The following is a 72,089-nucleotide window of genomic DNA, read 5'->3' as shown; positions in this document are numbered from 1 at the left end:
GTAAGGAGGTGTGCAGGATTCCTTCTGCGCAGTTAGAAAGCAGGTGGCATTACCAGACAGGCTTTGGGTGCAGGTGGAGGACCGAGAGGAGGTTGAGGAGGCAGAAGCAGTGGAGGAACTTTCGAGATAAAGAGGATTGACGCACAACTCGTGGGGACGGTAAGACTTGGACAGCAGCCCCTTGTCCTGCTGTCACCATAGTTACCCAGTGCCCAGTCAGCGACATGTAACGCCCCTGTCCATGCCTTCTCGTCCAAGTGTCTGTGGTGAAGTGCACCCTGTCACACAGTATAGCCTAGTGAGGGCCCGAGTAGGCCGAAGGCGAGTGGCGAGTTAGTACATAAGGGGCAGAGGAGCTTAACCAGCTCACCCCGAAGCATTTACCGGACACAGGATCCGAGCTTACCGGTATCTCTATGACCCAGTAAGGCATAACCGGAATCCCTGGAGAACTACAAGTCCCAGGATCGCTAAGGTGCTGATATGTAACAGAGCCAGGAGACGCTTAGGCCCCGCATACTGGGAGCGTGAACTCCAAGAGAAGGCCCTACCACAAGGTCAGCCAGCGCAGGACAGAGACAAAGTTTGGCCTAGCTCCAGGCAGGTCAGAAACTTACTACGCAGAGGCAAGAAACAGGAGGCCCTACACCCGCTCATTGGGGAGGATCCTGATATGCACCCTTCACCCTACAGTGCTCCGGGATGTGCCTGAATTTCCACCAGTAAAAGGTACTGAAGTGACTACCGTGTCCGTTCCCGTTCTTGCTCTGACCCAGCTGGGTCTCGCCTGTCCTGCATTCCCCCTGCATACGCTGCCCTGAGACCTAGGCCCACCTGTGGGGAGCTATACCATCGAGCTGCCTTATCACCGGCCTTAGTGGACTGCTGCAGCGCTGGTGCTTGTCACCAGATACCACAGGTGGCGTCATGAACTCTTATAAAATTAACAATTATCCACCCTTTTAAAGAGAGACCCCAGGGTACGGGCCAGGGAGCCAACCACCGCGACATCCCCAAGGCCAGGCAAAGGCCCGGGTACCGAGTCATCCCCATCCCCAGGGCTAGTCACATCCTCCTCCACCTCCTCTGCTGACCTCATTGACTGGCTGACTGTGGGTTGACAGTAAGTGGGATCTCCAACCTCGTCATCATCACCCTGTGTGTTATCACACCCGTCGTCCTCAGAGCCAACCTCTTCCTGCCCTGCCCGAAAAGTCAAGTTGTCGCTCCAATCAGGTATTTGAGTCTCATCATCGTCTTCATCATTGTCTCCACCAACAGGAGTTACAGTTTGGGAACAAGGGTCTACATTATGCTCAGAACCTTCTTCATCTGGTCCTGGATCCGACTTATAAAGATTCTGGGCATCAGATCAGATCATTTCCTCATCTGGATTAACAGAAGCTCTGGAGCAGACCTCCGTTTCCCAGGCTATAGTATGAGTAAACAGCTGTGCAGACTCAACCATCTGTGCTACCCCATACTCAGACGGGCAGCTGGAGACTTGGGAGCTGTGAGGAAGCAAGTGCGATTGGGGTGACACCTCTGAGGACTGGAGTATTTGTGATGTTGAAATTGAGGTGATGGAGAGCCCACTTGAAGGAGCACTTGATATCCGTTGAAGCACCTGCTGTTTTTGTGCCTCATTTAGAATTTGTAGCGATGGGCGTGTCCGTAAGAATGGGATCGTATCACATTGTCCACGAAAAGAAGTCGACATCTTAGTTTGGCTGGAAGATGGTCTTTCTTCTGCAGATGTTACTCCCCCCCCACCGTGGGGGGCCTCGACCCACCGGCGGACAGGCACCAGTATTGGGATAGGGGGGCTGGCCGTCAGGGTCCACCGCGGCTCTGGCACAAACCCGGCGACACAGAGGTGGCACGGGCAGGAACGGACTGGCCGTGTCGGCTTCTCACTTTTTGGATTTTAGAAGGGCATGACATGCCTATATCTGTGTCTCCCCCTCCTTTTACTCCTCCACCTCTTTTCTTTTCGCATGACTATATGTACTTGTCACTTTTCCATGTGTTAGTTGTGTCTTCTGAGCAGTTTGTCAGCTTTTGGACACCTTTGAAGGTGTTTTCTATGTGTTTCTATGTGTTTTTGTTTGCCTGCCATTGGTTTTAATGGTGTTCGAAGGTGTTCGACGAACAGTTCGACGAACAGTTCGGCGAACACACGGGTGTTCGACGAACCGAACCGAACTCGAACACTACGGGGGTGGCTCAACACTACTGGGAACCTTCCCCGGAATTCAAGTCCACATGGGAGTCGGGTCTATCACAGTGCTCTAATATCCTCATCAACATGTTAATTCAGCATGACAGGGAATTATTTCAGACACTGAAAATCCGAATAAAATCATTGGAAACACAGATGTCTAAATTTGATCTTAATAAATTAGTAATTCCTTTCCAAATTAATTTGAGGGACACTATTGATCGTCTTGATAAGGACACCATGGAGAGAAAAAGAGCCAAACTTAATCGTGATAAGGCTGATTATGACAGGGGTCAAGCTTATAAATGGAAGCACAGGGGTAACCTGCGCAGATTTTCCTCTACAAAGTTTATAGAAGGGGGATCCTCATCAAGTGTAGGGCGTAGCGATCATTTTTTAAGCTCAGAAACGAGCGACACCGACGGCGGACGAGGCGGGGAAAACGCAAGCAACGGCAGCAAAAAAACAAGTCTGAACTCTGCAAGGACCATGGCCACCAGGACGTACAGGAAGAGAAACAGGTTTTGAGCCAGAGCTCTGATCAATTGCAGATCATCAATCTCTCTACATATACTCTAAGTGACACTGAAAGGTCTGTATTACAAAAGGGTCTAACATTTTCTCCTATGGTGCCGGCGGACAAATTCACCTTGATAAAAGATTTGTATCTATTTTGTAGGAAAATAATTTTTAGGGTCATTTACAGCAAGTCTGATGTGCCATCAGATCTTTCTTCTCCTACGGATAGACAGGTCTTCTCTGATCTACTTGAACTCCTACGAGACAACCAGGCATACCAAGGTAGGCAAAAATTTCCACACCGATTACCTTCTAAAATCTTACCGTCCCTGTCCATGGTTCCAGCAGTGTTTACCTTCTTTGAAGTCATGAAGGATGAGATCAGGAGATTACCCGCTAATAATTTATCCCATCAAAATCTAACAAACATGGAAAGACGTGCCCTCCTTTGTCTGCAAAAAAATCAGGAATTCCTTATTAAGGAAGCTGACAAGGGGGGTAACGTTGTCCTTTGGCCCCGGGACATGTATACCACTGAAGTACATAGGCAGTTGAATAATAGCAGATTTTATCTGAGGCTTCCCTCGGATCCGACTCAGATTTTCTCGGCTAAATTTGAACGATTGATCCTTAAGGCCTTTTCCATGGGGATTATCAATAAACAGGAGAAGGACTTCATGATGGTGAGGAAACCAACTATTCCTACTTTCTACATATTGCCTAAAGTGCATAAAGACCTGGTTTGTCCGCCCGGACGACCCATTGTGTCAGGCATAGGAAGTATCTGTGAAAAAGCATGCATTTATGTAGATTTTTTCTTGCAGCCACTTGCCACCAGCCTTCCTTCTTATCTCAGAGACTCTTCCCATCTAATACAGTCTCTCAACTCCCTAAGTTTACCTGACCAGTTCCTGCTCATTACTGTTGATGTTGAATCGCTGTATTCCAATATAGCTCACCAGGATGGCATAGCAGCGGTCCTGCACTTTCTGAATAACACGAGTGGAGGTAATCGTCTGCATGACTCCTTTATTGTGGATCTTTTTAAATTTATCCTCACGCACAACTATTTTGTATTCGATCATGTGTTTTATCGGCAGGCCTCTGGGACCGCCATGGGCGCACGGTGTGCGCCCGCCTTCGCCAATCTATTCCTGGGTTGGTGGGAGGATACACACGTCTATCCCTTACGGGAATACAATTATGGGGTTTTCAAGTGGTTCCGCTTCATTGATGATATTTTAATTATTTGGACGGGCACGGAGGCGTTGGCAATTGATTTTGTTGATAGACTTAATGTTAATGACTTTAACATCCATCTTACCCATTGTATATCTTCTTCCGCAGTCTATTTTCTGGATTTGGAAATCAGGATAGTGGGCGGATCACTTGTTACTAAATTATACAGAAAATCGACTGCTACAAACAGTCTTCTACGTTACCAAAGCTTTCATCCCAGAAATTTGAGAGACAGTATACCAGTGGGACAGTTTTCAAGGGCCAAGAGGAATTGTACAACACAGGATGACTTCAAAACTGAGGCCAGTAACCTAACTACATGCTTTCGTGAACGGGGCTATCCGAAATCCATAATCTCTAAAGCACATCAGAGGATCATCGCCAAACCACGGGAGGTTCTGTTGCAACCACGAGCTGACATGGAAGACACACAGATCAGATTTATTACTAGGTTTAACAATCAATGGAATGAAATAGGTGGTCTATTCCGCAAACATTGGAATATACTGAAGACGGATCACCGTCTATCCAGTATATTATCAAACAAACCTTTGCTGACGGCTAGACGAGCCCCAAATTTAAGGGACAAACTCGTTCATAGCCATTACTTACATCCGTTGTACAATACCTCTGGTGGTAATAGGCTCAAAGGCTCTTTTCCCTGCGGCAATTGTTCTGCATGTCTATTTTTTTTCATCTGAAAAAATCTTTACTAACCCGACTGACAATCGACAATTTCCTTTGAGGGACTACATTAACTGCAGGTCCACTAATGTTATTTATGCTTTGACCTGTCCCTGTCCCAAGGTCTATGTTGGTCAAACATCGCAGGAACTTCGGAGGCGGGTACAGCAACACGCTTCGAATATCCATCTTGCTGAACAGGATTTGAGAAAGGGCAGGACTATCTCCACGGTGGCCCTGCACTTTCTTCAATTCCATTCCAGCAGCACTAATAAATTGCGAGTTACAGGCCTCCAAAAAATGAAGCCTAACACACGCAATTCAGATCATACTAGGGACCTTTTGAGGACAGAATCCAGGTGGATCTTTACACTTGACACAGTGGCCCCAAAGGGCATAAATGAGGATCTCTCATTTACTGGTTATTTGGCTTAAATTTCCATGGTGTCCTTATAAGCAGTAGTCTGTTTATTTTGGGGGTGCATGTGCACCTCCTTTAAATTCCATTCCAGCAGCTTTAATATCAATATTTTTTAGATTCTACCCAGTTCCCCGGGGTTAGTTTCTTATTGGACCCTAATGTTTGATGTAGTGGCTATGAGGGGCACGAATGAGTATTTTCCACTTCTGACTTTTCCAGACTCCCATGGTGTTCTTATATGTGGAATCTTGCCCACTATTGGGGTTTTGATTCACCTTTTTTTTTTTTCCCCTCCCATGGGGCCAACTTGTGCAGTTCCATTAGTTTATTGCTTATTTCTTGTATTTGTGATTGTTTAGCTGTGTGCATCTTTTCACATACTTGCACACAGTCTCATATACATTTATATGTCTTGTCTTTTATCTTAGTAAAGGAAGAGGAGGGAAGGAGAGGAGGATGGAAAGGGGAAGGAAAAGAAGGGGAAGGGAAAGGAGAAGGAAGGGAAGGGAGAAAGAACGGGAGAGAAAAAAGGAAAGAGGGAAAGGAGAGAAAAAAGGAAAGAGGGAAAGGAGAGAGTTTTATTTTAAATGGGATTTTTTTTTTTTTTTTTTTTTGTTTTATGTCTGTCTGGTCAGTGAGTCTTATATGTCCAGGTCTGTATTCTGCTATGTGATGCATCTTTGTATCTATCTTTGTATCTATGCATGTTTGGTGACTGTCCTCAGATCATATACTGACTTCTTAGTATTCCTGGTTTGGACTGCAATTCTTTCTTTTTTTTTTTTTTTTTAATGCTAGCACTTTCTTGTGTGATCACTATTATTCTCTGCAGCGGACGCGCTGCTCCTGGGGTTTTTGCGTTCCATCGTGGAACGCAAGCCTCTTCTTTATTATGACTACGTGCATAGTTCATTGCTCTGCGTGTTTACCCTTCTGACTGGATATGACGTTTACTTTACTTCCACCCCCGTTCCACCGTATGGTACGGGTGGAACGCACCTTTGACAATAATAGCTTCAGGGCTGTATTTGGCGCCCTCTGCTTTGGACCGGATATGACGTTTAACCCATTTCCGTTTGCGTTCCACGTGGACTGGGTGGAACACATTCTGATGAGAACAGGCCTGTCTACACACCATAGGGAGACAAACACTCACCTGAAACTAGTCACACCATTTGGGATCAACTATATAACACACACATGTGCTCTTAGACAACATACCCCTGACGAAGCTGCGTCTGAGCAGCGTAACGCGTAGGGTCTCTGGTGCCAGCAGGTAATTATTCTTCCATATATTTTTTATTTACTTATTTTCTTGACTTGACCACTCAGGAATGCCTGGCTTGTTATTTATATGTGGATCAACTGTGCTACGTCATATATGACTTTGGTGACACAATCTGGCCAATACCTCTAAAATATGGGCCCCCATTGCCAATAGACCATCTCTCCTACTCATTCCTTGATTCACTTATATTATTTAGGGGGGTTTGCTTTGTCATAAACACATATTTTGACTGGTTGTGCCGTGCTATTTATAGCCAGGGTTGCTTAGTTGGTCTACATTAATCGAATGTTATATAAGTGATGTAAAATCTACCTGTGGCACATAACATAGTGGGGTTTATTGCTATTTTTATGCATATTATCATGAATTCCCCCATATGAAGATTGCACATGTTTTTGTCTGTTTTAAATGCTTTTAAAAAATTTTTCTTTTGTTGTCTAAATGTAATCATGTAATAAAGATTTTTTTCACTTTTCCAACATTGGGTGTGCATGGTTATATATCCTGAGTCTTTTTCTTCCGAATAAGATTGAATAATAGATAGCATATAATTGTAGCTTAAAAATAAATCACAGCACTGTGGAAAAGAAAGAAAATGTCTACAACACCACCAATTGGTCACAATAGAAATAACGTTTTCTTCCTTCTGAAGGAGTTATTTTGCATATCCTTTGTCTTTAGGAAAAGATTTGCCTGGCTTCTTTCATTTTCATATGCAAGACTGATGAAGGAAGTATCTTACTATTGGTCCTTAACTAGACATTTGTGAGGTAGGGGAACGATTCCTTGGGACACTTAAAGGTGTTTTCCACTACTTCGACAACCACTTCTGAATCCTTATGTTTCCACCCCAGTAAAATAATAACAGTTATACTCCCCCTCGGTGCTGGTGCTGTTCCAGCGTTGTCGGAACTTCGTCTCCTGTAACCAAGCAGCACTGGATTCACTCTTCCCTCCTTTAAACAAATGAATACATCTGGAGGAAGTGTGACCTGAATCTGCCCTCTGACTTGCTCCGGATGTCAATTACGTCCGTAGGAGAGGAGTGTGAAGCCAATGCTGATTATGTCATGCAATCCCTGCGGCCAATGTCATGTGAGCCCCAGGAGAGTCAGTGCTAACACTGATGGACAGCATCAGCACCAGAGGTGAGAGTCCAGGCTGTTGGACTCCCACTAGTCTGATGTTGATGGTCTTTCTTGCAAATGAGTCATCTGTTTCCTTAAGGCCAGACAACCCCTCTAACTATTAACAAGTCTGATCCCAGTCATGGTCACTTATTGGGAATTAGTTACGGTTTACATTATTGTTCCTTCCTGACGTTTTGATATTTGCAATACAGGTCATTAGTACACTGTAACAAAAACAGCTTGCGTGTGGTCTTACTTGCTCTAGCATTTTGATATCTCTTCTTACACTATATGAAAATAAAAACCTTTAATAGAATAGGAGATAAAAAAAAAAGCCCATAAAACTCATGTACACACTTTAAAGAATATCTGCAGCATAAATTGACAAGTGCTGCAACTTTGAGATACGTGGCATGCAAGGGCAGACACAGACAGAAGAGGGCCCCTTGTCCAAGTCTAAGAGAGCCTGGTTCTGGCTCTCACAGACTTACATTGAGTATTGCCTTCTGGCTTACCCATCAAACACTGGAGCAATCCGGCAGGTCATAAACTGCTGGAGACCGACCGAAGCAGCACCGATAACAGATGAAGACGGCGGTTGGTAAATATAAGATATGGGGCAGGGAACTTAGGTTAGTAGCACTACTCCAATTGTAAAATAAAAAATCCGCTGGAGTGATACTTTAACATGTGCATGAACCCTAAAAAGAGACCTGTAGAATTTTAGATTTTTTTTAAATTATTTTGCGTGTGAATGGGGTAGAACACAAAATCAGGAAAGGAGTTAAGTTACTCAGCTTTCAAGTTAAAGTGTGAAATTTTTGACAGGGGTGTTTTGCCTTAAATGTAAAGTACCCTAATAGGCTTCAAAATGGATAAAAGTTTAGTTCAATGCATTTATATCCACAAGGGTCCATATTCGTTTATGCTTGGAGAAATAAAATTATGTATTACTGCCAAAGCATACTGCAAAAAATGGCTTGCGGTCAACAAACATAGTACCCATGATTTAACAATTCTTATCAGCGATAGTCTGACAGTATATAAAGCGGGAATGGTTAGGAACTGATTGATAAAACAGTCATAAATTCCCCTCTGGGCACTGGAGTTATTACTAAACTCTGGAGTTTTACTTCGGTAGTTTATTATAGGTTCAGAAATCCCTGATTGATTTATAGCTTGGCATTCCATCCCCATTCATTACCTATTTATAACCTTCACTCTGTCAGTAATAAAGACAAGTAGTTGATGTACTTTTATTCCCTTTCACATATATACTACCTTCAGAAGGGAATATGTGCAGCATTTAGGCACAAGGGATATACATCACATTTTTTTACAAAATTAAAAGACCTTTGTTTTCATAATTTACATTAAAATTCCACACCAACATAGCAATAAAATTCTTACTTTATTACATTGTAAAATGGATGACAATAAACACATGGGTGAATGTTATCAAAAGTAGTGGAAGGGACGCTTGGAGCAGTTGTCTACAGCAACCAGATTCTAGCTTCAAAGGATATTCTACTTTATAAAGTCCTCAATTGATAGTAACTTAAAAAAGATTGGGAGTGCTTAATTTGTGTAAATGTTATTGTAGTGTGTGTTATTATACTCACCGATCGCTGTCTTCACTGGTTTCCAGTGTCGTTCTGGTCCACTTTTCCCTCATTTGACTATAATTCTGGCTCGCCAGATCACACTGTGGTTTATATGTGTAAGGGTGGTGGACTGGACTGCCGCGTTCCTATCTCTGAAGACACCAATCGCATTATGTGTATTATGTCCTGCATCATTGTATATATTGTGTCATGTGAATTGTGTTGTAATGTATTGTGATATGGTTATGCATAGTGTATAAGATAGGTAATGTAGAAATAGTTTATGGCTTAGTATGTATGGTAGGCAGTATAGGATAGGCATAGTCCGGGTCGGACTGGGGTGTCTGAGGCCCACAGGAGGAACTGACTCAAGGGGCAGCTATATGACAGCTATATATGCAAATATCTGATAGCCGTTATCCCTGTTACAGTGGAGCGTCGACTGTCAAACACATGAGACTCCTGAACATCCACACCATAACTTGGATGTACAATTATGGTAGTTTACATTAAAGGTGTTCTTTGGTGAAAACATGCCATCGCCGATCCATAGGATAGGTATGTAATAACTTATTGATTGTGGACTCCGACTATTGGAAACCGCACCGATCGGAAGCATGGGTCTCTTCCTGTGGGATCTCCTCCCAGACCCTGAATAAAACATCCGCCAATTCCTGGACAGTCTGTGGTGCAACGTGACGTTGGTGGATGTACTGATGTCTCAGATGTGCTCAATCGGATTCAGGTCTGTGGAACGGGTGGGCCAGTCCATAGCTTCAATGCCTTCATCTTGCAGGAACTGCTGACACACGCCAGCCACATGAGGTCTGCCATTGTCCCGCATTAGGAAGAACCCAGGGCCAACCGCACCAGCATATGGTCTCACAAGGGGTCTGAGGATCTCATCTCTGTACCTAATGGCAGTCAGGCTACCTCTGTCGAGCACATGGAGGGCTGTGCGGCCCTCCAAAGAAATGCCACCCCACACTATTACTGACCCACTGCCAAACCGGTCATGCTGAAGGATGTTGCAGGCAGCAGATCGCTCTCCACGGTGTCTCCAGACTCTATCACATCTGTCACATGTGCTCAGTGTGAACCTGCTTTCATGTGTGAAGAGCACAGGGCGCCAGTGGCAACTTTGTCAATCCTGGTGTTCTATGGCAAATGCCAAGCGTCCTGCACGGTGTTGGGCTGTGAGCACAACCCCCATCTGTGGACGTCGGGCCCTCATACCACCCTCATGGAGTCGGTTTCTAACCATTTGTGCAGACACATGCACATTTGTGGCCTGCTGGAGGTCATTTTGCAGGGCTCTGGCAGTGCTCCTCCTGTTCTTCCTTGCACAAAGGCGGAGGTAGCGGTCCTGCTGCTGGGTTGTTGCCCTCCTACGGCCTCCTACGGATGCTTTAATCCAGGTCTGGGAGGAGATCCCACAGGAGACCATCCGCAACCTCATCAGGAGCATGCCCATGTGTTGTAGGGAGGTCATACAGGCACGTGGAGGCCACACACAATACTGAGACTCATTTTGACTTGTTTTAAGGACATTACATCAAAGTTGGATCAGCCTGTAGTGTGTTTTCCACTTTAATTTTGGGGGTGACTCCAAATCCAGGCCTCCATTGGTTAATAAATTTGATTTCCATTGATGATTTTTGTGTAATTTTGTTGTCAGCACATTCAACTTTGTACAGAACAAAGTATTCAATGAGAATATTTCATTCATTCATATCTAGGATGTGTTATTTGAGTGTTCCCTTTATTTTTTTGAGCAGTGTATTTTACAGTGCTTACAGTGACCAAACAATGGCGAAGTTGCCAGGACCAGTTTCGCCGGAAGAGGCAGCTGCGAACAAAGAGCGGTGGTGTTGGGGTAAAAAAAAAAAAAGTGAATATATCTATTATGACCGCCTACAATTTCTTTCTCACGCTCGTTGTGACGTCAGTGAGGTGAACAGAGTTCATTGGATATGAACCCCACTCAACTTTATCACGACACTGAGGTGCGCAAGAATGCAACAGCAATCAGTGAAAGTTGGAGCCAGATTGATGAAGAGTAGTTTGTCACTCATTAAGTCCATGCCTCAGAGACTGCAAGCTGTTATTAAAGCCAGAGGTGGTGCAACAAAATACTAGTGCTGTATTGGAGTGTTCTTTTGTGTGTTTGTTTTTCATGATTCCATATTTTTTTCCTCAGAATTGAGTGATTCCATAATTTTTTCCCTCTGCTTGGTCTGAAAAAAATTACCCTTAATGAGTACCACATTTTTTAATCTTGATTTCTTTTAGTGTTTCTTAAAGCCATAAAGTTGCCATTTGAAATTACTTTAGTTTTGTGCCATGTCTGTGATCTGCTTTTTGTCAACAACATTAAACAACTGAATGAACATCCTCCGAGCCCGGTGATTCCATAATTTTTGCCAGGGGTTGTAGTTGCATCATGTAACAATGCAACCTGCCATCTGGATGTAGCAGAGCTAGACCCGTCGCGGGACAAATGGATTATATTCTTCATGTCGGAGAGGTGAGGTTGCTTTATTATTTTACTTTTATTGCAGGTGACATGGGCTTCAATGGAATGAGTGTAACTGTATATAGAAGGCATTTGGTTAAATTTATTAAATTAGGTTTATTAAAGGACACTGTGTTTATTTCAAATAAATTATTTTATTCTGGGTATTGATTTATTTCACTATTTGACTATGGGGTTAGTAATGGGGGCATCTTATAGATGCCTCTCCATTACTAACTCTGGGCTTGATGTCAGCTGCCAATACAAAGCTGACATTAACTCCAACCCTATTACCCCACTTGCAACAGCACTAGGGCAAGTGGGAAGAGCTGAGGCTAAGCGCCAGAATTGGCGCAACTAATGGATTCACCTTTTCTGGGTGGCTGAGAGCTGATGTTTGTAGTCTGGGAGTGGTCCAATATTCATGGCCCCTTCCTAGGCTATTAAGGGAAGTATTTTCTCACGCAGCACTTGAGCAGTAAGTGAGGTCACCGGAGCTCATCAGCTGATTGAACTCCAGTGACCTCACTGCCGGTCAGCTCTGCGCTTTACACTGACAAGAGTAATTAAAATTTTTTTCTGGGGTCCCCCTGTAATCTAGCCAGATGTTATTAATAGCCAGGGAATATCTTTGGCTAATGGCCCCTTCTCCGGCTAGTAATATCAGCCCCTAGTGATCGGATTTCCCTCTGCTGGTTATGAAAATGACGCAGGAGCCCATGCCTTTTTTTTAATTATAGGCTATGTGCCCATGATCCAGACGTAGCAACGCTTTGGATGCAGCATATTTTTGCTCATCCAAAACGCTGCGTTCTATTGAATGCAGGTAAATCTGCATGTGTTCACTGAACCATGCGGATTTACCGCATTCAATACATTTTCGTGATCAAATTTGTGTTCGTAGACTAGCGACTCCACAAGAGAAATTGACATGCTGAAGTTCTGAAAGACGCGCTGCATGTCAGTGTCCGCGGATGATCCGTAGTCTCAGATGCACGCAAAGTGGACACGGGATTTCTAGAAATACCATCCACTATGCTGTAACTTCTGGCCGCTGTGAGTTTGACGCTGCATGAATGCGCAGCATTAAACCCTCAGCATTTCCTGATCATGGGCATGTATCCAAACTCACCAGCAGCATGTCAATTTCCATAGCGGAAGGCTGCTGATTTTAATCGATTGAAATGTCATTACATGTGGTGGATCTGCATGTATTGACAAGACAAGTGCAGCACTGGGAGTAATGGGATTAGGAGTAATGGGATTAGGTGTCCTTGACACCTAACTCTAGTTTAGTAATGAAGAGGCATCAGCCAAACACACTCATTACTAAACCTGTAAGTAAAGAGTAAACACACACAGTGACAATAAAACACTTTATTTGAAATAAAACAGATACATTCTTCATTTAAATTAACCAATATACTCATCCCAGATCCGACGGTTATCCAAGGGTTAAAGTGATGCACCACGTTTCTTTTTTCAAATATCTTTATTTAGCTCAAACAGCATTCATTGCTGTACAAAAATGCACCAAAATCTAGACAAAAAGTGCGTTTTTGCTGCCAAGAGATGCAGAAACCTTGCAGATATTTCTGCAATTAAATACTGAACGTGCGCACATAGCCTAAGGGGACAAGGGAATAGCAAGATCCTGAAGTGACTGACGAGACATAGTGGCCTTCCAGAAAAGCGGTCTTTGGATAGCACGATGTGTAACGAGAAACTCTGAGCTTGCAAAACGCCAAAGGTAAAGGATTTAAACAGGACTGAATGTGGGGCTAGTGGGGGTCCTGAGCGTAGATCCAGGGCGCCACTAGTGGAAGAAATAGAAAGCGAAACCACTGAGCAAGTAGAGACTTGCTGATCAGGACTGTGGTGACAAGCTAAGCTGTGACGAGGTAGGGAGAAATAGTGTGCTTCACCGACCCTGGAGTAGACTACAGTGGAAGGATACTGTGTCTATGAAAATGCCTTACACTGCAAAGGAAACGTCCATAAGACTTTGCACCCGCTCTCCCTTGAACATAAGCCTTACCATGTTATCATTCAGTAGAGACTGTTTTAGAACGGGAGTCTCCTTTATTGAACTGCGGAATCTATGGTCCTGGCCAACTAACAGCACTGGCTAGCGGCACAGGCGCTCACACCAACATCCAGCCAGGATGCACACTTTCATGAAGCGCACCAGGATGCAAAAGTAAGAGACCAGTGCCTTGCCCACGGCTACCACCCTTCGTCACGCTACATGTGAGCCAGAAGACAATTTTAGGGCACAGTCAAATGGCTGTATAAATCAGACAGCAGTGCACGGACTGCTCTTCATGTATTTCTATGCATCTGTCACGCTTGGGTCGGGAGAGCCTCCAGCCTGTCCGTGCACTGCTTTCCGATTTATATGGCAGTCTGACTGCGCCCTTGCAAAGTGAGTTTATGGCGTATCAGAAAAAGGCTTACATTTGAAGAGAGACTTCCGGCTCAAACATAAACCTCAGTTTGATCCGGCGAATCGGAATTGAAGTCATGTGAAATAGAAGTGGACGCAGGAAACCGGGGAAGACTGCAATCGATGAATATATTAATCTTCTTAAGACGCATTTACACTGCAAGATAATAATAATAGTTTATTTTTATAGCGCCAACATATTCCGCAGCACTTTACAAATTTTAGGGTGGGACATATACAGACAATACAGAATAAGCATATCTCATATCGAAGGAGTGAGGGCCCTGCTCGCGAGCTTACAGTCTATGAGGAAGTGGGGGAGACACAAAAGGTAAAAAGTACATATATTGTATAATGCAGCCTTGATATACTGAATAGGATAAATAATGATACATGGACTGGTCGCCAGCCAGTATGTGTGCAGTCCTGACAGAGGCTATTATGTGCATGGTTGGTTTGAACCCGAAGTTGAAGAAGATTTTAATATGGGGGAAAGCTGGGATGGACAGAGTGTGTTTAGGTGATACGCCAGTCTAAAGAAATGTGTTTTTAGGGTTCGCTTGAAACTGTGGGTATTGGGAATTAATCAAACTGTCCTGGGTAGTGCATTCCAGAGAATTGGCGCAGCACGCGAGAAATCTTGGAGACGGGAGTGGGAAGTTCAGATTATGGAGGATTTTAGTTTCAAGTCATTTGCAGAACGGAGGGCACGTGTAGGGTGGTAGACTGAGACAAGGGAGGAGATGTAGGGGGGTACTGAAGCATGAAGCGCTTTGTGGGTAAACGTGATAAGTTTAAAATGAACTCTATATTGGATGGGCAACCAATGCAATGACTGGCACAGGGAAGAGGCATCGGAGTAGCGGTTGGCGAGGAATATGATCCTGGCTGCTGCGTTCAGGACGGATTGGAGAGGGGAGAGTTTAGTAAGAGGGAAACCAATTAGTAGAGCGTTGCAATAGTCAAGACGAGAATGAATAAGAGCTACAGTAAGAGTTTTTGCTGAGTCAAAGGTGAGAAAAGTCTTGATTCTTGAGATGTTTTTGAGGTGTAGATGACATGAACGAGCGAGTGATTTGATGTGAGGAATGAAAGAAAGATCTGAATCAAAAATGACCCCAAGACAGCGGGCTTGTTGCTGGGGAGTAATGGTTGAGCCACAAACGGAAATAGCAATATCGGGCACAGGTAGGTTAGTGGAGGGAGGAAAGACGAGGAGTTCAGTTTTTGACAGATTCAGTTTTAGGCAGAGGGAGGACATAGTGTTAGACACAGCAGAAAGACAATCACTGGTCTTTTGTAGTAATGCAGGGGTGATGTCCGGAGCAGAGGTGTATAATTGGGTGTCATCAGCATAGAGATGGTACTGAAAACCGAATCTACTGATTGTTTGTCCAATAGGAGCGGTGTATAAGGAGAAAAGAAGGGGGCCTAGGACTGATCCTTGAGGAACCCCGACAGTAAGAGGAAGTAGGGAGGAGGAGGAGGAGCCGGCAAAAGACACAGAGAAGGAGCGGTCAGAGAGATAGGAGGAGAACCAGGAGAGAACCGTGTCCTTGAGGCCAATAGTGCGGAGCATAGTGAGGAGGAGCTGGTGATCCACAGTGTCGAATGCTGCAGAGAGATCCAGGAGAATCAGCAGGGAGTAGTGACCATTAGATTTAGCTGTTAGTAGATCATTAGAGACTTTAGTGAGGGCAGTTTCAGTAGAATGTAAAGAGCGGAAACCAGATTGTAAAGGGTCAAGAAGAGAGTTGTCTGAGAGATAGCGGATTAGACGGGAATGGACCAGGCGTTCCAGGAGTTTAGAGATAAAGGGAAGATTGGAAACAGGTCTGTAGTTGGCCGTGCAGTTCTGGTCGAGGGATGGTTTTTTAAGTAATGGTTGTATGCTGGCATGTTTAAAAGAAGAGGGAAAGATACCAGATGAGAGGGAAAGGTTGAAAATTTTAGTTAGGTGAGTGGTGACAGCTGGAGCAAGGGACTGAAGGAGATGTGAGGGAATAGGGTCACTGGTGCAGGTGGTAGGGCGAGAAGATGCAAGGAGCCTGATTACTTCATCTTCCGTGACTGGTTCGAAGTCAGAAAATGAGCAAGATACAATGTGGCGGGGGAGAGCATGCATAACATTTGGGGATTGGGAGAAAATTTCCTGTTGGATATGGTCAATTTTTTCTTTGAAATAATTGGCCAGATCGTCAGCGCTGAGGTCGGTGGTCGGGGCCTGTGTTGTTTGATTGAGGAGAGAATGAAACGTGTCAAAGAGTCATTTAGGATTATTGGAAAGTGAGATTATGAGGTTGTTAAAGTAGGTTTGTTTGGAGAGGTGAAGGGCAGAGTTATACGTTTTCAGCATAAATTTATAGTGGAGGAAATCTTCGGGCAGATTTGATTTTCTCCACAGCCGTTCAGCGCACCTGGAGTACCTCTGGAGAAGACGTGTTTGAGGCGTGTGCCAGGGTTGTCGCCGTCTATGCCGAATTTTTCTTTGTGTAGGAGGTGCGGCTTCATCCAGGGCACATAGCATTATTTTGTTATAATGCTTCAATGCAGAGTCGGGACATGAGAGGGAGGAGATTGGGGCCAATGATGATTGCAACCTTTTTATAAATTTCTGGGTGTTAATGGCGCGTAAATTTCTATAAGTGTGGACGGTGGGAGTGTCTTGAGTAGAGTCACAGTTCTTGACAGAGAATGAAAGAAGATTATGGTCAGAGAGTGGAAGGGGAGAGTTAGTAAAGTCATGTACTGAGCAAAGCCGGGAGAAGATCAGGTCCAATGTGTTCCCATCCTCATGTGTAGGAGAATTAGCAAGCTGTGAAAGGCCGAAGGAGGAGGTTAGTGATAAAAGATGCGTGGCAGATGGGGAAAGAGGATCGCCAATTGGGATGTTAAAGTCTCCCATGATTATCGTGGGGATGTCGCAGGATAGAAAATTTGGAAGCCAGGCAGCAAAGTGATCCAGGAATTGACGGGGGGGGACCTGGAGGGCGATAGACAACCGCCACTCGCAGGGAGAAGGGCCGGTAGAGTCTGACTGTGTGGGCCTCAAAAGACGGGAAGATAAGGGAGGGTACAGGGGGGATAACCTGAAAAGTACATTTTGTTGAAAGAAACAGACCTACACCTCCCCCTGATCTGTTGTCAGGTCGCGGGGTATGAGAGAAATTTAGGCCACCATAGGAGAGAGCTGCAGCGGCGGTGGTGTCCGACTGCTGGATCCAGGTTTCAGTGAGAGCCAGAAGGTTGAGGGAATTAGAGAGGAAAAAGTCATGGACGTAACAGAGTTTACTACAAGCTGAGCGTGCATTCCAAAGGGCACAGTTGAATGAGACAGAAGATATGCAGGGAATATTAATGAGATTAGCAGGGTTTCTGAATGTAACAGGGAAAGAGTTAGTGTTATTATTACTGGAGGGTCCTGGGTTGGGAGAAATATCACCTGCGACTAATAGAAGGAAGATACAGAGAGTGAGCAGATGATTGAGTGATTTGTGAGAGCGTTTCCTGCGTTGTATGGTGGGAATGAATGGATCTGCATGGTATAACATTGTGAAGAGAGCATGACAACTGTACATAGGAGAAGAGAGAAGTGAGGGATTAATATGGATGAAGTGTGCCGCATTTGTGGGAGAACGGTGAATGTGTATGATTGTAGCAACCAGAAAATAAATGGCACAGATACAAATGGTGAATACTGTTTTCCAACATGACCTGGAAGCAAGTTTGTTTGTTTGTCTTGCATGTCTTACCTGTCTCCTGCCCAACTGCCATTTTCTAACTGCCAGGGCACTTTGATAAATTATGGCACTTCGATAAAGTATGCATAAATGCCCCCGCATAAATGCTGCCCCTAGACTAAGTCTCAATATATAGGGACGTATCTGCTTAGATCTACACAGATTTAACTCGTTAGCAATCAATCACTAGCTTAAAAGACAACAGGAGACCATAAAGTGCAGGGAAAAAAAACAACAAAAAACAGACTAACAAACTCGGCATGGATCATAGACTCTTAAAGTAAGTGTGATGACCTTTAAGTATCATGGAATAAAAAACGTAGAGGAGTGGAAAAATATATACCAGAGATTGATAGGCTGCAGAGCATTGCATGGAGATACAAGGCAGTTTTCAGAATAGATCACACAAGCAGTGAAAAATATAATCGTGAACGAGTGTGGTTAAAAACCCGCGTTTCACAATTATCTTGCAGTGTAAACAGGCTACTGATCACCCGATGAATGAGCAAAATACTTGTTCAATTGGATTAAATGATATTTTGAGCAGCATAAAAAAAAATCATTGTTCTCAGTGGTACTTTGTCCTGTGTAAATGTGACTTACACTGCTGAGAACCATGGCACTGTACAATATAGTGTGCATCATTTTTTTTGGTCTGCCTGTGTGAATAGACAAGTAAATGACCACCGATCACAAAAAGTCCAACAGTGTCAGATATTTAGCGCCTTGCTTGTCACAGTTGCATTACTCTTTGGGTCAAATTCTCTTGTATTACACTGCGATGCAGCAGCAACTAACAAGCTTTGGCCATTGGACATGTTGCCATGTAGCCACAAGATAATTGTTTCGAATAGGCCATATTAGACACAAAAATACTGGCCTCTGCTTTAAGAAAAAAAATTAAAAAGATTGTCTGACAGAAAAGGATACAATGGGATTAATTTCTTAAACTACTCTGGTATAACAAAAGCTGAACTCTGATTAGTTGCGATAGGCAACAAATACAGTTATGTGCACATTTTTGATGCGTTTTCCTCTCATCCCGACCGCCACTCCCGCTGATAACAGCAGGAGCGGCATGGATGGGAGGAGCAGTAGTCTTCCCTGCCAAGCCGGCTACCACATGCTGTAAAAAAAAGAAAAAAAGAAAAAAAAGTAAAAAATAATAAAAAAAAACCCTCTATACTCACCTATCTGACGCCCCCCCGGTGTCCTTCTGGTCCCCGATGGCAATCCTCTCCTCCCGGGCTAAGTGCCAGATTTGGCACATCTTATAGATACGCCATTTCTGGGACTGCTGAGGGGTGATATTAATAGCCGCAGAGGGGGCCAGTATACATAGCCTCTTCCCTGGCTATTAATACCAGCCTGCAGCTGTCTAGTTTAGCCTTTTCTGGTTAGATTTTATAGGGGGACCCCATGTCAATTTTTTTATGGGGTACCCCTATAATCTAGCCAGTAAAGGCTAAACAAACAGCTGTTGGCTGATATTAATAGCCAGGGAACATTGTTTGCTAATGGCCCCTTCCCCGGCTACTAATATCAGCCCCTAGCGGTCTGCTTTTCCTTTGCTGGTTATAAAAATAAATCGAGAGCCCACGCCATTTTTTTTTTTCAATTTTAGGCTTCGTGCCCACGATCCGGACGTAGCAGCGCTTTGGACGCATATTTTTGCTGCATCCAAAATGTTGCATTCTATTGAACGCAGGTAAATCCACATGTGTTCACTGAATCATGCGGCATTAATGCATTCAATACTTTCTAGTTGGCAAATTTCTGTTGCTCAGACTAGCGACTCTGCAAGAGAATTTGACATGCTGCGGTCCTGAAAGAAGTGCTGCATGTCAGTGTCCACGGGTGATCAGCAGCCTCAGATGCACGCATAGTGGACATGGGATTTCTAGAGATCCCATCCACTATACTGTTACATCTGGATGCTGTGGGTTTGATGCTGTATAAGCACGCAGCATCAAACCTGCAGCGGCTCCTGACTGTGGCCACGTACCCAAACTCACCCGCAGTGTGTCAATTTCTGCAGCGGACACGCTAGTCTCCGCTGCAGATTTTGACCGATTGAAGTGTCATTATATGCGGTGGATTCACATGTACCGACAACAAAAGTGTGGCATTAGAATACCGCGTTTTGGACGCAATAAAAATATGCTGCGTCCAAATCGCTGCTGAGTGCTGATCGGGGCGACATAGCGGCTAATGAACCAGCTGTGAGATGTTAATTATGGCCAGGGACCATGTTCGCAAATGGCACCTTCCCAGGCTAAAATTACCAGCTCACAACAGCAGTAAATTACATGAATAGAAATGCTAATGAAGATTGGGTGAATGGGACTTGCTGACACCTAGCTCTTTTGTTTGGTTATGACAAGGTATCAATCAGATCTTTTCATGACCAAACTTAATTAAAGTAATGTAGTTAAATAAACATAAAGACACAGAGTAAACACTTTATTTGAAATACAACAGACACATTCTTTAATCATTCAAATTAACCAATATACTCACCCCAGTTCTGATGGTAATCCAAGGTTTAAGCAATGTCCCACCAAATAACTTTATTTAGCTTCAAAAAGCATTCACTGATGTACAAAAACGCTTCAAAAAATGCATCAAAAATGCATGTAAAATCCGCATGCGTTTTTCCTGCTAAGGAGATGCAGAAACGCTCAGGAAATTTCTGCTTCAAATACGCATCGTTCGCACATAGCCTAAGACCGTTTTAATGAATTGAGCCCAATAAGCATTATCTATAATATAACGGCAGAAGCGTGTCTCTGTCCGAAGCCTCGATAGACTGCGCATGCGTGACGCGCAGTCTGGCTTCAGACAGAAGAGACAAGCATCCAGCCGTTACAGGTAAGACGGCCACTGCTATGGGGCCCGGGCCTGTGGCCGGAGGGGGCCCGTGAGGGCCCCAAGCAGCGTGGGGACGAGGAGGCTAGGTGAGTAGGAGGTTGCGGCGGCAGAGGAGCGGGTTGCGGCAGTGGAGCAGCGGAGCACACTACCACGTGTGCCCGCTGCTAAAGGGACATGAATATTCCCTCTGAGGCCACTCCCATGGGCGTGGAGAAGACGGAATATTCATTCTCTTTAGTAGCGGCCACGGAGGAGCGCTGAGCCCCGGCTCCTGCTGTCAGTGGCCGCCGCTAAAGAGAAAGCATATTCCGTCTTCTCCACGCCCATAGTCCCCGCATGGAGAAGCGTGAATGTGCCGGCAGCAGCTCACCTCGGCTTCTGAGAGCGCGCACAGCTCAGATGCCGACATGAGCTGCTGCAGACAGGATTCAGCGCTGTAGCAGAGGTGAGGAAGGAAGGTGAGGTATAAGTGTTTATTGTTTTATGTGTGCAGTGATTGGGGGGATGAGGAAGCCACACATACCAGGAATGGGGGATTGAGGAGGCCACACATACCAGGAATGGGGGATGGAGGAGGCCACACATACCAGGAACGGGGGATTGAGGAGGCCACACATACCAGGGATGGGGGATTGAGGAGGTCACACATACCAGGAATGGGGGATTGAGGAGGCCACACATACCAGGAATGGGGGATTGAGGAGGCCACACATACCAGGGATGGGGGATTGAGGAGGCCACACATACCAGGGATTAGAGGATTAAGGGGGCCACACATACCAGGGATGGGGGATTGAGGAGGCCACACATACCAGGGATTAGGGGATTGAGGAGGCCACACATACCAGGAATGGGGGATTCAGGAGGGCACACATACCAGGAATGGGGGATTGTGGAGGCCACACATACCAGGAATGGGGGATTGAGGAGGCAACACATACCAGGGATGGGGGATTGAGGAGGCCACACATACCAGGAATGGGGGATTGTGGAGGCCACACATACCAGGAATGGGGGATTGTGGAGACCACACATACCAGGATAGGGGGATTGAGGAGGCCACACATACCAGGAATGGGGGATTGAGGAGGCCACACATACCAGGAATGGGGGATTGAGGAGGCCACACATACCAGGAATGGGGGATTGAGGAGGCCACACATACCAGGAATGGGGGATTGAGGAGGCAACACATACCAGGAATGGGGGATTGAGGAGGCCACACATACCAGGAATGGGGGATTGAGGAGGCCACACATACCAGGAATGGGGGATGAGGAAGCCACACATACCAGGGATTAGGGGATTTAGGGGGCCACACATACCAGGAATGGGGGATTGAGGAGGCCACACATACCAGGGATGCGGGATTGAGGAGGCCACACATACCAGGGATTAGAGGATTGAGGGGGCCACACATACCAGGGATGGGGGATTGAGGAGGCCACACATACCAGGGATGGGGGATTGTGGAGGCCACACATAACAAGGATTAGGGGATTGAGGAGGCCACACATACCAGGATACTTGGATTGAGGAGGCCACACATACCAGGAATGGGGGATTGTGGAGGCCACACATACCAGGAATGGGGGGTTGAGGAGGCCACGCATACCGGGATCGGGGATGAGGGGTGCCACGCATACCAGGATTTGGGTGGTGAGGGGTGCCACGCATACCGGGATTGGGGGTGAGGGGTGCCACGCATACCGGGATCGGGGATGAGGGGAGCCACGCATACCGGGATCGGGGATGAGGAGAGCCACGCATACCGGGATTGGATGGTGGGGACAGGATGGGGGCAGCACATACCAGTATGGGAGACCATATACCAATAAAAATGCTCGCCACCCGGGCGTAGAACGGGTGGTTCAATAGCTAGTACAGTATAAATCGACAAGGGAAATGGGATTTTTTTTCAGGACCCATCCTGTATATTTAAAGGGGTTGTCCACTACTCTGACAACCCCTTTTCAATAGCTATTTCTCCCCGTATATAAAAAAAAAAAAAAAAAAAAAGTCTGTACTCACTCCTGGTGTCGCTCCAGCGATGATGGCACTTAGTCTCCCAGGGATCATGTGACATTTTTAGGTCACGCTAACCCTGCAGAAAATCAATCAGTGGCCAGTAGTAGGCAATTTCACTCACTTCCTTTGGACAAAACCGACTGCTGCAGATGCTCTCTGACTTCGCTCCTGATGTTGGTTACATATGAAGGAAGTAAAAGTGAAGCAGTTGCTGATTGTCTGCAGGGCTCACTTAGCACATCATCACGCAAGCTCCAGGCATTATCCTCGCTGGAACGGTTATGATACTGGTATAGGCTGATTTTATTTTAAAGAAAGGGGGCAACAGAAATTGAAAGGAGGTTGTCCGAGAAGTGAACAATCCCTTTAACTATCTTCAACAGCCTAAGAGGATTGTAAAAAATATGATTGTCCACCATTAGTTAAATGGTCACCGTTGTTTAACCCCTTAATGCCAGGTCGATTTGTTTCATCTTTCCTTTTTCGTTTTTTCCTCCCTTTCTACCCAGATTTTTTATTTTTCTGTAAAAATAACAATGAGGGCTTGTTTTTCGCAGGATAAAGGTTTTTCTAATTAAAAAATTAGAACTCATCAGCTCACCACTAGTACGAGAAATGTCATGTATGAATGAGGTGTGCGATGCATGGAAACTCCAGGCCGGTATCCTACTATGGAAATATAAAGTTTCTTAATCCAGCACCGCAAAAATAATTAAAAAGACGATCTTTAATAAACAATTGTCTCCATAAATTAGAATAAAAGATCCAGTGAAGAAATAATATATACAGTGGCGTGAAAGCGTTTGACAGATTTCTTATTCTTTTGCATGTTTGTCACACTTAAATGTTTCAGATCACAAAACAAATTTAAATATTAGATAAATATAACACAAGTAATCACAAAATGCAGTTTTTAAATGAAGGTCTTTATTATTAATGGAAAAAGAAATCCAAACTTACAGGGCCCTGTGTGAAAACAACATTACCCCCTAAGCCTAATAACTGGTTGCGCCAACCTTAGCAGCAACAACTGCAATCAAGCATTTGCGATAATTAGTAATGAGTCTTTTACAACGCTCTGGAGGAATTTTGGCCCACTCATCTTTGCAAACTTGTTGTAACCACATTGGAGGGTTTCGGAGCATGAATCGCCTTTTTAAGGTCAGGCCAGAGCATCTCAATCGGATTAAGGTCAGGCCTTCGACTAGGCCACTCCAAAGTCTTAATTTTGTTTTTCTTAAGCCATTCAGAGCTAGACTTGCTGGTGTGGTTTGAATCATTGTCCTGCTGCATAACCCAAGTGTGCTTCTACTTGAGGTCACGAACAGAAGGCCGGATATTCTCCTTCAGGATTTTTTGGTAGACAGCAGAATTAATGGTTCCATTTACCACAGCAAGTCTTCCAGGTCCTGAAGCAACCCCAGACTATCACACTACCACCACCATATTTTACTGTTGGTATGATGATCCTTTTCTGAAATGCTGTGTTATTTCTACACCAGATGATTGTTCCTGGGTAGAAAGATGTGGAGGAAAAATGGAAAGAGAAGGCTACCTGAGCGTAGTAAGTAGAGACTAAAAATTTTAAAAGAATAAAAAATCTTTTATGCTCACCTGAGAGTTGTGCTGATAGGCACAACTCTATATGAGGAATTTGTCCGTTATTAGGGTTCTCAGACCATGGTTTGCAGCTCTTCTATAGACGGTGGTGGTATATTTGTCCTACCCGACAGACAGCCACCACGTGAACAAATTGAGACAAATGGATCTGGTGTTCTCCTGATGAAGGCTCTATGAGCAGAAACGCGTTGTGTGATTCTTTTAAAAGACTCTCTTCCCATTTTTGTACATCCATGTCCCTTATGTGTATTCACGGTTTTATGATTATTTTTTTTTAATAAACCTACAAATATTACTCCCTTGTGGAATATCCTCCATGTGATTGCACCACATTTGGAAGATTCAACAATTTTTTGGTTACTCTTTCTTCCACGGGAGCGCCTCTAGAATCCATCTCAATTTGTTCTACGCCAGATGTAATGGGACATCCACCTTCTAAACCAGGGGCCTCAAACTCAGCTGGGCATATGGGCCGCACACGGAAAAACATTTAATTTGCATGACAAAGTGACATTTTTAGTGATACCATTTTATTTTCTATACATCTTTTGAACTGGTCCTCATCTAGCAGACATGGTCTCCCCTCCAGGTCCCCCATATTGCATACATGGTCTCCCCTCCAGGTCCCCCATATTGAATACATGGTCTCCCCTCCAGGTCCCCCATATTGCAGACATGGTCTCCCATCCAGGTCCCCCATATTGCAGACATGGTACCCCATATTGCAGACATCGTCTTCATATTGCAGACATTGTCCCCATATTGCAGACATGGTCCCCCATCCAGGTCCCCCATATTGCAGACATGGTCCCCCATCCTGGTCCTTATGTTGCAGACGTGTCCCCCATCCAGGTCCCCCCCCATACTGCGCACAGGGTCCCTGTCCCCCCCATACTGCGCACAGGGTCCCTGTCTCCCCCATACTGCGCACAGGGTCCCTGTCCCCCCCATACTGCGCACAGGGTCCCCATCCCCCCCATACTGCGCACAGGGTCCCCGGTCCCCCCCCCCATACTGCGCTCAGGGTCCCCGGCCTCCCCCCCCATACTGAGCACAGGTCCCCTGTGCTGTATTTCACATGACAGAGAAGGAAGAAAAAAAAAAAAAAGGATTCTCACCTGTCCTCCGTTCCCTCGGCGTCCTTTCTGCACCTGTGGCCCGCAGGCACAGACTCGCGGCTCTCTCCAGCAGCCGCCGACATCAGTGTTGTAATGCAGTGTACCAGTGTCAGCCGCCGGCCTATCAGAGGCCAGCAGCTGACATCTGCGCAAGGCAGTGATGTCATACGCCGCTGCGCTGGGACGCAGATGTCAGCTGCTGGCTTCTGATAGGCCGGCGGCTGACACTGGTATTGCTGTGCAGAGAGCCGGTCTCTGCGCAGCAATACACTGCATTACAACGCTGATGTCGGCGGCTGCTGCAGAGAGCCCCGACAGTTACGGGGTCTGTGCCTGCGGGCCGCAAGAAGCAGTCGGAGGGGCCGCGTGTTTGAGACCCCTGTTCTAACCAGTTCAACTTTTGCTTTCTGGCAAAACAGAGACGAGCCTTTGTTCTTTTCGCTGAGCAATGGTTTTGGTCTTGAAACTCTGCCATGCATGTCATTTTTGCCCAGTCTCTTTCTTATGGTGCAGTCATGAATACTGACCTTAACTGAGGCAAGTGGGGCCTGCAGTTCTTTGGATGTTGTTGTAGGGTCTTTTGTGACCTCTTGGATGAGTCATCGCTGCACTCTTGGGGTAATTTTGGATGGCCGACCACTCCTGGGAAGGTTCACCATTATTCCACGTTTTCGCCATTTGTGGATAATAGCTCTCACTGTGGTTCGCTGGAGTCCCAAAGCTTATGAAATGGCTTTATAACCTTTTCCAAACTCAATTACTTTGTTTCTCATTTGTTCCTGAATTTCTATGGATCACAGCATGAGGTCTAACTTTTGAGGATCTTTTGGTCTACTTCACTGTCAGACATTTCCTATTTTCTTGATTGAAAACAGGTGTGACAGTAATCAGACCTAAAGAAATTGAACTCTGCTGCCCAAAGATGTGATTAAGGCAGGGTGGGGGGAGTGCAATCACTTTTTCCACACAGGCCCCTGTACGTTTGGATTTCTTTTTCCCCTTTAGTAATAAAGACCTTTATTTAAAAACCTGCATTTTGTGTTAACTTGTGTAATCTTTGTGTAACAATTAAATGGTTTCAGATCACAAAACAAATGTAAGTATAACAAACATGCAAAAGAATAAGAAATGAGGAAGGGGGCAAATATTTTCACACCAACGTATACAAGTCTGACTAAGAGTGGCATTGCTGTGTATCTTGTAAGGGATCACAGTATTGCTGCATATAATGTAAATCATGGTCTCCTAGGAAGCTCAGCCTATGGTTGAGCTTCACAGGGTGACCAGTGACAGTGGTCTTGAGCCAGCCCTCAGCTGCTATAATAATCCATTGGATCCCAGAGATCTCGTGTTGCGCGAAAGCACTGTTCCATTTAAATTACGCTGTTCAATAGACAGCAGCGTGTAAATGGTTAACCGCTATGGAAGGAACTCAGCCCCAGCTTGAATGCTGCTACTTAATTTAACTGACATTTGTTGTGTGGAGCTGGCTCAGACCCTGCTCCACACACCATGATCCACTCCATGATGGATAGATCAGTCATGAATGAATACGGGTTTGAACAAACTTTGTATAAAGCAATATACAAGTAAATATTTGAAATACTGTAATATCTTATCAGAAAAATTTGCTTTTTTTCTCACTTTCACCCCCTGAACTCATCCTTTACAATGACCAAGGCTGATCTGGGCATTTTTTCCCAAAGTAAACAGTCACTGAAGTGTAAAATGCTATTAAAACTTTGAGAGTAGATGGGGGAGGAGGCAGATTAAGAAGCACTAGGCACAATGAGGAAGGAAGCAACACAGCAGGTTGTGTGGCAGCTTCTGCCAAATTTATCCTACTGAAGTGCTGGATTCACAGGCACAAAGCTCAATACTTGTGAAATGTCCTCCATGCTGCAGCTCTTCTGAGCTACAGAGAAAGAGCAGCATAAATCCATTTATTGTATATTCTGTGTATGGGATGCATCATAGCAGCTACTATCCATCCACTAGTTCATAAACTGGTGATAAGTGCCAGATACAAGTAATCTAAATGGTAAGACAGTGTTCTCCCTCATGTAGGCACACATGGCAGCTTATTCTGCAGTTACCTGAAACAAGTATGGTGCGAATATCTTTTCCATTAACCCATTCACGACCTTTGACGTACATTTACATGGCTGCGTTCTTAAATCCAATCTATCAAAATATAAATTAATCCGATCTGTAAACAGCGCAGCAAGTGAAAGAAAAAAAAAGATTTCCATTTGTCTGACACAATATTGCAATACAATGCAATAATAGGCGCTAAAAATATATCTACCCACCCCCCCCCCCAAAAAAAGTGGTGTAAAAAAAACACACCACACACACACACACACACCCCTCTTCGATGCTTCAGCAGTGTCGGAAATGGTGTCAGGCAAGTTTTTTTTTGTAAACCACATAATCGTAAACTGTTCAAATTCGTGTGAAACCACAAATTTAGAGAGGAAATTTATCTCGAACTCTACCCTCTGCTTATCGATCTGATTATCTCTAATAGCAGGCATCTTCTAAGATACTATAAAGACTAAGAAAGTCCATCTTTGAAGATTGTTCAAGAGATGAAAGGTTACAGACGTCAGAATAAGCTCCCTAACAGATTTGTAGTTAAATCAGTCTACTAAAATGCTTTTTATCCTAAAAATACAATGCATTTATAAAAGGTAACTGTGCTTTCAAGTAACTTTTCAAAATAAGGTTTCTAATATGTATGCGGAATAACACCTTTCTGGCTAATAAAAGTGAACCTGTCACCATTTTTTTCCCCCCGATATAAACTACAGTCATCACCTATCAGCCCCATGTGGCAGCATTCTATAATTCTGCACATATGACTCCAATTCACCCTGCAAAAACAAACAAACAAAAAAAACACGGCCTTTTAAAATACTCACCTACGGGGCGGTCCGATGGACGTCGCTGATCTTGGTCCAGTGCCTCTTCTCTTCTTACGATCACTGCCCTCCTTCTGAGCTTCATGTGGATGACACGTCCTACGTCATCCACACAGTGTTCCCCCTCGAGCTTCTACGCAGTTGCAGTTCTCTGCCCTGTCAAGGACAGGGCAAGTGTATTGTTCTGTACATGCGTCAGGAAAGGTCAAAAGAGCGCTGTTGCAATATAGTACTTTGCTCTACCCTCAGCAGGGCAGAGAAAAGTGCGATTGCGCAGAAGCTCGAAGAGGAACACTGTGGATGATATAGGAAGAGTCATCCACATGAAGTACAGGAGGATGGCATCGCAAGAAGAGAGGAGGCATCGGACCAACAGCAACACCCATCAGACCGGACAGCCCAGTAGAGGAGTATAATAAATGGTCTTTTTTTTTTTTTTTTGCCTTGCAGTCATATGTACAGCATTCTAGAATGCTGTCACATAGGGATGAAAGGTGGTGGCTGTAGGTTATATCGGGTGGGTGGGAGAAGAAAGGTGACCAGTTCCCTTTAAGTGACTTATATCCTGCATTCTCCAGTTTTCACCGCTGCATGCCCTAATGGATTTGCAGTCCATTGGGGTCTGGTGAAAGACTCGCTACATCGATTTCTCCCATAGACAACATAGCACAGAAAGGGGAATGCTTCCTCTTCATCCACTTTAGCTCACAGAGAAAAGGTGCAGCAACATGGAGGACATTATACAGCAGAGCTAAGCTGTCTTGATATGCATCAAGTTCTGTTGTCAAGTAAAACACTTGTAAGGCTGTGTGCCCACTATGCATTTTTTTAAACGTTTCCGCAGCGGCAATTCTGCTGCAGAAACGCTTAAAAAACGCTTGGTCGAAGGCTTGCCATGTTCCCCAATGATAATCCGCATGCGCTGTGCATATGCTGTGGAAATTTACGCTGCGGATTATCATTGCGGAAAAATCTGCAGCATTACCAATTATTTTGCGTAATCGCGGCGTTTTCGTCACCATTGAAATCTCTTAATATCCGCATGACTACATGTGCACATGCGGATATTTAGCGATTTAATGTGCGGATGGTACCTGAGTCTGGAGAAAAGGAGACTCTCCTCCGGACCAGAGTACCATGGTACCTGTAAAAAAATAAATAAATAATAAAAAAAAAAAATACATTATACTCACCTTCTGATGGCCCACCTTATCCGATGCGTCCGGTCTTCCCGGTAGCGCCCGATGGTCTAAAAGTACCTGCCATGACGTCATTTAGTCATGTGATGGATCACGCGACCACTGACGTCGGCGGTCGCGCGACCTGTCACATGACTAAATGATGTCATGGAAGGTCCTTTTACACAATCGCGAGACACCGGGAAGACCGGACGCATCGGATACGGAGACCGGGAGCCATTGGAAGTTGAGTATAATGTTTTTTTGTTAAGTAACTTGGTCACATTATATAAAATCCATGCTGTTTGCATGGATTTATATAGTGTGACCAAGTTGTCAAGCACTTTCCAAGTGATGCTAAAATCGCTTGGAAAGCGCTTGACAACCCGCATGCAGAAATGCAAGTGAAGAACGCTTCACATCCGCTTGTCCCTGGCAGGAAAAATGCATGTACAATCCGCATGTACGATCCGCATGTACAATCCGCATGCGTTTTTTTCTGCCAGAGAGATGCAGAAAAACTCAGGAAAAAATCCGGAGCATTTCTGCATCGTGGGCACTTAGCCTAAAAAGGGAATCTGTCACTAGGTTTGTTATGGCATGTGAGAGGAGCATAATGTAGGGATAGAGACCCTGATTCCAGTGAAGTTACTTACTGGGCTGCTTGCTGTCATTTTGATAAAAATCACCGTTCTATATAACCTCAACCACCCACTGATTGGTAGCTTTCTGTGTATACTGTATTAAAGCAAAAAGCTGTCAATCAGTAGGTAGGGAAATTATTCAGAGCACATGAATATGGAGGACTACCTGGCAGCAGTTTCACTAGTCCTCTAGTGATAATCTCCTGCTGAAAAAACAGCGATTTAATCCAAACTACAGCAAGCAGCCCAGAAAGTGACACATAAAAACCAAACTAAAGTCTAATAGGTATCATAAAATAGATCCAATAAATAGTAGACTAATAAGAAAAAATAAGTAGATACCCAAGACACATTAGAGATATATATGAAATATTATAGTTTTATTCACAAACATACATAACTATGTAAGACGCATCACATGAAAGGTTACGGGAAGAAGACAGCTAAAACAGTAAGGATTACAGGGTATATAATCCCAAAATAACAAGGCAGAATTGTGAGCATAACCCCAGGCTTTGCCCGGCGAGGCATTGCCCATAAATACCTTTCAGCAGCCAAGGACCCCGTATGCACAAAGAAAAAAACATTCATACAATTTCAGACAAAAGAGAGGAAAAAGAACTTAAAGGTAATTAATCTATCCAAATATATCTTGTCTAAGCCACAGATTGAGGTGCTGTCGAGGGACCTTCTCACCAGTGGAGGGTTATGATTATTTCACTACTATTAAAGACCTAGAATTATTTGCTCGTAAGCTCATCTTTAAGAAATATTTCAGCCCTTCATCATATGGATCTAATGCGCTCTCTTCGGATGCCGAGATTCAGGCCCTACGGGATCTCGAGTCACTGGCGTCGGAGGAGAGCGATGATGATATAGTAAAACTTCCCACACACTTGTACAGACGTTCACGTGCGTTTCCGCCCCTGTCCGCCTGTTCTCAGGTTGATATTTTTGTTAAGTTGGTCAAAAAGGACCTTCTCCAACTCAGGGAGGGCATCTTTGGTGATAATTTATCTGGACCCCAGAGACTAGCCATCCGTGAACTTAAAAACTTGAGGGATATCGTTATTAAAAGGGCGGACAAGGGCGGGAACGTCGTGCTATGGCCTGTTCAGGCATACGAACGGGAGGCCTTTAGACAGCTCAACAATACTCAGAACTATAGAAGGTTGGATAATATCCCCACTCTGGCTTTTACAAGAGCTTTCACACTTGTTGGATGATGCCGTAGATAACTCAGTTATTCACCCAGAAATGAAAGAGGCATTGCTGCTAGAACATCCAATCGTACCGACCTTTTATTTGTTGCCCAAAGTTCACAAGGACCCCCTCTGCCCACCTGGTAGACCCATTGTGTCGGGCATTGGGGGTCTTTGTGAACCTATTTGTAGATTTGTGGATTTTTATCTTCAAAAGTGTGGAGACTCTCCCATCTTTTGTTAAGGATACTACCGACGTCCTTAGACGTCTTGATGGGATTACTCTTGAGGAGGACATGTGGCTGGTTACTTGTGATGTGGAGTCCCTTTACACTTCGATACGCCACGACCAGGGCATGACGGCTGTGAAATTCTTCCTGACCATGTCTAATTTAGACCCAGAGCTAGTATCGGTTATTCTTTATCTCTTGGATTTCATTCTAAGACACAATTATTTTGTATTTGAGGACCGCCCCTTCCTACAGCTCCAGGGCACGGCAATGGGGGCACCCTCTTATGCCAATTTGTTCCTGGGGCTGTGGGAGAGGGACACGGTCCTTAATACACGAGGTCATGAAGCTGTCGTGTCCTGGTCGAGATATATCGATGATATATTATTCATTTGGCAGGGCTCCACCTCACGACTGGATAAATTCCTTCACAGCCTCAATAAAAACATTTTCAATATTCACCTAACCTGGAAATATAGTCAGACATCAGTTGACTTTTTGGATTTATCACTAAATCGGGAGATAACAGGATTGAGACCGATATTTTTAGGAGGGAAACTTCCACTAATGCCCTACTACACTACTCCTCCTCACATGCGCCAAAACTAAAAAGCTCCATCCCTGTAGGTCAATTTTTAAGAGCATGACGTATCTGCTCTAATGACGATAAATTCTTTGAACAAGCATGCGAGTTGTCTCGTAGATTTCAGGATAGGGGATATCCAAAACAGGACATTAAACGTAGCTTTTTGAGAGCTAAAGCCATCAATAGACAATGCCTACTGTCTGGCCCTAAAAAGAAACTGAACACTGATATATCACCAAGATTCATCACAACATTTAATACCAATTGGATCAACATTAGAAAGATTTTTTCCAAACACTGGCCCATCCTGCTTACGGACCGCGATTTACGTGGTCAACTCACTAAACAACCACTGATTACATGGCGTAGAGCCAAGACCCTTGGAGATATGGTCTCCAGAAGCCATTATGTTCCTCCTAAAAACCAACTCCTTTTCATTAGTAAGGGCCCACCATGGGGCTGCTTCTCCTGTGGTAGATGTTCTATTTGTAAATACATCGCGAAAACTGGAGAATTTTCTGACTCCGGTAAAAATAAAAATTTCAAAATTGTGCACCATATTACATGCGAAACGGAAGCTGTCATCTATCACATCAGATGTCCCTGTGATCTTGTCTACATAGGCATGACCACGAGACCTCTTAAAATTCGTATCCAAGAACACATTAGGGACATAAAAAACGCCGCTACTTGCTTAGATCCCCAACAACTTAAAACCATTCCTAGGCATTTTTTTGAGACCCACGGCTGCAGCCCTAAGGGCCTTTCGGTCCGGGGCATCGATAGAGTGTACATGGGTATAAGGGGAGGTAATGGCAAACAAAAATTGCTCCAAAAGGAGACACGCTGGATTATTATGTTGGATACGGTTAAGACCTCTGGTTTAAATGAGTCTGTGAGCTTCAAGTCTTTTTTGTAAAAAATTCCTCCATTGCGCTATTTTAATGATGGGTTCCTATATATGTTTCTTTTAACTTTTATATGCGTTTCTGTATTTACTTATTATTAATTATATGCTCTTTGATATTCCTAGTACCCTGTTACCTACTGGCTGCCACCTTACTGTCATGATTTATCCCAATATAAAGCTCTGATGCTCTGTCAAGCAATAGCAAAGATGTCATGTATCCCCTGTATTTCATCAATTCAATCTCCAATCAAGACCTTTATCCGTGCACTTATTTATGGATTTATTTGCGGTATATATTTTTTTCACTATTTTTATGTATGTAACATTTGCCTATATACTTTTTGTATTATGATTGATTACGGATTTTTTTTTTTCCCTCTGGTTTATCATCACCAGTATGTTATACCTATAAAGCACTGTAGTGATTTAGGGGATTCACCCTGACTATATTTCAGAGGACTACTATTATATATCTAAACTTGTGGGACAATGGAGCAATGACCATTATCATTTTACAATTAGGTTGGAGCAGGCTATAATTTTGACTCACCCTGACCTGTCCTCGTTGGCGATGTGGGACTGGCCACCCCCCGTCTGCAGCGATGCCATCCAGGAGCATTCCTCTGTTTATACTTTGTTCTTTCTTCCTGCCTTCGCGTGGATGTGCTCTCTCTCGCGTGCTGCGGCCTGTGCGTCGTTGCCCGGGCGATGGGGGGGGGGGGGGTGACGTAGTTCCTCCCCTCATCGTGCGGGCTGCATGCCGGGCCGTGTCGTCGCTGGGGGCGCGGCATCATGGGAGATAGCGCACCAATTGGCGGCCAAGTACACTTCATTTACTTAAATAGGACCCACCTTTTACTTTAACCACGCCTCCTGACGAAGCTGAGGCGAAACGTGCGTCGAGGCGTCTGGGCAGACTGTCATTACGAGCACCCCTGCTCTCCATAAGATGACTCAAGGTATTTACACCTAACTCTTTGATCAACATACTGTATGACCAATTGAGATATTAGGCTGACCATTATCATGAGTCCCTGGTTATCTATTTTGATCTGAGAGATCGACACTACTGTCTGTCAGCAGGTCACAGTGCTCCTATCAGCTATTCAACTTAGTTATCTGTCATTGTTTCATGTGCACTACTTTTAGCACAAATATTACCCTATTTTTTATATTCTATATACACAGTTTTGCTATTGTATATTTATTATAAAAATATCTTTGTCTATTATGTGATTGATCTATTTCTGGCTGGTATTTTACCTTGATTACTATGTTGAATACTATCATATTATAATCTGTGTAGGAGCTTCATTGACCTGGGGTTATGCTCACAATTCTGCCTTGTTATTTTGGGATTATATACCCTGTAATCCTTACTGTTTTAGCTGTCTTCTTCCCGTAACCTTTCAGGTGATGAGTCTTACATATTATAGTTTTATTCACAAAAATACATAACTATTTCATATATCTCTCTAATGTGTCTTGGGTATCTACTTATTTTTTTCTTATTAGTCTACTATTTATTGGATCTATTTTATGATACCTATTAGACTTTAGTTAGGTTTTTGTCTTAATATTTGGAGGAGATTGTATTTCACTTTGGTGATAGACTTGTGTTTAGGTTTTACAGAAAGTGACACATGGCTGGAATTAGGGTCTGCATCTCTGCACAATGTTGTGTGGCCTCTTATCTTTTTCGATTCTCTCTCCTCTCCATAGAGTATACTGGACAGTCCGTGTCCTCTGAGCAAGACTGACTTGTGCTTATTCTTCACAGTGGATGACAAATTCAGGAGGGAGAAGAAAGTGTCTAATAAGTGGGAAATTAGCAGATTCCTCCGATACAATTGCCTGTAGTACTGATTTGTGCTAATATATTACATACATACATACATACATACATACATACACACACACACACACACAGTACAGACCAAAAGTTTGGACACACCTCATTTAAAGAGATTTCTGTATTTTCATGACTATGAAAATTGTTCATTCACACTGAAGGCATCAAAACTATGAATTAACACATGTGGAATTATATACTTAACAAAAAAGTGTGAAACAACTGAAAATATGTCTTATATTCTGGGTTCTTCAAAGTAGCCACCTTTTGCTTTGATGACTGCTTTGCACACTCTTGGCATTCTCTTGATGAGCTTCAAGAGGTAGTCACCGGAAATGGTTTTCACTTCACAGGTGTGCCCTGTCAGGTTTAATAAGTGGGATTTCTTGCCTTATAAATGGGGTTGGGACCATCAGTTGTGTTGTGCAGAAGTCTGGTGGATACACAGCTGATAGTCCTACTGAATAGACTGTTAGAATTTGTATTATGGAAAGAAAAAAGCAGCTAAGTAAAGAAAAACGAGTGGCCATCATTACTTTAAGAAATGAAGGTCAGTCAGTCCGAAAAATTGGGAAAACTTTGAAAGTGTCCCCAAGTGCAGTTGCAAAAACCATCAAGCGCTACAAAGAAATTGGCTCACATGAGGACTGCCCCAGGAAAGGAAGACCAAGAGTCACCTCTGCTTCTGAGGATAAGTTTATCCGAGTCACCAGCCTCAGAAATCGCAGGTTAACAGCAGCTCAGATTAGAGACCAGGTCAATGCCACACAGAGTTCCAGCAGCAGACATCTCTACAACAACTGTTAAGAGGAGACTTTGTGCAGCAGGCCTTCATGGTAAAATAGCTGCTAGGAAACCACTGCTAAGGACAGGCAACAAGCAGAAGAGACTTGTTTGGGCTAAAGAACACAAGGAATGGACATTAGACCAGTGGAAATCTGTTCTTTGGTCTGATGAGTCCAAATTTGAGATCTTTGGTTCCAACCACCATGTCTTTGTGTGACGCTGAAAAGGTGAACAGATGGACTCTACATGCCTGGTTCCCACCGTGAAGCATGGAGGAGGAGGTGTGATGGTGTGGGGGTGCTTTGCTGGTGACACTGTTGGGGAGTTGTTCAAAATTGAAGGCATACTGAACCAGCATGGCTACCACAGCATCTTGCAGCGGCATACTATTCCATCCGGTTTGCGTATAGTTGGACCATCATTTATTTTTCAACAGGACAATGACCCCAAACACACCTCCAGGCTGTGTAAGGGCTATTTGACCAAGGAGGAGAGTGATGGGGTGCTACGCCAGATTACCTGGCCTCCACAGTCACCAGACCTGAACCCAATCGAGATGGTTTGGGGTGAGCTGGACCGCAGAGTGAAGGCAAAAGGGCCAACAAGTGCTAAGCATCTCTGGGAACTCCTTCAAGATTGTTGGAATACCATTTCCGGTGACTACCTCTTGAAGCTCATCAAGAGAATGCCAAGAGTGTGCAAAGCAGTCATCAAAGCAAAAGGTGGCTACTTTGAAGAACCCAGAATATAAGACATATTTTCAGTTGTTTCACACTTTTTTGTTAAGTATATAATTCCACATGTGTTAATTCATAGTTTTGATGCCTTCAGTGTGAATGTACAATTTTCATAGTCATGAAAATACAGAAAAATCTTTAAATGAGAAGGTGTGTCCAAACTTTTGGTCTGTACTGTATATATCTATATATATCTATATAACACTATATATATCTATCTATCTATCTATCTATCTATCTATCTATCTATCTATCTATCTATCTATCTATCTATATATATACACACACATACATCAAAAATGCCTCCTTGGTACTACAAGGATACTAATGTGCAGGCTTTGATGACCTTTCAAAGGAGATTAGCAATAGGCATTCAGAGTTCTGATCATTACCCGTTGGTCCTAGGCCGAAGTAATGAATTTACATTTCATTACAAAGCATTCAGCTTCATCGTTGGGAGCCTGGCATTTTGTTGACTAAAGAACACATTTATTGGAGTCAATCCCATTTTCCTCGACATATGAGCATACAGTTTAACTCTAGTAACCACAGCTGTGGCTTAATTAACGACCTCAATAAATCCTACTTAAGAAACACAGACAGAAAAGAATTATGCAAATTTGCCAACACCCATGTCCTAGGAAACATTCCACATTCGGGGGGGGGGGGGGATTTCTGCTGCTCTATCCATGTAGGACTCGTGAAATGATAACGAAATAATCAAAAATAATGTTAAAATGGTTTTATTTTAAATGTAACGTACAAACATTTAAAGGTCACAATTAAAAAACAAATGACAATTTGACTTTACAGATATTCACATGTTTATGTGCTAATGGATAGCTAAATCTCCAATGTTACTTTACAGACTATGATACAGAACAGGAATATTTATAGTGAAAGTCTATGTACACCGTGAAACAATTCTCTGTAGTAGCTAGACCACCGTAACCTTGCAGCTTGAAAGTATGTCTTCCACTAGTCTCTTGTATACCCAGGCATCACCTTTAAGCCGCTGTCTTCTGATCCCTACAAGATCTGGCTTGTTTAATTGACACACTTCTAGTTCAAATTGCATGGTCACCTTTCCAAAGTCAGATTGCGTTTTGCATTTCAAAGTATACCTGAAAGTCCAAACGTTTGACAAGTTATTGTACAATAGGTATTTTACACCAGTGTATGTGGAGAAGCAATAAGATAGGCTTAGTGGTGGCACCTTGGTATACATACAATTGCTTGGTCATAGAAGATGGCTTCACCACTCAATGCCAAAAGCAGAGTTAGATACTACTACAATGGCTTTTCTACCATTAGGATTCAGCAACGCAATTTCCATCTTCATAGATGAGCATTATTGGTAAAACAAGCACTTTTGCAATTTAAGGTAATATTTTTTTCATACAGTTGTTGCCTTGGTGACCAACCACCACTGCTGTCTAGCTGTCAACACTGCACTGAGGCTGGCCAACAAATAAAGTTGCACTCTAACGCCAAGTATGCAAACATGAAATATAGGAAATTGGAATTGCATAACTGCTATAGAAAATATGAAAAAACTAAAGATACTTAGCGCATAAAATATTCCAATTCATGTGTGCCCAGCAGCCAACGACAAGGCGATTCTCTTTGCTGGTAACCTAACGTGATTACTCTCATGGCTGCTGGGCATATATGAATTGGCCAATTTATGCACCAAGTATCTTGGTTTTTTCTTTTTCTAGAGAAGTAATGCAATTCCAATATCATGTTTAAATGCTGTAGCATTACAGAGAACAACTGTGTTAGTTATATATGGAGATGCCTACTCTTAGTATGCACCTGTTCACACCTGTGTGTATGTGACTACCAGTATTTGATATCTGATGCTGGCCAAGACTTGAAGATAACACCATGCTCCAGCCATCACTGCCAGCTTCAAAACAGTGCTTACAAGCTCAATAGAAAAGATATTATAAAGCACCGTGCATATTTAGCCACCACTGCTAGACAGCAATAGTGGTCAGTCAAGTAGGCAGTGTTCTTCTTTTAAAATCTAATATTTAAAGAAAAGAAAAAAAAAAAAAAAACTGTATAAAACTGTTTTGACAAGCATATCCAACAATACCCATGTATGAAGATGGGAATAATCCTTTATATAAAAAAGGCATATAATATCTATTCAAACTCGAAGTGTATAACACACTTAATCGGAGTCAACCACAAAAAAAAAACTCATTAAGCCACTTATACATTCATATAGGGGACTTAGAATTGTGTAGATTTTTTTTTTGCTCTACATAAAACATTGGATATGTAAATGAGGGGTCCTTAGTGCACCCTTGTGGCCAAGGGCTCAGTGCACTATCCCCCCCCCCCCCACCTTAATTACAATCCTCTGCATCTCCCCTTATGTTTATGGGCATTGCTCTATTTGGAGCACTGGTTGAATAGTACCCTCAGCCCTGCCCATACTGACACTGAAGGAGCCAAGAGCACAGTGTGTGCAGTTATCCCACTATTCCTGTCTGCAACGGCCGCTCGCTGCACACAGGATCAGATAGTCGCGGGTGTCTGATGTTGACAGAAAATGAAGCTAAGCATACTCTCTGCAGCAGCAAAGTGCGCATGCACTCCTCTCACTAACTGCACCCATTACTATGTGTCCAGCAAGCAGTTACCGCAGACAGTGCATCTCCTGACACTGGGCGCACTTGGCTCCTGCAGAGTCAGTGTTTGCAGGCCTAAGAATTCACTTCAGGCAGTTCTGCAAAGCAATGGCTGACAAGTCAGCATAAGGAGAGGTGTGGAGGATTGTAACTGAGGGGGAGGAAAGGGGCACCGAGGTGTCCCAAAGAGTCCGCAAACATATCCAATACACTCTCAAAAATTAGTGAAATCCATAAGATTATATATAAAACCTAAAAAGGTGTAATATTACAGAAATCTTCTTTCTCCACTTTTGAGTCTATATCTAGCCATACATCATGAGATGGTAGAAAAAAAAACAAAACACGTTTATACGTCTCCTTTGGGATCATACTTCTCGATTTTACAAATTAACCAACTTACCCCTTCTGTACATAGTCGACGTTCTTCTGGGGCAGCACTCTGACTATTTCATTTAGCAGCAGGTCAGGACTCAGCATATTAGTCATGGTTACATTGTAATGAGCCTGTAAACATATAAGGCTACAATAAATATTTAATTTGTTGTATATTTTCTACATTTATTATAACAGAAGTCAGAAGAAAAAACAAAAAAATGCATTCACATCACTAAAACATAAGTTTTACCCTGAGCTTTCGGGGTCCATCTCTTGCATATCCTTTTCGTTTGCTCGGTGTTAACATAGTGATTACTTTATCAAGTCCTCTTTCCAGGCTTCCAAATACCTTTGTGCCTTTTTTCTTCTGGGCACCATCCAGATGTGCTTGATTCAAGTCCAAATCTACTGAGCGACAGCTGAAAAAAGTTCATAACCATGCAATTTAGATATCCTCATCTTATTGCCATGTAGCACCACCTAGTGGACAAACTGGTCTACTGCATGGAACCAAAAAGCTTTCACATAGCTCAATTGAAGAAAGAAAAAAAAAAAAAAAAAAAGTTACAGGTCTTGGAAAATGGAGATGTATTCAGCTTTTATTTACAAATCTTCAGAACCCCTCCACCCCACTAAACAAAAATCTATGCAAGTTTGATATCGCCATAATCGTACTGACCTGGAGAATGATTCAGAGTCATTTTTTACCATACTATGAATGCCGTAAACACAAAACCTTAAAAAAGCATGGCAGAATTCCTTCGGCAGTAATGGACATTCAGAAAACGTAAGTTGCTGCTGCTCCCTGACTTTCTCCGACTGTCAATTACATCCAAAGGCAATGAGAGTGAAGTGGCCACTGATTGGCTGCAGGGCTCGTGAGGCATAATGTCACGCGAGTCCTGGGGACCCAAGGTGGTAACTGCTGGAACAGTGCTGACACCAAAACGAGAGTACAGGCTGTTTTTAATTTTGTACTGGGGAATATAGCAATTGAGAAGGGCTATCTGCGTAGCGGACAATCCCTTTAAGGGTGGAGCAAATTTCGGTAACACTGTCTAGTCAACCACAGTGGGTCATGCTGCATGATAAATCTGACGCATCATTACACTGTCTATAGTACAAGTTTACACACAATCTCTTACTTGCCTCAACTTTGTACCAAAATTTTGGTGCACTGGGTCATACATTAGGCCACGTGCCTTTCCCAAAAAGCAAATTTCCATTTCAGATAGGAACTAAGTGTAAAACAAACGTGGTCCAAGGTATGTACAATAGTTTTTTTGCTGCAATTCTGGCACACTTATAGTAAACCTGCACCATTTAAAAAAAAATAAAAAAAGTCCCAAAGTTAGTGCCATCACCCGAAATCTCCAATCACATCTCTGCACTTCAGGTACAATGGGGAAATTACACCGCACCCACTGAACTACATGCACCAGCAGACCACCAGGTGGACGATTCATATCTTGCACATGCTGCGAGCCACACTTACCGTCTTTCAGGACTTATCGAAGGATTCATTTCGCTGCTGGTATCGTTCACTTTCTTAATAGGGGTTTCTTTTTTGGCTGAATTTTTTTCTGTAACAGAACAGTGATGTTCTATTAAATCACCAGCAGGTAAAGGTTTTAAAGAGGTCATTTCTAACATGGCAGCCAGTTTAGCAGACAAGAAGGATAAAAGACCAATAACCTTGCAAAATCATATTCTATAGCAGGCAACGTATTGCCAGTTTCATCAAAGTGACTAGAGCCTACCGATACCCACCGCTAAAAGGAAGGTGGGCAGAGTGAGAAAGCACGAATGGGCTGGGGTCTCCACATCATTTTATCGTAAAAGAAGAGGATTTTGGAAACTTTATGGATGTGCCTTATTTTCTCATTGCAGATTTGAAGAAGTTTCAAATCTCCAGCACGTCAATTCTTTCAGCATTTTTGTAGTTAGCTTCACCGATTCAAATGAATGGGGGAAAATGGAAAATTATCAAAACTGGGAAAAAAAAAAAAAAAAAAAAAAAAACACAACACACACACACACACACACACACACACACACAGCGTTTTTCCTGCCAAGAAATTAGTTTTCGATGCAGAAACATATGCTGCAAATACCCTTATAGGGAAAATAAAAATAAAAGGTGTTTCAAGTTGATTATTTTTTCTTCTTTTCCCTACCTTTCAGACAGATCTGCACGTGCAGCTTTCCATAGAGATTTTTTTTGTACAAAAAGTTTCTACTACAAATCTGACTTACCCTTAAAATGGAACCTGTCACTATTCGCCTGCAGGCTAATAGCATTCTGAACTTCCCTGGCACCCGCACTTAGAGCCTTGATGCCGGGAGGAAATTAACTTTATTCACCCCAGCAGCGTTGGGTTTCAGTCACTGCTCTGTGCAGTGAGCGGTGGCTGTAACTGAGCCCCTGGCTCTGACTGACAGCCGGCCCTAATGTTGAGATGCTGTCAGTCAGTTCAAGGGGCACGGTTAAAATAGTTGTATGTGATAAATCTGCCTTAAAAAAAAAAAAAAGCTAAAAAAGACTAATTGAAAGAAAAAAATATCTAAAAGTTGCAAATTGATTAATTCATTTGATGAATTTGTCGCAAGTCAAAGTCACTAATTAAGAAGTATTCACATTAAAAAAAAGAGCGGCAGAAGTGCAATGATGAATCGGGCCCTAGGTGTCCGGATCCCTTTTTATCAGTTAACCTTCAGCACTTGGCGTTATGTAGGCTTGTCTGTTGGATTAGAGCAGAGGGGAAGCCTTCCTTACCCACTGAACTATAGGCACATATGACCTGGTTAGTTGGTTTATAGATCTCCCTTACTTGGACCCCTTTTCGTAGATCCTAATCACTATATACCAGAAATACCCCACTAGACCTATTTTGGGGATGCGCTGACCAGTTATTTAGCAATCACATTTTGGCCCTTGTCAAAGTGACGCAGATACTTGAAGAGTTACTGAGGGTTGGGAGCAGGAAGCGAGGTCAAGCACGGTGCCTAATGGACCGCACCCCTTGGCAGATACCAATATTGTATCAACCTGGTTTTGATGTTATGGCGGACCAGTACACCGTGCTGCCATATGCTGTATACGAATTCAGTGTAGCAGAAGTCCATCACTACTAGCATTCGGGTACTTCATTCATGATATAATTCATATTAGTATAATTGGTATATTAGAAATGATACATAAATGTTAGGTTACAAAGCATTTCTGCTCAGTTGCTACTTGCAAAGGGACAAAAAATAAAAATAAAAACCCCCACTACCTTTTCCTGGTGGCAGAATATTGTTGTTGGGCGTGGTAAGGATTCCCTTCTTCTTAATAACCGGAGTCCATGGTGCTGGATGCAAAAAGGGACCTTCATTTTTGGATAGCTTGGTGTCAGAGTTTTCTTTATCTTCCATTTGTTTTACTTGAGCCTTTTGCTCCATTGGTGTTGAAGGCGCAGAACCCACACTATTGAATTCGGCACGAAACTTAGTGCGCTGCACAAATCCATATAGGAACAAGTCAGCATAGGTACAAGAGACTCAATCACCCATTATTCAGCCCAAAAGCCCATTTATTCAAATATGTATATTTTGGGAAGGCATAAACAGCCATTTCCATACCTCTTTCATGGTGATTGGTTCTACACTACTGTATGTGCAGTCTTCATAAAAGAGCTCGTCATCAGAGAACTCCATGGATCCAAATACATATGGAAGTTCACCGCTCTCCGCCTCTTCAAGACTCAACTTATTTCGAGCCTGTTAAAGAGAACATAATAAAATACAAATAGAAGAAAAATAAATAAATGTAAAATGATAACGACAGTCTATCTAAACTTTTACTTAGCTTTGATATCTTGTTAGTTAAAGTGATTGTGCAGCCTAATAACCATCCATGCTCCTGATTAACGTTATCTTACATAATAGTGAGGAGGTGGACCAGCTGCCGGGCTCCCCCTGAAGACATTAATGCTACTGTGGTATAGAATATGTAAGATGTGAATGGTTTGTTCCAGATAGGTTTTCTTGTGGTAACAAGTGTTAATTTCTCTTTGGGCTGTGGTACTAACGGTCACAAGAGGTCACTGTCTTCGACTCTTGTACAGAGCTGGGTGAAAGGTTACATTTTGCTCAGCAACAAGAGAACAGAGACAGGTGTGTGAGAGTTAAGTAGAAGTATAGCCCATAGTGGGAAGGAATTGTGTGGAATCCTGGGAAAAGGGAATTCATGTAAAGTCAAGAAGAGGAAGTGAAAGATAGGTTTTCCTAGTGGTGGAACTACAAGGCTCATGAGAACGGATCTAGTTACAGAGGCGGCAGGACGACACAGGCAAGGGGGGAACCCTGCAAGAGAAAGGCTTAGAAGTCTAGGAAGACTACTGTCCAGCGAGAAGGGGACCTTGGGACGAGCTATTACCCTGCTGTGAGAAACTGAAACAGGGAGCAAGTTTCTTCAAGAGGCCCCCGAGATTGATATAAGCAAGGACTCAAGGTATCAAGGCATATCGACATTGCATGACCCTACCCCTAAGAAAAACGCAGGCATTTCAGATCTCTACTAGTGTTGAGCGAGTATGTTCTATTAACCCTTTCGCTGAGTATGCTCGGGCCGAGATCCGAGTATTTACAGCTGCTCTGTGATATGGTTAAATCGCTCCCGTGTGCATGATTTGCAACTGTTTGACAGCTTTATTACATGGGAGGAATGTCTATTTCTTACACATTCCTCACATGTAATAAAGCTGTCAAACAGTTGCAAATCATGGACATGGGAGAGATTCAACCATATCACCGAGCAGCTGTAACTACTCGAAGCTCGGCCCGACCATACTCAGAACAGAACATACTCGCTCAACACCAATCTCTACTCATTCCTGTGCTGTACTTGTTGCCAGAAACAAAGTGTAGGCTGGAACTCTGAGAATGGAGCCTGTGTACAGTGTGGCAAGTGATGAAGAATGCGTCACCTGTTACTCTAATGTTCACCTGTGCATAAAAAGAACACTGTTTACAACAGCTAGTATGGATTCTTGACGGAGTGTTAAACAGAACGGTTCTGCACCCATGCTTTAACGTGGACTATGGAGATCTCAGAACATTGTCACATGCACCCCCACAGTACACAATTTCCTGTAGCGGGTCAGAGTGACGAAGACATGCCACTCACATATGGCTACTACCCTGATACCAGTTACATAATCAGCCGTTACTGCCCCAGTGGCCTCTAGCACTGGAAGCATCGAGAAAACATCCAATGACATGACAACTGCAGACACTCACAGGCCTCAGTGGTCGATCCACGGGGGTGACAACAATCCAGTTTAAGAGATTGTTGTTTTCACCCTATCCATACCTGTGGTAACTCTTTGAAATTAGGACATCACAACCTCTAATTACTGTTGATCAGTGTGCATCCAGGTCATGAGATCTCCAATGATTAGTCAAACCACTGGGCAGTAGTTACATCTATAAGTCTGTTCCTGAATGCTTAGGCACAAGCGGAGCAGTTTTACACAGCGGTTTGAGCGATCAATTGGAACCCAAGGACCAGGAATACCACCAATCAGTAGTTAGTGAAAAGGAGTTGTCCCACGAACAAAATACATTTTAAATCAATAGATTTTGGAATAATAAATTCCACAATTCTATAACCACCACTGTGGCTCAGTAGTTAGGGTCCTGGGTTCAAGTCCCACCAAGGATGACATCTGCAAGCAAAGATGAGCCTTCACTTGGATACTAGTATACTCAGAAGCCCATAACAATTTTGAGTGATATATATATATATATAATATATAATATACACACACACACACCTCAAAAAAATAAAAGGGAACACAAACAAGATAACTCCAAGTAAATCAAACTTCTGAGAAATCAAACTTTCCACTTAGGAAGCAACACTGATTGACAATCAATTTCACATGCTGTTGTGCAAATGGAATAGACAATAGATGGAAATTATTGCCATTTATCAAGACCCACTCAAAGGAGTGGTTCTGCAGGTGGGGACCACAGACCACATCTCAGTACCAATGCTTTCTGGCTGATGTTTTGGTCACTTTTGAATGTTGGTTGTGCTTTCACACTCGTGGTAGCATGAGACAGACTCTACAACCCACAGAAGTTGCTCAGGTAGTGCAGCTCATCCAGGATGGCACATCAATGCGAGCTGGGGCAAGAAGGTTTGCTGTGTCTGTCAGCGTAGTGTCCAGAGGCTGGAGGCGCTACCAGGAGACAGGCCAATACACCAAGAGACGTGGAGGGGGCCGTAGGAGGGCAACAACCCAGCAGCAGGACCTCTACCTCTGCCTTTGTGCAAGGAGGAACAGGAGGAGCACTGCCAGAGCCCTGCAAAATGACCTCCAGCAGGCCACAAATGTGCATGTGTCTGCACAAACGGTTAGAAACCGACTCCATGAGGGTGGTATGAGGGCCTGATGTCCACAGATGGGAGTTGTGCTCACAGCCCAACACCGTGCAGGACGCTTGGCATTTGCCACAGAACACCAGGATTAGCAAAGTCGCCACTGGCGCCCTGTGCTCTTCACAGATGAAAGCAGGTTCACACTGAGCACATGTGACAGACGTGACAGAGTCTGGAGACACTGTGGAGAGCGATCTGCTGCCTGCAACATCCTTCAGCATGACCGGTTTGGCAGTGGGTCAGTAATGGTGTGGGGTGGCATTTCCATGTGCTCGCCAGAGGTAGCCTGACTGCCATTAGGTACCGAGGTGAGATCCTCAGACCCCTTTTGAGACCATATGCTGGTGCAGTTGGCCCTGGGTTCCTCCTAATGCCGGACAATGCCAGACCTCATGTGGCTGGAGTGTGTCAGCAGTTCCTGCAAGATGAAGGCATTGAAGCTATGGACTGGCCCACCCGTTCCCCAAACCTGAATCGAGTGAGCACATCTGGGACATCATGTCTTGCTCCATTGCACCACAGACTGTCCAGGAGTTGGCAGATGCTTTAGTCCAGGTCTGGGAGGAGATCCCACAGGAGACCATCCGCAACCTCATCAGGAGCATGCCCAGGCGTTGTAGGGAGGTCATACAGGCACGTGGAGGCCACACACACACACAATACTGAGCCTCATTTTGACTTGTTTTAAAGGACATTACATCAAAATTGGATCAGCCTGAGATAGATAGATAGATAGATAGATAGATAGATAGGTTCCGGCCTACCAAGTTTTGCACCTCTGATCAGTCTTGACCGACAGTGTATGAATATAATTTGGCTCTAAGTATATATTATGAATAACACTTGGCTCTGTTTGACAGTAAAAAGACAGATCAGAAGAAGTGCACAATTTTGTAGGCAGGAGCACTTATCTCCTTCCTTTAGTGCATTCACAAAAGCAAAGTATGGATTCAGAGGGGGGGGGGGGGGGGGGGGGGGGTCAAGGAATTAAAAGATGCAATACATCCATATCACATACATATTTCATTATATCTTATCAGGCATACACATACCCGAAGCTCCTTAAAACTTGAACCAGAGGGCTCCACAGCAGCTGAAGAGCGCACCAAACGAGCAGGCTTTCCTCGGCTTTTCTTGGTTAGAAGAAGCAGATAGGTGGCAGTAGTGTGATCATAATTCCACTAGAATTAAATTATTGCCAAAATCAAAATAATTACTAATATGGATGGATGAGGTTTAAAGGCTTTGTCTAGCGCAGAGAAAAAAAATTCCTTAAAATGGCAAGTTCTTTAACTTCACTAAAATCTTTTATCAAAGGTGACTCAATCTAAGGATATCCACATTAAGCTTGATTCCATCATAACCCTGCATTTCCTGTGTCTGCACATCTGTGCAGTGTGTTGAGTGCTGGCTAATTTCAATAGCGAAGTCAGCCCCCTGCTTTGTCTATGCTTGGTCTCCATGCAGAAAAAGTTGTCCTGTGTCGCACACAAGCGGGGAGGTGGACCTGTGAGGAGACATTCAGAGCGAGGCACCCTTGAAAACAGAAGGATAACTTGCTTTCTTAGGCATGTTTAAATTACATCTCCCAGCAAAACATGCATGTTGTGTAGTAGAAGAGTAAGTATTTAATGCAAATTCTACTCTGGTCCTCATCTAGACCAGCCCAACAGCTCTTCAGTGTCCAGTGTGTGGGGGCAGTAGCTGCTTTTCTAATGTAAGCAGAGAAGATTCTGAACAAGGATCCATAAACTTACATGGAGAAAGCTACTTCTGGCGAACACCTAAACACCGTTGTGATCTGGTTAGTATCAGATATCTGGTCACATGGGTTAGAAGAGGACCAGAGTTATGCCGGAATCAATAAAAGACACCGATCGGTAAGCATTTTAATACACTTACACATTTAGAATACAGATTAAGCTGGGAGAGCTACATTTAAGATTTTTTTATATTAATGGACAGATCTTAAATTTTGTGAGATCTGTATAAGCCAGTGACTACCTTGGGAGTCCAGCTTGCATGAAAGCCTCAAGGAACATTGATAGCAAATCTAGTCCTAATGTGATACAGAAAGTGAGCATCATTAAGGAATACAAGATGAGAAGTTCCTGAAAAGCAAGGAAATACCTCAGAGATCAGTTCAGACATGCTTTCTTTACTGAGCTTGAAATATACAGATAGCTCTGTAATGCAATCTTCATCCATGTATCCAAGCTAAGGGCAGAACAAACAGATCATCATTTTAATGGTCCATTTGTGAGAAACTTGATATGTAAACCAACTCAATCATTGAAAAAAAATAAAATGCATCCTGGCTTAATATTGGGAGAATGCCAGGTTTAAAGGGATATGCATATGCCATAACTGTGATTAGTGGGAGTATGGCAACTGTTAACCCTAATTAATAAATATAGTTCACAACAGCCACATGACTGGACATTACCAGATCCCAGAAGGTGTTCAATAGGGACACTCACAGGGCATTTACTGTTCCATTCCACAGGGCAGGGATAACCTTGAAAGAGCCATGGGTGTCTCAGAAGATGCTTCACGGAAATCCTTTTTTTGGGATCCACCTACAGATAAATATACTTTAATGTGTAAGACTAGAGACACACAACCACTACTTGTCTCACAGTACTCACCGCCAGACGACGGCCAATAGCTGCAAGACTCTGAAGGTAAGCCAAGATTTTACCTTCAAAACCCATGCAGCTATAAGCCACCTCATGCAGGCATGCTTCATCTTGGCCGCTGCAAGGCGTAAAATCTAGCCTAAAAGCATGTGAAAAGATCCCATCATTACCTGAAGCATTTGACTGAGCAGCAGCACACTTCCAGGTGAAAGCCATTTTGGGATTTCATATTTACCTCTCTGCAAAGAGAAAAGAAAATCAGAACCATAAAGAATTTAAAGACAAATGAAGAATGGAATACTTACCATTATCTTTTTATATAAGAGCATCACATTGTCATCATCAAATGGTAGGCAACCGCACATTAGTGCATACATCAGCACTCCCATGCTCCATATGTCAGCCTGTAAGCACACAAGGTTATTAATGCATGCCGTGAAGTGGACTCAACATCTAGCGCTATGGCATTGTGTATTCCAACCACATTGAAAGGGAAATTGTCAGTGGATTTATTCTGCCTAAACTATAGGCAGCATGAATCAGAGCCTGGCAACACAATTGCTCTGAGATCAATGAGGAGAGCATGGCTGTGTGTAATGACACCTCAGGGAAAAGGTTTTGGTTTTCTCCCCTGCATGACAGATCCAGTTTATGATTGGTCAATATCATGTAGGGGGAAAGAAAAAAAAAATATATAAATATATCTATATTGACACGCCTCCAGTGAGGAACCTCTGGTAACGCCCACTTGGTCTTAGCATAAATTAGAGAATTATAAGCCAATATCTCCACAACAGAGAAGAGAAAAATAAAGTTAAAAACCACATTTTATTCATTTCTACAGCCACTGTTCCATGATGTAGCCAGTTCAACATGTTTAAACTGGTGAGAGAAATTTAAAGAGGACCTAAGTGGTATTAAAGTTACTGACTTCCAATGTTTTGCTCCACGGTTATGTCATGTCCGGTGACCTACCTCAGATCCTATGTAAGCTTTTCCCTGTACGAGTTCTGGAGCTGCATATGCCGGGCTGCCACAACAGGTCATCAAGTGATAATCCATGCCACCCTATACATGGAAGAGAAATGGAAAAAAGAAAAATCTAAATGAATTACATTTTGAAACAAAAAGGAGCACTGCCATATTTACAGGGGTTGTCAGCTGTTGTTTTTTTGCTAGAAGTCTGCAGACTTCTGAATCCTCACTGCACACAAAAGACAGGACAACTCCTTTAAAGGACGTGCAATTTATCAAGCAAAAAAAAAATATATAACAAAATGTGTGGCTGAAAGACTACTTGTGAAAATATATCTGACTGGATAAGAAACATGGGAATGTAGAAGGAAAAACCTTTACCTTTCCCCTGTGATTAGATGTGTTATAGTTGTTACTTTCTCGAAGTTCTCGCATGTAAACCTGACTTAGTTTGTACGCATCACCCCCTCGGAACGTATGAACCTAATGTTAATATGAACTACCATAAGAATTAGATTTATACATGAGGCATCATGTACGGAGGAGCCTGACACCCTTTGATTTTAGGAATCATACATACAGACCCCTCAATGCCAGTGATCTCCAAACTACTGTGTACGAGGATTGCCAATTGTGCTGGATCTACACAGTGCAATATTTAATTATATAGTGAAGTAGCACTGACATTCTATCCTTACCTGGAAATCAATTCACTACTTTTTCAGCACAAGGTTTATAATACAGACATGGGACAGATATTGCATATTTAAAAAGGGTCACTGGCATACACCTAATGTTCAACTGAACAGATTTAGAGATAGGTTTCAGACAATTTAGTTGCAATCATCAGGAGTAGCAGTAGATGGCGCAAGTGCTAGCAGAAATATGGAAAAAAGTATTGCTTAAAAGGAAGATTTAAAAAGAAAAAAAGATTGTCAGTAAATAACCATTTGTTTGACTTGCAAAGAGCCACAGAAGGGATTACTGTAATTTGTGGTCATCAAAATGTAAGGAAGTAGAGGTGCTGCCCACATCCCACCTTAAAAGATGTGCTCTGATATGATGCATTGCACGGTTTAGATGTCATTTTTGTAGTTTAGTAATTTGCATGCACTTTGTTGGGGAATAGAATGAGTTAATAGTTTGGACTAGCCCAGAATGGGAGGGGCTATATGGGAAGACTACTTCCTGATAGTGAGTTAAAGTCCAGTGTTCAGCAAAGTCCGACCTAAGGTCTGACAGTTGGCAGACTGACATCTGATCGTGTGAAGAGGGAAGATCACAGGACACCAGATAATACGTCCTAAGGACCAAGGAAACGTGAAGAGATATCTGACAGATTGGGACTCAGGCCAGAGAGGCCACCTAAACAGTACAGAACTTAACTCAGGGAAAGTAAAAGGCCCACTTAGGCTATGTGCCCACGTTGCATTTATGAAGCAGAAAATTTCTGCTGCATAAATGCAAGTCCTCTCCCGGAAAAACGCATGCGGAATTCCGCACGCGTTTATCGCGCATTTTTCGCGCGTTTATCACGCGTTTTCCACATGCGGAATTGCCTTGCGTTTTTTATGCATTGGACAAAGGCAATTCCGCTTGCGGAAACGCAAAATTAAATGACATGCTGCGGATTTTTGAACGCGGCATAAACGCTGCGGAAAAATCCGCAGCATGTGCATAGAACTTGCGGAATCCCATTGGGGAACATGGGGTGCGGATATACATGCGTTTTTCAAGCGTTTACGCTGCGGAAATTCCGCAGCATATACGCTTGAAAAATGCTACGTGGGCACACAGCCTTAAGGGGGATTGAAAGAGGGGATTGTATCAGCAGAACTTTAGCAAATAGTTATCTACAGAGAAAGGAAGCTCAATTGTGTGTTGAAAGGGAACAATGGTCACCATATTGGTACGGCTATGTGCACACAAAGTGATTTTAATGCGTTTTGCTTCGTATTTTCACTACGAAAACGCATTAAAATTGCTTGTAATAGGTCTGCCATTTACTGCAATGCAAATCCGCATGTTCTGTGCACATCATGTGGAAATTTCCGCTGCAAATTCACATTGCGGTAAAACCCGCAGCAAGACCAATTCTAGTGCGATTTCGCCGCCATTGACTTGCATTGGATCACATAAGATCCGCATGACTACATGTAGTCAAGCGTATCTTATGCAATTAATGTCACATGACTGCTGACGTCATGGAAGGTCCTTTAACATTATCGGTACTCGCCACAGAATCAGCAGCGACACCAGGAGCAGAGCGGGGGCCATCAGAAGGTGAGCATAAGGATTTTATTTTTTTATTTTTTTTTTTAAACATTATGTTGGTCACACAATATATAAATCCATGCCGGTTGCATGGATTTATATATTGTGTGACCAACTTTCAAGCACTTTTCCAAGTGATGCTAAAATCACTTGGAAAAGCACTTGACAAAAGCATGCGATTTCGCATGCTAAAAACGCTTGACAAACGCCTGTCCTTGGCAGAAAAAACACATGTACAATCCGCATGCATTTTTTTTCTGCCAGGGAGATGCAGAAACGCTCCGGAAAAAGCCGAAGCATTTCTGCATTGTGGGCACATAGCCTAAAACTCTCCTACGTAAAACAGTTGACTTCAAGGTTCTAATGAGGCATCGTACTGATGTACCTCAAGCAAAAGGGGTCCTCATTAGTCAGTTAAGAACTAAGAGTAGCTGGGAGCGGCCTTAGCGGTACACCTTGACCCGTGCGGGCCTCTCAAGGGAAAACAAAGTGTCCCATGTCCGCCTGCTGGATTGTCATGAGATGCAAGAGAAATTAAGTGCTATTAAATGTAACTACGAAGTACCCATGCCTGTTTAAAACAAGAGAAACCTTTGTACATCAGGTAACAGGCATGTTTCTTCACATAGTTATCAAGTTCATGTTCAGTAAGAAGTTTGTTGGACTTCGGTCTCCCTCAATTCGTTCCCCAACATCTGGTCCTGGCCTGCCCTATTCAGCGGCACCATGCAGTCCGCAGAGGAGTTATCGCCAAGGTAATAAGAGCGCACACACAGCCAGAACCCCATGTTCATGTGTTTCACGCCCCAGCATGCTACAAGTACCTCACCCACTGTTAACACCTCATGCCACATTGCAAAAATACATTTGCATACCTTTGGCTTTGCACAAAGTCCAAAGTCTATTAGTTTCAAGCTCTGATCCTCATCAATAAGAAGATTTTCCTACAGAAGAAAAAAAAAAAAAAAAAAAAAAAAAATTTAGAAGTGTACTACATGCAGACTAAACACAAAAAAAATAAAGAGATTTTCTTAATATGTCAACTCACTGGTTTTAGATCTCTGTGTGCATATCCTTGGCTGTGAATGTATGCTACAGCAGATACAATCTGCCGGAAAAACACCCTCGCTTCATCTTCAGAAAGACGGTCTTTTGCAATAATGTAATCAAATAATTCTCCACCCGGACAGTACTACAAGAGAAAAATCGCTAGTGATTCAATTGACAACCAAAATTACTGCATATGCGCTAGGGGTGCCACATTGTCCTATTCAACGACTTCCAAGGGCCGCAGTAAAACTTAAAAGCATTACCTTTTGAGAGGATTATGGCATATCAAAAGTATAAGCTATAAATAAGATGCAGGTTGCACCACCAAGACTACCATATATATGGAAAATGGTGGTGCTCAATTCCCCCCCAATCAGTACTCTAGCAAGGAGGGGACCCTGCACACATGTAAACTCTCCCCATGGAGGAGTGTAATGTTGTAGTAGCTGGTTTTATATCACAATTCCCTTAAAGAGGTTGTCCACTACAATGTGCAGATCAATTTCAACCTTAGAAATAAGACTTTCTTCAAATACCTTGCGTTTCCAAATGTGCCTGAGAGGCAACGCTATTGCTGTCTGCTTATCCGTCCCCCCCCCCCCACCCCCTTAAGGGGACCCTCGGCTGCAGCCGCCTCTGATGTCCAGTGAGGTCCCGTCAATTTCCGGAATAGGACGCTTACCCGGCTTCACCGAGGCGGGATCCAGTCTCCCCGAGTGTCTGGGCTGGGGGCGGAGTGTCACCGCACGTCACACCTCGGCACCGCTTAAATTAACAGAGCGCGGCAATCCGACGCAGCCCCTGGCTTGTGCACCTCTGATTTACACCTCAAAAGTGAACATGACAGTTGATACATGCTGCCTGATCCACAGGTTGCATGTATTAGACACTGGATGTATAAACTCAGCCGTGTATGTTTCAGAGAAAATCATACTTTAAAAGCAACTGGGGCAGAGACAGGCTGGAGACCAGTTGGACAGGTGGGTCCCTGGTGGCTTCTCCCCGCCCACTGCCCTGGAGTGACTGGTCTCTACCTATATGTACAAATCACATACTAGATGCACTATGCAGACTCACAAGTCTGCAATCACAGTGACTTAGCTCAGGCAGAGGTCCGGGGCCCGCTCGCTGCAGGAGGAGTCATTCTCCCCAGCGTGAGCAGTCAGAGGATTACATCAGGGGACACTTAGGATAGGTGAATATAAGGATTTTTAATTTTATTCTTACAGTTAGAGACATCGGGAGCAGACTACTACTCTCATCATGGTCCCCTGCTGGTGGTGATCGCAGCACCAGCAGGGGACAATGATGAGGGCAGCATTCAGCACCTGGCGCTTGGAAACAGCGCTAACTGTAGCGCTGATTCCCAGGTGCTGGAGTGTGTCAGCAGTTCCTGCAAGATGAAGGCATTGAAGCTATGGACTGGCCCGCCCGTTCCCCAGACCTGAATCCGATTGAGCACATCTGGGACATCATGTCTCGCCCCATCCACCAACGTCACTTTGCACCACAGACTGTCCAGGAGTTGGCGGATGCTTTAGCCCAGGTCTGGGAGGAGATCCCATAGGAGACCATCCGCAACCTCATCAGGAGCATGCCCAGGCATTGTAGGGAGGTCATACAGGCACGTGGAGGCCACACACAATACTGAGCCTCATTTTGACTTGTTTTAAGGACATTACATCAAAGTTGGATCAGCCTGTAGTGTGTTTTTCCACTTTAATTTTGGGGGTGACTCCATATCCAGACCTCCATTGGTTAATAAATTTGATTTCCATTGATGATTTTTGTGTGATTTTTGTCGTCAGCACATTCAACTTTGTACAGAACAAAGTATTCAATGAGAATATTTCATTCATTCAGATCTAGGATGTGTTATTTGAGTGCTCCCTTTATTTTTTTGAGCAGTATATATTTTCCCTATATCATAAAAGCTTGATAAATTAGATGCGGCGATCAAAAATTAGAGATTTACAGGTTTGGCACTCTCCTCCTATGTGAATCCTTCCAAGCCCTTTACCAAAGTAGGATGTAATGGCATACCCCATGTCAAATATGCATGTATAGAGCAGGCTCAGGAACGGAGCTGTACCAAACCCAGAAGATGCTTCTTGTGTAGTGATGAACGAGTATGTTCTGTTCCGAGTATGCTCGGGCCGAGCTCAGAGTATTTATAGCTGCTCAGTGACATGTTTGAATCGCTCCCGTGTGCATGATTTTCGACTGTTTGACAGTTTTAATACATGTGAGGAATGTGTAAGAAATAGACATTCCTCACATGTAGTAAAGCTGTCAAACAGTTGCAAATCATGCACACGGGAGCGATTCAAACAGGTCACTGAGCAGCTGTAAATACTCAGAGCTCGGCCCGAGCATACTCGGCGAAAGGGTTAACAGAGCATACTCGCTCATCACTATTCTTGTGTTATAAAGCCAGCATCTACCTGTAACCGCAGCGAGTACCCCATTCCACTCGCCCAAACCGTTAGAAAATAAGTTTGTTTTGGGTTTTTTTAAATCAGCACATGAACGCACCCACACGGCAGTTGATCACTAAAGTTTTAAGCTAGAGAAACATTTATATTATAGTGCCCAACAGCACCAAGCAGCAGAGATTACAAAAACAGAAATAGATATGGAAATATTATATTACTCACAGTACTGTGCAATATAAGAACACTGTCACAACAGAAGTGTTAATAGCTTATTTTTAACAATTAAAAAAAGTGAATAAGCAAGAGATCTAAATCATCCTGTAGACTGAGCCCTCGCGGGCTGGGTCCTCGCTCCTCCTGTACCAGTCACCAACTTGTATTGTTCAAAATTTATTGCAAATTGTTTTTGCCATGTATATCCCTTTCACATGTAAAGCACCATGGAATGAATGGCGCTATAATAATAAATAATACCAATATGTGGTGTGATCGCCTTCTGCCTTCAAAATAGCATCAATTCTTCTAGATACACTTAGGTCTCTTTCACACGTTTGGATATTTCGGGCACTGGAAAAACAAGTACCGGAGATATCCGTGTGTGTTTTACGCGTGACAACCATGTGCCGCATCAGGATCACACGTACCGGTATAGTTAGCACTGTTCCCCAAGCGCCAGGTGCGGAATGCTGCCCTCATCATTGTCCCCTGTGATCAGCACCAGCAGGGGACCATGATGAGAATAGTAGTCTGCTCCTGGTGTCTCCAAACTGTAAAAATAAGTATAAAATAAAAAATAGCTTACTCACCTGTCTTAAGTGTCCCACGTTGTAAACCATGCAACCGCTCACGCTGAGGAGCCGGGGAGAATGACTCATGCAGCGAGTCCCGGAGATTTACTCATTAAGTGACAGGACATAGCTTTCTTAGCTCAGGCAGAGGTCCGGGGCCCGCTTGCTGCAGGAGGAGTCATTCTCCCCAGCGTGAGCGGTCAGAGGATTACATAAGGGGACACTTAGGATAGGTGAGTATAAGGATTTTTTATTTTATTCTTACAGTTGGAGACATCGGGAGCAGACTACTACTCTCATCATGGCCCCCTGCTAGTGGTGATCGCAGCACCAGCAGGGGACAATGATGAGGGCGGCGTTCAGCACCTGGCGCTTGGAAACAGCGCTAATTGTAGCGCCGATTCGTGTCACACTGATGATACACAGCTGTCATCAGCGTGAGACATTTTGTGGCCCGTGCAGCGTGTAAAAAACAGACATGTCAGCGTGTTTTACCCACAGACAAACGGTCCGTGGAAACACACTGACGTGCACAGACCCATTCATTTGAACGTGTCTACATGTGTCAGTGTCTACGGCACATGTGGAAACTGTCACCACTTGTACCGGAGACACTGACTTCTGAAAGAGCCCTTACAAAGTTATTAGTCAGGGAGGTTTCAAGGAAAAAAGGATGATCACACCAAACACTGATTTGATTCATCTTTTGTTCATACACTTTGCATATTTTGGTTTGATAAACGTAAATTATTTAACACTTCTATTTGTAAAAGCATTTGGCTTTTGTACAGTACTGTATATAGTGTACATATGCATGAAAGGGAGCAAACCTCAAGAACCATAAATATCTTCTTTGGGGTTTCAAGAACATGATAAAGTCTACAAACATGCTGATGACTCAGGTTCTTCATTGCTTCAATTTCTGTTTTGACACGAGGTAAATCATCCTAAAAAAAAAAAATAAAAAAAAACAGAGGCATAATAAATCTATAAATCGGTGCAAACATATGCCAATATAGACACTCAATTTGTTAGTGAAAAGGCTTATTCCAGGATTTTTTTTTAACAGTAAGGAATGGTGTGACCAATACTCAGCTGGTCCTAAACTGGGCTGCATTGAGCAAGTTGTGTAATTCTGTGTGATAACGTCGGTACGCAGTGCATGAGACCGCTTAGGCCAGTGATTAGCTGCAGCGGAATAGGGCAGTGTTGAGACAAGACGGTTGGGACACTGGCAAGTTGATTGTTATTCACGGTATTATCGAAATTACATACATACATACATACATACATACATGTTTGGTTGTGCTTGCAAGAGTTATGCTTCTGGTTTCTTACAGCTGAGTAATAGAATTTTCTCCATAAAGATATTTAGAGAATAACTATTTGACATGTGATAAGTGTCTGATTAGTGTAAAATAGAAATGCCTGTCTGCTGTTCTACACGCTCTTTATGGGCAACGGCAGTCAAGATCAACAAAAAGGAACCTGCCAGTGAGGTTGTACATATGGAAATAGTGCTATGGATGCATAGGTGACCCAGTAAAAATAATAAGCATACTATTTGGAAGAGATCAGACGTGTCAGTCATGAGAAGTCTACCATAGAACCCATATGCAGATCAAGCTAGAAGTGCACAGAAGACGTCCAAGTGCACTGACGTAACCCCATTGCACATGCAGCCAGATTATGAATGGCATTCTTACAAAAGCTTTAACTTAGATTTTTCTTACTTTAGTATCAGTTTATCAAAAGAGCATAGAAGAAAAATAAAAACATTTTTTGATGATATATCATACCCCTAGGGATTCTTTGTCCATGATCTTGATTGCCACTTTCTCACCAGTCAGAAGATGAGTTGCAAGCTTGACTTTAGCAAATCCCCCTAACAGACAGAAAATGTTTCATTTTAATATTAACAGGATTGTAAAGACAAGAAAATGGTAGAAGTTATCACATCTGAGACTGAACTGTTTTACAATTAAAGGATTATGACATGTTAATAAACTGGTAATTGCTGTATGCTACATTTTGCAATGTTCATTAATTTTAGTCTGTCTTGAAATATTTTTTAGATCATTGTTGTCTAGCAGTGGTGGCTTACAAGCCTTCTTCTATTGAGCTTGTAAGCACAGCTTTCAAGCTGGCAGGATTACACACTTATCTCTCATTATCTGCAAGTCTCAGTGCCAGGGCTGTGGAGTCTGTGTCCATTTTGGTGGAGTCAGAATGAAATGGATCGACATACATATACATTAAGCTGGGTACAATGCAGGATGTGCTGTACATTTTTTCATAAGAATTTGGGAAGTTATGAAATGTCCTTTAAGGGTCTGTTCTGTTCATGATCTCGGCTTTTAGGTGAGATGAATCTGTGCTGCACTTTGTACATGCTCAGAAGTGAGGCAGGGCTGTGGAGTCGGGGAAATTGAGGAGTCGGAGATTTGGCTTACCCACTCCACAGTCCTGTTCAATGCAGTGCTTACAAGCTAGACAGCATATGTGGTCAGTCTCCTAGGCAAACAGACACACACACTATCCAACAACACTCATTTATGAAGATTGAAATATCCCTCAAGTGCCATTTGCAGTAGGAGTCAACTGTTAAGCTCCTGCGGTGTGTGCAGAGACCGATAATAGTGTCAATCCAGGCACTTTAACCCATCAGATGACATTGGCAATAGTGATACTGGCACAGAGTTTGACAAAGGGAGATTGCTCACTTTGCCAGCCCCTTGGCATACCCACAGCACGATTACAAGATGGCCAAAACAAACAAACAAAAAAAAAAAAGAACACGTTCATGATTAGATAATCCTACAACTGTGCCCCTGCTGTGTACTGTCTAAGGAATGTCTGACCGTACAGGAACATGGTCTGATCATACCACAGCTCCAGGCCAAACAAGTAACAATATGTGTTTATACTGATAACATAGCATTGGATCGCAGCTACCGCTTTCTGCGAGTTAAAAATATTTCAATGCCCGTTTTAATCACATGATCTAGTGTTGATTCCATGTCTCCAGCCCTCTGAACGCATCATAAATTAAGTCAGTGACATGAGCTCAGCAGCAGCCGGAGATTCTACCTCACAGACAGAAACACTCGTTCCTGTGATAAAACAGGCAGTTTAAGGTTTTATCTTACAGAAAACAGCAGATGCGAGACACTGCTATGTCGTTTGCATAATCACTTCTTACTCCTTTGGTATGGAATTCCAATATGTGCAGACTATGTCCCTGCAAGGTTATACACAGCCATTACACAGTAGGGGCACATTTCTAAGATTATCTCAGCACAGGAACACATTTTAAATATTTTTTTCTTCAAACACATCCAAATTTTAGAACTTATTATTTTAAGAACTAATAAATTAAAATATTCTTGTCTGTGGAACAACCCCTTTAAGTTATATGCACCCTAAAATTTTGACAAAAAATAAATAAAAATAGTGGTCTAAACTGGAATCAGTTAAAAAGGAATCAGTCACCAGGTTTTTGCCACCATATGTGAGAGCAGCATGAGGAAGAGACAGAGACCCTGATTCCAACCATGAATCACTTACGGGTCTGCGTGTACAGTTTTGATAAAACACACACACACACACACACACACACACACACACACACACACGAGATCACAACTAGAGGACTAGTAAATGTGACATGCGGAAGTGGTCGTAAGAATAGGTTGTTTTCAATGTTTATGAACGTTATACCAATTTGTATATAAAGTTATCCAACTTTCACCAGTGTCTCAGAATTGGTCAGATTGACTAAGTAAGACGAATGTCGAGGATGACATGCAGAAGAAGTGCTGTTGCTTCAAAAACATTCAGCAACTTTTAGAAGTAACAAGCACAGGAGACAGGAAATGTTGTGCTCCAGAATCATCCAGCAACTAGAGGGGTTAACACAGTCACAGGAGACAAGGAGCTTTTAGCAGAGCCCCAAAGGGATTGTGGGGAAGTTGTTTACTGTCTGGCTGGAGCCGAAGAGAAAGGTGGCTTATGATCTGTATCTCACAGAAGGCAAGGGAACAGAATTCAGGTCAGGAGGGAAGCTAAACAGGTCAGATAGACTCCCTGATCTAACAGTGTGAAATATTGTTGGCCAGGAAGATAAGGACTGGAAGGAATTGTGTCATAGGGATCATCTCCACCATCAACCCCCCCCCCCCCCCCCCATCTCCATGCAGATAAAGAGTGCTGTGTACTATCGTGTCCTTGTGAAGGAAAAGCCTGTGGTTGTGTATGCATCAAAACTGTGTTGTACTGTGCTACCGGATAATAGACTGTGCACTGCTGTGCTGCAAAGGAGACTGTACTGTTATTACTGGAGCCTGTTGCTCAAAGAGACATTTAAATTGCACTGACCGTGCCTCATTAAATGTTACTGTTCTACCGTTTATGAAGACTCTTGTCAGATGTGTCTGGTCAGCAACTGAATCTGTCCTGTGCCTGAGAGAAACTCCAGCATATTGTTGCCCTGAGTAACGGTTCCCCCAGGATTCCAACAAATTCATGTAAGCAGTCTTGCCCCTATCTGAACTTAGGCGGCGTGTGTGTAACAAATCTGCTGTCCGGTAGTCCAACCACACCCCCACCACTTATGGGCAGCTTTCTTCCCAGATTGTACACAAAGCTGCCAATCAGTGGTGTGGGTTATACAGAACTCAACATTCAGAGAACTGGTAGATCTGCAGCAGATAAAATCAGTGTTATCAAAATGACAGCAGGCAGCTCAGTAAGTGATACAGATCTGCAACCAGTGTCTCTGCTTCTACATCATGCTGATCTCAGATAGGGTAGCAAAATCCAGGTGACAGATTCCCTTTAAGCGTTTACCTCTGGACTCTGGTTGTCCATTATGTGAAGCTGGCAGTATACAAAAATCAATTCTTACCTGTACCGATTGTCTCATGTAGCTCATAATACTTGAGCAGTTCTTCATAATCGAGGATCACCATGCTTTTAACTCGGTATTAGCACACAAGACCTGCAAATGTAACATAAAACATCAAAATAAAACCCCACAAACGTATATGGTCTCACATGGTGTGCTTTTATGGAAATTACTCACAGACCGGATCCATCATTAGTTACCAAAGGTGCTAATATTTTCAGCCTGTCACTCAAATAGAGAAATTATCAGAATTTCTGGGGATTTCCAACCACTAATATCACACACCTTGTTACATCTCTTATTCCTGCGAGAAGCAGGTGGAAAACACACAGGTGTCCTAGTATTGGGAGTACACACCTTTTTTTGCAGGACCCATTTGCCTGTAATGTAGGCAAGTAGCCCATTAATTTTTTTTAAAGTAGCCAAGTGCAGTTCTCATGATTTGCAGGAAAATCTGCCTACAATTAATACACCACATAAAAAGTACACAATGAGACAAAGAACGGCTTCAATAAAGTTCTTATTAATCAGCGCCAAATAACAACGTTCTACTAAATATAAGCTTCTAACACGGCTCTACAGTTACACTTCACAGCAGTATATGCAAGTGAATGAACCCTGGCATAACAAAGAATAGCTACAAGTAAATCAAACCTATTGCCAAGTGTGTAGCATATTATTTTAGGATGGCAGCTAAAAAGAAGTTTCATCTTAATAAAGCTTTAGCAACCATTTAATCCATGTGAAGCACTATGTGCCCTCTTTTTTGCAAAGGATGCCATGTAGTATAGCAACTTAACCCCTTCCCACCGAAGCCAATATTTATTTTTGTGCTTCACTGCATCAACATCCAGTGGTGTAGCATGACCGCTGCAGCTGATCAGCTGCAGACAAAGTAACGACTGAACAGGAAGAAACCTCTCCGGACACCACCGGATCACAGGTCAGACAGCGTTCAGTGTCTTCATCTGCCTCAGTGAATCTTCCGTATGAATCGCGTATTTCAGAGATTTATACACAAACCCCATTGTAAGAACTCAACGTAGAGCACAGGATAAATGTGAGCAGAGCCTTACTGCGATCTTTGGGAGGCAGAATGGAAAAAGAAAGAAAAAAAACAGCAGATGAAGAATTGGTTTTATTTATTTTTTACGCCGTTCCTCGTGCGGTATTAGTGATTAGATGCCTTTATTCTTTGGGTCGGTGCAATTACAGCAACATCAGATTTAGTGTTTTAATATTTGGCTGCCATCACACACTAAATCACGTTTTGGGGTTTTTGTTTTTTTTTTTTTAAACAAAAAAATATTATTTTTTTTTTTTTTGCATTGCCATAGTTTGAGAGCTATAGTTTTCCTATATTTCTGCCAACAGTCACGTAAGGGCTTGTTTTTTGCAGGACAAGTTGACGTTTTTATTGGAACGAGACTTTTTTTAATTCGCTTTCTATTCCAATTTTTGGGAGGCAGAATAAACAAAATCCAGCAATTCAGGTTCATTTTTTATGCCATTTAAGTGGTAAAAGTGATAAGACAGCGTTATTCTTCAGATCAGTACGATTACAGCGATCAGGGCTGTGGAATCGGTAAGCCAAACCCCAGACCCCTATAAATGTCTGTCCTATTCCTGATCTAAGGGTCTAGACTTTTAGCTGACATGAATCTGTGCTACAGTAAATTTATCACTTAAACATGAGCCATGTATGAGGGAGTCGGAGTCGTGGTCATGGAAATTGAGGAGTCGGAGGTTTGGCTTACCGACTAAACAGCCCTGGCGGAGGCGCTATTCTCTGCTACAGAAATTTCCACAATAGGTCATTAGATGCGTTAAATCCGCATGGTTCAATGAACACGCAGATTTACCTGCGTTATTAGAACGCAGCGTTTTGGATGCAGCGAAGATACGCTGCGTCCAAAACGCTGTTATTCCTGATCGTGGGCACATAGCCTAATGCACTCACACAGGCCTGTAGTATACAGCATAATCACACCACGGTCAAGGAAAACAAAACACCATGTAAATAAGGATATTCTTATAGTTTTGCGACAATTTCAATAATAAATATTTAAAAAAATAAGGTGAAATGACCACAAAACCGTATTCATAAAGGTGGAGGATAAAGGAATTCCCAGTTATCAGATATTATATAATAGAAAAAATAAAGGTCTTTACTCACCCTTCTCAGGTCCAGCTTGAATCTCTGCCCCTGCTTGCCTTCTTATTGCCTGCAGCATTGATATGACATCAATGGCGCTGCAGCCAATAGGTGAACCCAGTGTTCACTTGGATATGGTTACGAAGCTCAGTCGATTGGATGTCAAAGCTATGAACAATAACAGACACCCATGAGCAGCAGCGGAGACTCAGCTCTGAACCGAGGGATGGTGATTAAGCCAAAGTTTGCTTTATTAAACTGCAGGCAGGGAAGAGGGAAACCCCTTTTATAGAGGCTGGCTTAAAGAAGTTGTCCACAGCTATCCTTAGGCTATGTGCCCACGATGCAGAAAATTTCTGCAGCATTTCTGCATCTCCCTGGCAGAAAAAACGCATGCAGATTGTGCATGCGTTTTTCCTGCAGAATACATGCGGATTCACATGCGGATTGACAAGCGCTTTCCAGGCGATAGCATCACTTGGAAAGTGCTTGACAACTAGGTCACACTGTATAAATCCATGCAAACAGCATGGATTTATATAGTGTGACCGTAAAACAATGCTTAAAATAAAGCTATACTCACCACGATGCCCCGGCGTGTGCTGCAGCGCTCGTTCCTGTCTGCCGGCATATCGCGAGACACAGCGGTGAAGGGCCTGCAGTCACATGACTGTGACGTCACCGAAGGTCCTTCAGCGCTGCCGGCATGCAGAGAGAGCCGTTGGACAGGTGAGTATAAACTTTATTTTTTATTTTATTCTTTTTTTTACAGTTTCTATGGTACCCAGGTCTGGATGAGAGTCTCCTCTCCTCCAGAACTGGGTACCATCCACACATAGAAAAGCATATTATCTGTGTGTACAAATGTACTGACACGGATTCTATGCGTCTCAATGCAAGTCAATGGCGGCGCTTCCGCAAAATTAATGCACATGCTGCGGATTTATGAGCGCTGCAGAAACGCTGCGGAAAAATCAGCAGCATGTTCATTGACATTGCGGAATGCCATTGGGGACCATGGGGTGCGGATTACCATGCGTTTTTGATGCGTTTCCGCTGCGGAAATTCCGCAGCATAAACGCATGAAAAACGCATCGTGTGCACGCAGCCTAAGGATAGGTCATCAATGTCTGATCGGCTCAGGTCTGAAATCTGTGTCTGCGGTAGGAAATACTCAATTCCCGAGCTGCTCCGTGTGTTTATAGTGGTTGGGGTTGGTACTACACACTTACCTCCTATTCAAATCAATAGGATGTGAAGTGCCAAGCCTCGGCCACTATCAGTAGACGGAGCAGCCCGGCAAGTGAGTACCTCCGGCCGCCGCCAACATCTGATCAGCTGGGGTGCCGGGTCCCAGCTGATCAGACATTAATGGAGCATATGTCAATGTAAAAGTAGTGGACAACCTCTTTAACGTAGCTGTATACTGTGCAGAGAAAAACCAGCACCATCCATATCTCACGACTTGAAAGGATAACAGTAGACACCTCACAGTTATACGGCAACTCCGGGTGCTTCACCAAATGCAAGATTTTCATAAGACTTCGAAGAGAGGAAAGGCAGCACTCTATCCCATAAAAACATGCTATTGCAAAATCATTCAAAATTGGATGCAGGAGAATGCAGGTGCAAGAGACGTTTCGCCCACATTAGTGCTTCTACGTGTCTGGACCCATAGAAGCACCAATGTGGGCAAAACGTCTCTTGCACCTGCATTCTCCTGCATCCAATTTTGAATGATTTTGCAATAGCATGTTTTTATGGGATAGAGTGCTGCCTCTTCTCTATTCAAAGTCTGTAGCTGTATACTGGCCATGCTGAATATTAACAGAAGGAATGCTATAGGTTGTGTAATGTGTAGGTACAGATTCCATACACAAAGCTCCTACATGCACACCTGGCAGCAGCGCACTACATACATACATACATAAGCAATGCAGGGAACATGGTGTGGGATCTGCACACATGACAACACGAAGAAAGGCTAGGAGCTATAACTTTCCATAATGGCTCCTGTCGGGATCAGTAACCGACCTGTCACTGCTCGCTTCTCACAGCCGATCCGCCAGCGTCATGGAGCAGCAGCTGACCCGCAAAGCTTCACTATTACGTCTGTGGGAATCAACATTTAAATTTACCGGGGAACAAAGACGACTTCCGGCTGCAGAGCGATAACCAGTAGAATCAAATCTCTGGAGCCAAGCGCTGGTCTGCGCGCCGTGCATGCCGGGAGGGAGGTCATGTGGGAGAACGTGCAATGCAACGTGGGAGTATAACGGCGGCGGAGCGCCATGATGGTGGAGGAGTAGCTGCCTAACGTGCAGTTCTAATCTCGCGTGGTAGTGGTGTAATATGTTACAATGAGCTGATGTAGCATGTGCCGTGCGCTGTACTGCTTTGTGGTCTGAGCATGGCTTTTGTGTGGTGTTCATTATAGTGAATTGCTGAGTATTGGGAGCTTATTGTTTTCCTTACACGGCAGACCTGTCACATGTGCCCCCATGACTGTGTATGCCTGCCACACATGCCCCCATGACAGTGTATGCCTGCCACACATGCCCCCATGACAGTGTATGCCTGCCACACATGGCCCCATGACAGTGTATGCCTGCCACACATGGCCCCATGACAGTGTATGCCTGCCACACATGCCCCCATAACAGTGTATGCCTGCCACACATGCCCCCATAACAGTGTATGCCTGCCACACAAGCCCCCATGACAGTGTATGCCTGCCACACATGCCCCCATGACAGTGTATGCCTGCCACACATGCCCCCATGACAGTGTATGCCTGCCACACATGCCCCCATAACAGTGTATGCCTGCCACACATGTCCCCATGACTGTGTATGCCTGCCACACATGCCCCCATGACAGTGTATGCCTGCCACACATGCCCCCATGACAGTGTATGCCTGCCACACATGGCCCCATGACAGTGTATGCCTGCCACACATGGCCCCATGACAGTGTATGCCTGCCACACATGCCCCCATAACAGTGTATGCCTGCCACACATGCCCCCATAACAGTGTATGCCTGCCACACAAGCCCCCATGACAGTGTATGCCTGCCACACATGCCCCCATGACAGTGTATGCCTGCCACACATGCCCCCATGACAGTGTATGCCTGCCACACATGCCCCCATAACAGTGTATGCCTGCCACACATGCCCCCATAACAGTGTATGCCTGCCACACATGCCCCCATGACTGTGTATGCCTGCCACACATGTCCCCATGACTGTGTATGCCTGCCACACATGTCCCCATGACTGTGTATGCCTGCCACACATGCCCCCATGACAGTGTATGCCTGCCACACATGCCCCCATGACAGTGTATGCCTGCCACACATGTCCCCATAACAGTGTATGCCTACCACACATGCCCCCATGACAGTGTATGCCTGCCACACATGCCCCCATGACAGTGTATGCCTGCCACACGTGCCCCCATAACAGTGTATGCCTACCACACATGCCCCCATGACTGTGTATGCCTGCCACACATGTCCCCATAACAGTGTATGCCTGCCACACATGCCCCCATGACAGTGTATGCCTGCCACACATGCCCCCATAACAGTGTATGCCTGCCACACATGTCCCCATGACTGTGTATGCCTGCCACACATGCCCCCATGACAGTGTATGCCTGCCACACATGCCCCCATGACAGTGTATGCCTGCCACACATGGCCCCATGACAGTGTATGCCTGCCACACATGGCCCCATGACAGTGTATGCCTGCCACACATGCCCCCATAACAGTGTATGCCTGCCACACATGCCCCCATAACAGTGTATGCCTGCCACACAAGCCCCCATGACAGTGTATGCCTGCCACACATGCCCCCATGACAGTGTATGCCTGCCACACATGCCCCCATGACAGTGTATGCCTGCCACACATGCCCCCATAACAGTGTATGCCTGCCACACATGCCCCCATAACAGTGTATGCCTGCCACACATGCCCCCATGACTGTGTATGCCTGCCACACATGTCCCCATGACTGTGTATGCCTGCCACACATGTCCCCATGACTGTGTATGCCTGCCACACATGCCCCCATGACAGTGTATGCCTGCCACACATGCCCCCATGACAGTGTATGCCTGCCACACATGTCCCCATAACAGTGTATGCCTGCCACACATGCCCCCATGACAGTGTATGCCTGCCACACATGCCCCCATGACAGTGTATGCCTGCCACACGTGCCCCCATAACAGTGTATGCCTACCACACATGCCCCCATGACTGTGTATGCCTGCCACACATGTCCCCATAACAGTGTATGCCTGCCACACATGCCCCCATAACAGTGTATGCCTGCCACACATGTCCCCATAACAGTGTATGCCTACCACACATGCCCCCATGACAGTGTATGCCTGCCACACATGCCCCCATGACAGTGTATGCCTGCCACACATGCCCCCATGACAGTGCATGCCTGCCACACATGCCCCCATGACAGTGCATGCCTGCCACACATGCCCCCATGACAGTGTATGCCTGCCACACATGCCCCCATGACAGTGTATGCCTGCCACACTTGCCCCCATGACAGTGCCTGCCTGCCACACATGCCCCCATAAGAGTGTATGCCTGCCACACATGCCCCCATAACAGTGTATGCCTGCCACACATGCCCCCATGACAGTGTATGCCTGCCACACATGCCCCCATGACAGTGTATGCCTGTACACATGCCCCCATGACAGTGTATGCCTACCACACATGCCCCCATTACAGTGTATGCCTGCCACACATGCCCCCATTACAGTGTATGCCTGCCACACATGCCCCCATGATAGTGTATGCCTGCCACACATGCCCCCATAACAGTGTATGCCTGCCACACATGCCCCCATGACAGTGTATGCCTGCCACATATGCCCCCATAACAGTACCTGCTACATGATGTGTCCCTATAAGTCTGTGCCTGCTGCATATATGTCCTCATAACAATGTGTGCCTAGCACATTATATACCCCATAACAATGTGTGCCTGCCACACAATATGCCCCTATAACAATGTGTGCCTGCCACACAATATGCCCCTATAACAATGTGTGCCTGCCACACACTATGCCCTTATAACAATGTGTGCCTGCCACACAATATGCCCCCATAACAATGTCTGCCTGCCACACAATATGTCCTCATAAGGGCTCGTGCAGACGACCGTTTTATCGGTCCCAGTGCAATCTGACGAAACATCGGATCACACTCAGACTAATGTTATTCTGTGGGGCTGTGCACATGTCCAATTTTATTCCTCAGACTGTGTCTGTCTGAGGGAAAAGTCACTGCATCCTCGAGTTTGATCTGATATTTGTATCGCACTCAGCTATGCCGGTCAATGAGTGTGGGGAAATCATCGGACTGCACTGGGATGACATCTGAGTGCAGTCTGATTTGCGCTGCCTCACAGAATGGAAAAGTTGAAGACATTTTTTTCTTTATCTCCTCCTCGTTCAAGAGAATTGGAGCCCACCGTGCTCACAGTCTGATCAAACTCTTATCAGAGTTTTCATCCAAGTGTCATCCAATTTTCTTGGGATGATAAAAAAAATCATTTGTCTGCACCTAGCATAAGTGTGTGCCTGTCACATAATATGCCCCCGTAAGTGTGTGCCTGTCACATAATATGCCCCCTTAAGTGTGTGCCTGTCACATAATATCCCCCCGTAAGTGTGCCTGTCATATAATATGCCCCCGTAAGTGTGTGCCTGTCACATAATATGCCCCCGTAAGTGTGTGCCTGTCACATAGTATGCCCCCGTAAGTGTGTGCCTGTCACATAATATGCCCCCGTGTGTGCCTGTCACATAATATGACCCCGTGTGTGCCTGTCACATAATATGCCCCCGTAAGTGTGTGCCTGTCACGTAATATGCCCCCGTAAGTGTTTGCCTGTCGCACAATATGCCCCTGTAAGTGTGTGCCTGTCACATAATATGCCCCCGTAAGTATGTGCCTGTCACACAATATGCCTCTGTAAGTGTGTGCCTGTCACACAATATGCCCCTGTAAGTGTGTGCCTGTCACATAATATGCCCCTGTAAGTGTGTGCTTGTCACATATGTTATGGAGACTCACTTTGTTATTAAGGAGAACTTTGGAATAGACAGCAAAGGGTCTTCACATTGCCAGTGAGATTCAAATTAAAATACTTCATCGGTGAAGGGAGAGAGACAAAATACTAGCGACACTACTCCATCCTCCTCCTTCTGGACCTGTCATCTGCCTTCGACACAGTGGACCATTCCCTCTTACTACAGATTCTCTCATCTCTTGGCATCACGGACTTGGCCCTATCTTGGATCTCCTCATACTTAAAAGACAGGACATTCAGCTTCTCCCACTCACGCACCACCTCCTCATCTCGCCCCCTATCTGTCGGTGTCCCCCAAGGTTTCGTTCTAGGACCTCTGCTCTTCTCCATCTACACCTTTGGCCTGGGACAGCGCATAGAGTCTCACGGCTTTCAGTATCACCTCTATGCTGATGACACCCAGATCTACCACTCTGGACCCGATGTCTCCTCCTTACTAACCAAAATCCCACAATGTCTGTCCGCCATCTCATCCTTCTTCTCTGCCAGATTTCTAAAACTCAACATGGATAAAACAGAGTTCATCATCTTTCCACCCTCTCATTCATATCCCCCATCTGACTTATCCATCAACGTCAATGGCTTGTCACTCTCCCCAGTCCCACAAGCTCGCTGCCTTGGAGTAAGCCTGGACTCTGATCTCTCCTTTAAACCACATATCCAAACCATTTCCACTTCCTGCCGACTCCAACTCAAAAATATCTCCTGGATCCGTGCATTCCTCAGCAAAGACTCTGCAAAAACATTAGTGCACGCCCTCATCATCTCCCGCCTCGACTACTGCAACCTCCTGCTCTGTGGCCTCCCTTCCAACACTCTTGCGCCTCTCCAATCTATCCTAAACTCTGCTGCTCGACTAATCCACCTGTCCCCTTCTATTCCCCGGCCTCCCCCCTCTGTCAATCCCTTCACTGGCTCCCCATTGCCCAGAGAATCCAGTTCAAAACCCTAACCATGGCATACAAAGCCATCCACAACCTGTCTCCTCCATACATCTGTGACCTAGTCTCCCTGTACTTGTCTGTACGCAACCTCCGATCCTCACAAGATCTCCTTCTCTACTCCCCTCTTATCTCCTCTTCCCACAATCGTATACAAGATTTTTCCCGTGCATCCCCCCTACTCTGGAACTCTGTACCCCAACACATCAGACTCTCGCCTACCATGGAAGCCTTCAAAAGAAACCTGAAGACCTACCTCTTCCGACAAGCCTACAACCTGCAGTAACCACCGCTCCACCACATCACTGCATGACCTCCTCTACCCCCACCTACTGTATCCAAACCCATCCCTTGTAGAATGTGAGCCCTCGCGGGCAGGGTCCTCGCTTCTCCTGTACCAGTCGCTGACTCGTTTTGTTAAGATTATGTAAATGTTTTTGCTATGTATATCCCTATCAATTTTAAAGCGCCATGGAATAAATGGCACTATAATAATAATACATGTGACATGCATTGTCAGCAGGTAGAGTCTTTTGGTGTGGCAACAAAGACTCACCACATTTATTAGCTGGACAAAAAGCGCAACTACATTTCTTACATACAACTGAACAGTAAACCGAAATAGACAATCAATAATAACACACTTCCCTTGGCCCAACATAAAACCTTATCAGGGAATTCACAGGAAACCAGTATCTCAGTCAGACATTCCATGATACAAGTCTTAAGCAGAGGCCTCGTATAATAGATTGTTTTTCTAAATTAATAATTAATCTAGATATTAAAAAATTAACCATAACAACTCCTCCCTCTTTATTATTTTACAAAACAATTTATTCATCAGCTACTTCCCCATGCTATAAAAGCCTGGAGGGGACGAATCCCGTTCACCGACAAATATCTTGCTTGTAAATCTCATCATATATGTTTATAGGAGAAGTAGCATTATATTTTGCAGGCCTGTGATGCTTAATCTTGCCTGTTTTCTTGCATAGTCTCTTAATAGCAAGTAAGGCATAGTATTAGAGAATATTGGACTATGGGTGTGACTCGCCCCCTGGGCCGTGGGGCACTCGGATCCGGGCAATAGGGAAACGGTGGGAGTAGTAGTGGCAACCCGGTTCCGTGGCTCAGGGTGGTCAGGCCAGTGGTAGTCCGTTATGTACTGATGTTTATGTCCGACTACGCCACCCGTGGATTGCGGTTATTAGGAACCGCCGCTGCATGCAGACCGCTGGGGCTGATGAGGTGTGCAGCTAGGGTAGTGTGACTCCCCACGGGAAGAGTGCGGCCCCAGCGCAGTATAGTGGATGGTGGGAGTGATGGTAGTGAGAGTCCCAGTGCTGGTAGTGCTGGAGGAGCAAGGAGCACACAGACAACAGGTTGCAGTCCAGGGTCTTTACTAAAACAGGTAAATTGACCCACAAACAGTCCCGGCTAGGAGGGGACCTGGATGTCTGAGAGCAACGGGGAAATTGGCCCTGGTCAGGGTGAGGGTGTAGGCCTACCGTGCTTTCTGCGCTCCTTCTGGCTATCTCCTCCTGATAGGATAACAGCCCACGTTTCCGAGCTTTCCGTGTATTCTCGCCTGTATGGCCTGCGACGTGGGTTCCTTTTTGCTCCCAGCCTTGTACGGCTTTACTGGTCCCTTCGGTTGTGGCAGGGCCTTCAGGCTTCTTAGGCCAAGGAATATACAGTCCCTTGCGGACTGGTTCTCTGCTGGGGGATGTGGAATCCTTCCAGCCTCAGACACCAAAGTCTGGTAAAATTAAGTCTTTTCTCTGCCAAGACAGGCTCACTGCGCCTCTTGTCTCTGGCTTGTGGCTCTCCTCCTGCCACACTTC

The 72,089-nt window shown here is 44.1% G+C and overlaps 1 protein-coding gene across 1 annotated transcript; it reads right to left on the bottom strand.

The window, feature by feature from the left end:
* Positions 1 to 37,272: 37,272 nt before the first annotated feature.
* On the bottom strand, positions 37,273 to 65,377 carry MELK (maternal embryonic leucine zipper kinase). Its single transcript, XM_073651827.1, has 18 exons — positions 65,203 to 65,377; positions 61,014 to 61,106; positions 57,907 to 57,992; positions 56,938 to 57,054; positions 52,883 to 53,026; positions 52,710 to 52,778; positions 49,561 to 49,653; positions 48,891 to 48,989; positions 48,756 to 48,824; positions 48,427 to 48,525; positions 48,077 to 48,163; positions 46,999 to 47,127; positions 43,141 to 43,278; positions 42,795 to 43,014; positions 41,012 to 41,099; positions 39,767 to 39,935; positions 39,542 to 39,645; positions 37,273 to 37,617 (listed from the first exon to the last, which is right to left on the bottom strand). Exons 2-18 carry the CDS (start codon positions 61,075 to 61,077, stop codon positions 37,431 to 37,433), a joined length of 1,962 nt encoding a protein of 653 aa, XP_073507928.1. The 5' UTR covers positions 61,078 to 61,106; positions 65,203 to 65,377; the 3' UTR covers positions 37,273 to 37,430.
* Positions 65,378 to 72,089: the final 6,712 nt, after the last annotated feature.

This window comes from Phyllobates terribilis, unplaced genomic scaffold (assembly GCF_046119375.1).
Source record: "Phyllobates terribilis strain yellow unplaced genomic scaffold, ASM4611937v1 Scaffold_1__5_contigs__length_1240528914, whole genome shotgun sequence".
NCBI lineage: Eukaryota > Metazoa > Chordata > Amphibia > Anura > Dendrobatidae > Phyllobates > Phyllobates terribilis.
Note: the sequence above shows the minus strand (reverse complement) of the source record. Positions and strands in the feature narration are given on the sequence as shown.

What these genes read in the sequence shown, in the direction of transcription:
- MELK (XM_073651827.1), bottom strand. Translation starts at nt 61,077, where the DNA reads ATGGTGATCCTCGATTATGAAGAACTGCTCAAGTATTATGAGCTACAT. An exon ending in ACATGAGACAATCGGTACAG is followed by an intron (nt 57,993 to 61,013) that starts GTAAGAATTGAT and finishes TCTGTCTGTTAG; the next exon opens with GGGGATTTGCTAAAGTCAAG. An exon ending in AAGCTTACATAGGATCTGAG is followed by an intron (nt 48,990 to 49,560) that starts GTAGGTCACCGG and finishes GTGTGCTTACAG; the next exon opens with GCTGACATATGGAGCATGGG.